Source organism: Oryza brachyantha, chromosome 5 (assembly GCF_000231095.2).
Source record: "Oryza brachyantha chromosome 5, ObraRS2, whole genome shotgun sequence".
NCBI lineage: Eukaryota > Viridiplantae > Streptophyta > Magnoliopsida > Poales > Poaceae > Oryza > Oryza brachyantha.
Genome location: NC_023167.2, coordinates 19,177,093 through 19,238,040, shown reverse-complemented (window position 1 = coordinate 19,238,040; position 60,948 = coordinate 19,177,093). Strand labels below are relative to the sequence as shown.

Sequence of the window (60,948 nt, the reverse complement as noted above, 5' to 3'; positions counted from 1 at the left end):
TTAAAATATTATGTAGCTACATTAAAATCATATTAATCTATTTTTTTATAATTAATTAATATAGTATTACATTTCCGTGAGAGTTAATAGTACCGAACACGGCCGAAGTGGGTTACTAAATTTGCTGCATATCTGTAGTTGCTGCTCCTTTCTGTAAGGACCTGCTGGAGTGCAATACTTTGTTAGAAGCAACTCAACTCTCACGGGAATAAAAATATCTCTATTTTTTGTTGTTAAAAAGGACTTTAATTTGATGCAGTCCCGTCATTTAGAAACACTGCCGAAACGGTCCTATGAAGGCAGTTCAGCCTAATTTAGTCCAAACTTCAGGACAGCGATGGCCGGTGAAGCAATGGCTCATTTCAAACTCATGGATTTTTCAGGATTTTTATACAATGTAAATCAATACCCCCTAAAACCCTCGAAGGCCTCAATTAAAACAAAGTAATTTTTGGACGATTTAAATCCTATGATCTTTTTTTCTATTTGGCTCTTAGAAACAAACAACTGAATACCCATGAATCCTATTAAATTCTTATAGAATGTCTTAATCTATGAAAGATGAAGTTTAACGTAAAGTCTGATTTCATGGGAACTTTCTTATGGTCTTTATGTCTCTCTAAATTCCTGTGTTTCTCAACCCTTGTTCTAGAGTTAAGCTTCTGTCAAAATCCTTCGTTTACCCTATTCTATTACACCGTTATTTTCTTAGGAAATTTTTAGATGATCTGGATTATCTTATTTTTGGTATGGCTATTCAAGGGCACAAATGATTGAATTAACTATCACAAAGTTAAAACCATTTTTTTACAAAGGTCAGATGAATAAGTTTTATATAATACTTTTTTACAAAACTTTAGAAGTTTGGAAGATGTGCCCGCAAAAATCTATAGCAAGGAAAAAACATGTCTAGGGGTATCTGTAAATTTAACACAATTTTAAAAGGATGTAACTAGAATAAAAATTTTAATTTTTTCTTATAATCTTCTAGTAATAATTTATAATAATAATGATATAAATTACCGATAAATTTACAGTTGTCCAGCTTCATATGTGCACTTCAAAGAAGATAAAAAAATTTCTCAATTTTATGTAGGCCTACTGAATGCAAACGCATGAAAAACACCCAAGATCAGGTGTGGTCCTCGCTGTTGATAGATTTCACAGTGAATAAATTATGAATAGGGTTTACTACATATTATAAGCGTCTCTGATTTTTATTTTGTCCTTCTCAAAGAGTCCAAAAGCCCCCGAAGCGCCTATTTAACCCGTCTTCTCCTCGCTCCAAACCTCCTCACATCCCAACCAAAACCTCTCCCTCTTCCTCCTCCATCCTCGCCGCCACCACTACCCACGGCGAGCAGCAACCGCAGCGCAGCACGAGCAAGCAGCCCCGTCGGTCCAGCCGAGCGAGCAACCAAACACCTGCTGCTAGCTTCTCGGAGAGAGAGGGGTGGGGGGAGAGATCGGCGATGAAGTACGTGCTGGTGACCGGCGGGGTGGTGAGCGGCCTCGGCAAGGGCGTGACGGCGAGCAGCATCGGCGTCGTGCTCAAGGACTGCGGCCTCCGCGTCACCTCTATCAAGATCGGTAACTCCCGCCGCCACCGCCGCCGCCGCCGGTGGCTCCGCCCGTTTTTTTTTCTCCCCCTCGACGTTTCTCGGTGAAAATATACGGAAATAACAGCAGCAGCGCCGTTTCGCCTTCGTAATGGTGGCCACGTGATCGCACAGAGCACGAACACCACGCATCCCCGTACATAGTAGACTGCACCTGTATCATATACTAATACTGAGCCATTTCGATTTCTTTATTACTTTCTCTCGTCTCTTCTGAATCATCTTCTCATTCGAGATCACTAAACTGGAGTAAACATACATAAAAATCTTGGTTTTTTTAAAGTTGAAAGATGATGGCCTTCCTGTTGGATGGATAAAACTTTGATCTTTCTTCTCAACGGAATGAAAGTGCTAACCTTTCTACAATCTCAACAGTGCCATGTTGCACTTTTACTAGTGATGATATCGTCTCATCACTAATCCTAATTTCCCTGTTAGTTCATCTTCTTTTTTTTTCGGGTTAACAAAAGTTGTTCCCTCCTCCTACTTTTGAAACAGATATTTCATGTTTCATTTAATTTGAATTGTAATTACTCGTCACTGCTCTGATGAGGTGGCCATCTGATACTGTGTCAGTGTCACTATCTTGGTTCCTTGAAACAGATAAGTTTCTATTTTATATTGGTGTAGTTATACAGGTCAAATTTGTCATCTCGTGCTATGAAAAATTTGTCCTGACTGAAAGCTTTGTCTCTTCATCCAGAGGCCAGGTGCTGCGCACCTTTCGTTGGTCTATAGTAATACTTAACAAGCTTTTTTTTTTTCTTGTCTCATCACTTGCAACCTCCTTGAGTGTTTGTTCATATTTTAGTACCAAGCCTGTACAGTAAGTTAAATTAGTGAAACGAGTTTATGAAATAGTTTTGGCTTTGTCCTGTGATGATCGAGGACTCTTCTGATCTTTTATTTTTCTTTGATACTGGTCGTGTGCAGATCCATACCTTAACACCGATGCTGGAACCATGTCTCCATTCGAGCACGGTGAAGTGTTTGTTTTGGACGATGGTGGTGAGGTAATACCTCTGCTTCACCATCACTTTTCGCTTAGCTCACTGCATAGACTTGTGCATACTTGTACTTTCTAGTGTGCGGTGTGCCAGTTAAACCAATGAATACAATTGGTGGTTTGTGCCATTATTTCGCCTATTGTCCTATCATATAATCAAAGTGCACCGTAGGTTACAAAATGCACGCAAGTAACTACACTATACTGACACATACTCCTCTTTAATTTGCTTGTCTTACCACGGACTGGCAGTTTGTCACTAGTACCATTCCATGCACTTGTCCACTTGTTAAAAAGGCGGTTCCATTGTGAAGTGTGATTTTTTGTGATAGCTGCAAATTTTCTTTCTTTGACTAATCTGAACTTCATTTCGTTATCTCTTTTTGTCTAAGGTGGACTTGGACCTTGGAAATTATGAACGATTTCTGGACATCAAGTTGACTCGTGACAACAATATAACCACGGGAAAGATCTATCAGGTGATTGGAATAAAGAGTCTCTATCTGAGTGCGCATAAGACTTTCAGTGCGACTTGCTCTCTAGTCGAAAATTGTGGTTTGTATCTCAGACCACAGATCTTTCTTTTCGTTTTTATTTTAAATCCCAAGATCTCCTACAGTTCAACTATACATGTGGACAGTATCTGGTTCTGTAGTCTTAAGGTTGGTGATAGACATGTTGATATTGAAAACCTGTCATAGGGTAGATTCACTGTAAGCAGTTTAAGTGTCAAGGTGTAGCTGTTGGCTATCATGCAACTGTCAGTATGGACAATATCTGGTTCTGTAGTCTGAAGGTTGGTGATAGACATGTTGATATTGAAAACCTGTCATAGGGTAGATTCACTGTAAGCAGTTTAAACGTCAAGGTGTAGCTGTTTGGCTATCATGCAACTGTCAGTATTCAGAACCACTGGAGTATATGCTTCCATGAGCATAAATAAGCTGCTAATACATACTTTTCTAACATTAACTTTTAACTCACAGCAAATATTTATCATCTAGTAATTAATAAATTCTCTTGTAATCCCTAACTGCAGGCTGTTATTGACAAGGAACGAAGAGGAGACTACTTGGGCAAAACTGTTCAGGTGAGAATTTGTAATTAGAATATCATTTCCTGTTTTTCTTTTCTATAACATAGCTGATGAATTTACTGAATTGTGAGTTAATCCACTTTATCAGGTTGTACCACACATTACAGATGAAATACAGGAGTGGATTGAACGTGTGGCCATGAATCCGGTTGATGGCACAGAAGAGCCAGCTGATGTTTGTGTCATTGAACTTGGTGGCACTATAGGTGAAAAAGAACTACTTAAGCAAATCACATCATTAAATAATAACACCGCACCCTTTGGAGCACCATAGAATATAATATCCTGCTCAATCGTTCCCATAGTTGTTCTAGTATTGCGATGCAGGAGACAAAATATTTTCGCCACATAACGACAGTGGCATTCTTGATGCAGGGGATATTGAATCAATGCCTTTCATTGAAGCATTAGGTCAATTTTCATACCGTGTAGGTAAGAAAACAGTGAACAACCTAGATACTTATTCTATTGTCTTTCATGTGCACATATCACTTAACTCTTACTGATGATTTTCCAATTTGTGCTTCAGGGGCTGGAAACTTTTGCCTAGTTCATGTCAGTCTCGTACCAGTTCTCAATGTAGTTGGTGAACAGGTACTTATTGCTCATGGGGAAGGCACCATAATTCATCCAAATACATTGTCATTGTCCTAAATACGCTTCCTAACATTTGCTATGGATCTTCCATAGAAAACAAAGCCTACCCAACATAGTGTCCGTGGACTAAGAGGACTTGGACTGATACCTGATATTTTAGCATGTCGCAGTACACAGGTACTTAATCATGCTGCAGCAGCTTTTTTTTTTTTGTATTTATGATTCCTTCGAAAGTGCTGTTTTCATTCTGACGGTGATTTTACACATTGCTTTCTTTGTGCTTCTGACAGCCACTTGAAGAAAATGTGAAAGTGAAACTTGCACAATTTTGCCATGTTCCGGTAACAGTGTTGCTATTGCTGAGTACTTAAAGTAGAGTTTTGCACTGTCCAACTGCAAATTCTTAGTTTGATTTCATATTGCAGATTTCAAATATTGTTAATCTTCATGATGTTACGAACATCTGGCACATTCCTTTGTTGCTTAAGGTATAGCACATAAACTTTGACCAAATACATGTAATAGAATTTTTTATTTACTTAATTAACAACTGATGCCTTTTTTATAGGACCAGAAGGCACATGAAGCTATTCTGAAAGTTTTAGATCTTCAATGGTATGTCTATTGGCCAAAGATAGGACGAACTTGGCACCTGGTGTCATTTCTTTTCATGACTTATGTGTATTCTTGGTTCTTTGACATGTAGTGTGGGAAAAGTGCCTCGAGAACCCAAGCTGATCGAATGGACTGAAAGGGCCAGCAAATTTGACAGACTGAAAACTCCGGTTAGAGTCTTGATCTTTTGAACTGTTGCTTTTAGATTTACAACAAGACATGTACGTGATCAATAAGTTGATGCTCATAGTCACTATGCAAAAATATTTCCAGGTCAGGATTGCCATGGTTGGAAAGTATACTGGCCTATCAGATTCCTATTTGTCAGTTCTGAAGGTGACCTTTCTGACTAACTTGACATGCATCTGTGCATCACTAAGCAGCTATTCAGTTGCTACTGGGCATGCTTCTGATCTTTTTGGTGTTAGCAATACATTGGAACCTATCCCTTTCAACTAGATTTGGGGGCCTTACCTAGTTTGGTGTTCCTTTCAGGCTCTTCTGCATGCTTCGGTTGCTTTGGACAGAAAACTTGTGGTGGATTGGGTTCCTTCGTGTGATCTTGAAGATTCTGCAGCCAAAGAGGTCAGTGTCATGTACTTCTTTTTAAAGAATTCTGTTCAATTTTGATCTCCTTACTGTATTGTAAGTATTTTACTGATGCTTGGAGAATGGTTACCGTGTGCAGACTCCTGATGCCTATGAAAAAGCATGGGATCTACTAAAGGTAAGTACATCATATATTACTAGGTGATGAGGTGATTCCATTCTGTGGAACTTTGAAGGATGTTCCTCTTCATCCTCAGGGTGCACATGGTGTACTAGTTCCAGGAGGCTTTGGAGACAGAGGCGTCCAGGGAAAAATTCTTGCTGCAAAATATGCGCGAGAAAACAACATTCCATATCTTGGTATTTGTTTGGGCATGCAAATTGCAGTGATTGAATATGCCCGCTCTGTCATGAAGTTGCGTGGTGCTAATAGTACAGAGTTTGATCCAGCTACAACGACACCATGTGTTATTTTCATGCCAGAGGTGATTCCATTTCCCATCTATATTGTTTTTTAAATAGTTTTCTTTCTTTTCATAATTAGCTTATGTTTTCTACTTTTGACTATATTTTTGCAGGGCTCTAAAACCCATATGGGGGCAACAATGCGCCTTGGATCAAGGAGGACATTTTTCCAGATCAATACCTGCAAATCCGCTAAGCTGTAAGAAAACATTCATCTTGCACTGTGTTTACATCATTTTCACAATTTGTGTTTCTCTAAATAATCTTTGCAAAATCTGGACTGAATTAGGTATGGCAATGCAAGCTATGTAGATGAAAGGCACCGCCACCGATACGAGGTTTGTCAGGCAGAATCATTCGAAACTAGCATCTTCCTTTTATTTTCAGTTCACTTTTATTGACAAAATGTTTTTGAATCTTTTAGGTGAATCCTGATATGGTCACAGAATTCGAGAAGGCGGGTCTCTCTTTTGTCGGCAAGGATGAAAGTGGTACACGCATGGAGGTAGGCTTACTGTCCTTTTTTTTGAAGTAGGGTCCCTTTTTTTTTTATTAGAGCCTGTTGAGGTATTCAAACTTGCTAATGCATAATGTTTTACTGGATGCAGATAATTGAGCTACCAACTCATAGGTTCTTTGTTGGTGCACAATTTCACCCTGAATTCAAGTCAAGACCTGGAAAACCATCCCCACTTTTCATGGGTAAATCAGCCTTCCACTTTACCTCATCTTGCCTGAAACATACTCTTATCTCTTTTCCTTTTCAACCCAAACAATCAAGTTCTTTTGGCAAAATTGAGATGCTTTCTCTAAGCTAACTAGAAATAAAAATGCCTGAATTCTTGACAGGATTAGTAGCAGCTTCATCAGGGCAGCTTGACCTTTTGCTTCAGCAAACTTCTGGCATTGTCAGTTCGGCACTGAAACGTAGTAGCCCCTGCAACGGAGTAACGAAACAGCCGAAGCTATACCAGAACGGGCACGTGAAGAACGGCCTGGTGAACGGCTACTACGCAAACGGCAACAGCATTCTTCATACCTAGCAGCATAGCTCTGCATCAGGCCATGTCACTGAGATTTGATTGCTTTCTTCACCTTTTTTTGGCGTGTTTTTCTCCATTTCTTTTAGGGTTATGGATTCGCCTCTCTGCTAAACTACGAAGAGATCGAAAGGGTCCTTAGCTCCAGCGACATGAAGAGCCATTTCCGATGTTTTAAGGAGGTAGAAATGGGCACTTGAGCTGTCGCATCAATGGAAAATAGCTAGGGTTTACTAGTAGTTAACTAGTAATCTGATGCAATATTATTTATTTTGTTTGTTCGATTGCTTGCTTTAGGCCTTATATTCAAGCTTAATGCTGGAGGTGTGTAGCTAGCTTGGTGGAGCCTGCACATTTCACCTGTTTGTACATTGGATAAGAACCACTATATTATTATAGGAACTGAAATTGATGAATACACGAGTATTTGGGCAAATGTATCAATTGCTCTTGTTCATATCTGAATATGGAGCTTATTCATCAATGGCTACGAGAGCATTATTTGTGATATCCAACTACAAATCACGCAAAATTCATGAAAATTGAATCTGTAACATCAAGGTGCGCCGGTTCAGCTTTAGTTGGTTGCCAGTCTTGATCTTAGCTCGTCAGCAACCGCATCGATGAACTCTTCAGTGTTCAGGTAATGACTCCTTGTGACACTGTACGTCGAAGCAAGAGTAGCAGATTGAGACAAACAGTCAGTTCAAGACGCATCCAGTAGAGTAATGTGTGTGACTGCAGTTCTGCAAAGCATGTAATAATAGCGTATAACGTACTTTGAAGATCCATGAACAAGAAGGGCAAGGTCCTTGGTCATCTTCCCAGATTCTACTGCGCCAATGCAGGCGGCCTCAAGCTTCTTGGTGAAGTCCAGAAGCCTAGCATTGTCATCTAGCTTTGCCCTAGATCACACAAAAGTGGTAATCGAGAAGTCACGGCCATTTTAGTCGAGCAACCGGCCATCCCGGTAAATTTCATTATCGGCAGAAAGCAATGACATCTTGTGAACCACTAAATCGGACAATATACCAAAAATTTCCGGATACAGTATAACACTGTAGTGGTTAATAGTTGTACCTGTGTGCAAGTCCTCTTGACCACGCAAAGATTGAGGCGATGCTGTTTGTACTGGTTTCACCGCCTTTCTGATGAACACGGTAATGACGGGTGACAGTCCCATGGGCAGCTTCAGCTTCAATGGTTTTCCCATCAGGACATACCTAGAACATGTGCACATGAACCGGTTAGTACCATTATAAACACTATGTCTAGCACAAAAACAAGTGAAATAACTTATTTCCTTACTAATAAAGTAAAATAGACATCAGGCATAATGACACATTTACCATTTACTTACCAAAACTGATGTCATCAAACCCAATGATCCAAAACCTGCAATGCAAGAAATTTACTGTTATTAAAAGCTCAAATACCAGCTAACCTCATTGTTCAATACTTCTTAACCAAGACCAAACAAACGTTACTCAAAGCTTGGGTACAAATTTTAAAGGCACTTGGGCATATAACCTTGTGCTAAGAAATCACTCTGCACATCTCCATCATAATTCTTGCAAGCCCAAACATAGCCTCCTTCACTCTTAAGTGCATAGGCAACCATGTCATCAATAAGACGATGTTCATACCTAACGGAAACCAAAGTCACCAAACGCCATAAGATGCTGTGATGAAAAATCAAGGAAAAACAAAAGGCCAAGTGAGAATGTACCAAATTCCAGCAGCCTCAAATTTTGATTTCCACTGAGCTTCATATACCTCCTGGAAGATGTCCTTGAACCTGCATAATAAATTCCAACTAGTCAGATCATTGTATTATGCATTTTAGGATGGCAAAAGCAGTGAAAAAAGGGTATGTGTTAGAAACTTAGAATAGGCTAGCAACATAAATACCTGCCATCGTATTTCTTCAAAATTGTGTTCTTGGTACTGAGGTACAGTGGCCATTTCTTCTCATAAGCAGTAGCCATAGAAGCCTCAGCAAATGCATGGATGGACTACATAATCAAATTCTAAGAGCATGAATCACAAAAAAAAGGTGACAAATACATGTCTGAAATAAAAAGTGACAAGTGACGAGCTGTACCTCGTCGGTGTTGTACATAGACAGTGCCACTCCTCCAGAACCAGTAAAGTTGAACACCTCCAGCTCAATCTCCTCATCTTTTCCCTCTATGAAAAATAAAGAAAAAGGTAAAATAGAATCTCTGTTCATATGCATTGGTCAATAACCATCAAAGTAGCAATTGTAAATTAGGAGGTTTAGTTAGAAAAATATTCAATTTATAGTGTAAGGTAATTTAGCATACCAAAAACCAATTTAAGCTTGCCAGGTCCCTTGATAACTGCATCTGTTGCACGGTACTGATCACCAAATGCATGCCTTCCGATGCAAATGGGCTTAGTCCATCCTGAAAACGCCAACACTTCGGTAAGCATGAGAAGACCACATAAAAAAACAGTACTAAATTTTTGCTCTTCTCCCAGTACCTGGAACAAGACGAGGAATGTTTTTGCAGATAATTGGTTCTCTGAACACAGTGCCTGAAGGTAAGCAAGAACAGAAACAGAAATGTCAGAATTCCCAAAGCCTGGACCAAAAGAAAGTGCAGCAGTTCTTTACCGTTTAGGATATTCCTAATTGTGCCGTTTGGGCTCTTCCACATAGATTTCAGGTTGAACTCCTTAACCCTTGCTTCATCTGTTATGTTTTTTATGCAACAGTCAGTAACAATATAGTTGCAAGCCATTGTCATTTGTCAATAAACATCAATGGCAGAATAACAAATGTACCTGGTGTAATGGTTGCACACTTGATGGCCACATTGTACCTACGCAGAATGGATGGGGCAGGAACATAAACAACAGTAAAAGATAAGTACACACCATACAATGCAGTGAAATGTTCAACACAGGCCTAAGCAGAACTGAAGGAACAAGTAACCGAGTGACAGTAATGCACGTGGAGATTCCTTTGCACTGCTTAAATAAGTATGGAAGAAGATTGAATGCATAGATTTCTGACATACACAGTTGTCCAACCGCAATTCGACTACAAATCAAGCATCAAGTGGCTCTTTCCTTGTGAACCTTAATTAGCATAAAGTTCTTACTTGAGGGTAGCCTCCGCTGCCTCCACTGTGACCTTGTCGTCGGTTTCATCACGGTATGGAAGTCCGAGGTCAAAGTACTTGATGTCCAAGTCCAAGAACGGAAGGATAAGCTGCAGATTTAGCGTAAAGAAAGCATTTTTTTTATAGGAAAACCAACCGGGAGAGGACAAAGCACTTCACAAGAGAATCAAACCAGTATCCATTACCTTATCCTTGATAGATTTCCAGAACACTCGAGTCATCTCGTCACCTGCACACGGAAAATTCGGGGTAGAACACGTGAGTGCCATATCGCCGGGACGAGCACAGCACACGACCTCACCGGAAACCTCCCGGTGCGAATCGAATCCCGACTCCCCACCATTAGCCAAGCAAGCGCAACGTAAAGGATCTACCAGCGTCTGTTTTGCACTAAAGATCGTTAAAATCATCGTGCTGCTTTGCGCTAAAGATGGCTCAGACAAGGCAGCAAGTCGCAGAAATCCAGAGTAGCAGATCCGTCGCGGGGGAAAGGGAAGGGAGAGGAAGGGAAACGATCTGGTTGTGACTGACCGTCCATCTCGACGATGGGGTTGGCGACCTTGATCTTGCTGAACGCCATGGTCGCGACCGCGCCGGCGGAGATCGCGAGGGCGGCGAGGAGATTGGATTGGAAGTCTTGGGGAAGAAGGAGGTGGTGGCACACTGGCACTGAACAAGAACGAGCGATGAAGCAGGCGAGAGGCGAGCGAGGTTTTAAATAGACCTCCCAGGTGGGGCCCACCTGTCAGACGATGAATTTTTTATCCTGGTTCACGCTCTAGCCACCGATTGGCGCCACTGGTTCACGTTCTCTTCAGAATCCATGGGAAAAGTTGATACAATCCACTCGACCACTCACCAAGACAGTCTTCCAAGAAAAACTATAAAGATAGGTCAAACCATCGTGTTGTTTGAGACCAACATCTGTCAAAAGTTGCCTGCAAGAGCCATGCATTCTATGTGATCCTAGGTACAAAAGTACATTAGCGGATTTAATCAATAAGATTAGAGTTGTATAAATAAACTAGCCTCTCATTTCATTGATTTCTTTTACAGAGGTTTAGTGGATTTTCCCATAATTTTAACAGGGATAGTAGGGCTCGTGTTTCCAGCCTCTATATTAGGAGTACTGCTATAGCAATCCTGCGAGCGATATGAATCAATGCATGTGAGAAATTGAAGTTCTGAAACCACAAGTGCCAATCTCTCGGCAATATTCTGAAACCACAAGTGCAATCTCTCGCAATATTCTGAACCCATTTACACTCCACCTACCCTTTTTGATTGCTGAAAGTCTCAAATGCTGATGCACAGCAGCACAAGCCATCTGATTTGATAAATGTTCTACCAGTAAACGAACCCAGTATCAGTACCAGTTTCGCCTTGAATACAGAAGCTAGCTGCCTGGCTGGCAGCCTTGCAGCTACGCAAACTGCCACCCAAAAAACCTGGTTCTTATCATTTTGACAACTTGATATAAGTATATTTTAAAATTTAAAATTTAGAGCTTGATTTGAGATTTTTCATTGTATTTTATAGCATTTGTTTTAAAGCGATAAGAATATGTCTGTAAAAGTTTCACCCATACATTATTATTCCTTGGGTATTTTAATACACAGAGTCATTTACTTTTTATTACATGTTTAACCGTTTGTCTTATTTAAAAAATTATATAACTATAATTTATTTTGTTGTGAGATTTTTATCTAAATGTATTTTAAATATAACTTATATTTTTATGTACTTGCGTAATTTGTTTAAATAAGATTAAATAATCAAACATGTAATAAAAAATCAATGATGTTATATATTGAAATACAGAGGGAATATCTAATTGCTAATATAAATCAGTGAAGCATGGTGTCATGTGTGATCTTGACTGAAATTGGCTGTCAAAAACTTGGAAAAGAATAGGCTTTAAAAACAAACGACAAAATTTGACACCCAGGACCTAGAATTGGATCGGATAAATTTCAGAGAACATAGAATAGAATAGATCGGGTAAATTTTAGAGTTATATGAGCGAGTTTTCACGGTACACGTGGAATTTACCATATTTCGAATTAGCGCGCTCGTGCGGTGGGCGAACGTTCGACTCGGTTTCACCCGCTTGCCGAGTTGCCTCCGGCCCAGTCCGCCATGGGGGCGCGCGGCCGGCGGCTTACCTGCGTTGTCTAGGCTATTACAGAGTACTTGGGCTCCATTTTTTGCAGTGCAGGGGCCTGGACGCTTAGTTGGGAGCGTCTTTGCACATGTCCACTGGCCCAGCACAACAATGGGTGACGATAATTATCTGCGTGGCCCAGCCTCCACCCGACCACTCGTGAGCTAACACAGTATCTGCTTTTTCCGAGAGTAATTTTATGGTTTCTGAGAAAGTATCATGAGATATTATTTTTTTCTACTTTTGATATCGTTGATTTTTTATATACACTCGACTATTTGTCTTATTTAAAAAATTTACATAATTATTAATTTTTTATATCATTTTATTTATTGTTAAATATACTTTTATGCATATATATAGCTTTATATATTTGATAAAAAAGTTTGAATAAGACAAATAGTCAAATATTTTTAAAAAAGTCAATGGTAACAACATTTAGGGATAACGATAGTATATAAATTTTAGTATCTCTTGATACCTTAGATACTATGAGTTACTAAATTTCACATTAAAATTTTGGTAGTATATACTCAATAACTACGGAATTACTCTTTTTCTAAACAAAAGAGAGAGAAAACTCTGCATCTGCTAATTTGCAGCACAACGTGCTAGATCGTGCTAATGTGCTTAACGTTTACTACAGATCATGTAGTTCGCATTACTGGGTGTCTTATACTGATTGTATTATTGCCCATCAATGGAGCACCACGACATTAGTCATCAAAACCGGGTCCAATGCGGGTGATTAACTTATTACTAACACAAAGCTGTCACGATGATTTATTCCTTACTCTGATTCAACAGGTAATGAGAAAAGAATAAGGTCAATAACATCTGCTGCAAGCAAGTGCCTATTGGAGTTTGGACTTTGGACACATGCTGATGTATTGCCGGCGGGTACTTTTCAGTCGCATCTTTTTTCCGTTTCTAGTTAGACTTATGAACAAAAGTTTATATTCTTAACTTTTAATTTAGAGTTAATTTATATGTTTTTTCATAGTTTTTTTTTCTCTTTTTACTTCTATGTTGTTAAGAACACATATAAAAAATTTTATTGATAATTATTTTTGTTTGTAAATGTATCGCTAAAAAAATCAAACGATAAGGCCCTTTTTCTTTCCTCCCTCCTTATTAGCTGTGTTGTTTGGCTCCGGTTGCAAATGCTAGTAAGTTAAACTTTAAAATTGAAAACTTAATTTTTAAGTTGGTTTTATGATTTATTTCTATTATTTAAAGTATTTACTTTCCAAGTATAAAAAAATTTGCTAGTAAATTTTTAAGATAATATGCTCATCTTTTCGTTCATACTTAGGTTACGTTTACTTCTCAAAAATTTTTAGAAGAGATGGCACACACAAATTTCACATTCTGACCGAAACCGTGAGACAAATCTTTTGAGTCTAATTAATTCGTCATTAGCACATGTTGGTTACTGTAGCACTTATGGCTAATCCTGTACTAATTAGACTCAAAAGATCCATCTCACGATTTCCTACATAAATGTGTAATTATTGTTAATGTTTATGTATATTTAATGTTTTATTTAGATATCCAAAGATTCGATAGAATGTTTTTAGAAAAAAAATTTGGAACTAAACAGAGCCTTATAAACAGAAGTCAAAATTTATTTTTTTCTTTTCAGCCTTGTTATTTTAAGTCACTGGGAGTACGAGCATGTATATAAAATTTTATTTATATATTATGTTTTATGTGTAAATATTACGAAAAGATGAGCCCGTAGGCCGGCATGATTTTTTTTTAAGTAGCCGGTGGCGGTTTCCTTCTCCTTTCCCAACTCGCGGGTCTCAACTGCTTCTTCGTCCGGTGCTCCTTCTCTCGCGGCCGCCGCTCCGCCCCCAGATCTCCGGCCCGGGGCAGGCAGCGGCGCGTGGACCAGCTCGGCCGGGTTTTATTGGGGGTGGGAGCGGGGCAGTGCGAGCTTTGCTGCTACTGTCGTGCCGGGATGCGGCGGCGCGGCCTGCGGCTGCTCCTGGTGGTCTGTCTGGTTGTTGCTGCCGCCGCAGAGGAGGTGAGATTTCGAACTATTGGTTAAGTTCTCAGCGGTACATTCAGGGGGAGCGATTCCTAGCTGTGTATTGTGTTGCTGGATCAAGCAAGGTTGATGTACTGGATTAGAGTACTGGACTGAATGTTTGCTATTTGTGCTTTAATTGTTGAGGAAAAAACGTTGTTTGATGTTAATTCTTAGCACTGCAAAACATGCGTAGTTTGGGAAGAAAGATAAGATGACATCAATTGTGTACTTAGGATGGATTCAATCTTGGATTTCGTGGTTCAGGCATAGGATCATTTCTGGTAGTTTTTTATGATTCAATCTGGCTTAACCAGCAATGCATCACTATCGTGCTCCTTTCTGGCTTCTGCACTCAGAGTTCAGGCACTTATCATTGAGATTCTCATGTCACCTGAAAATATTTCATTTTGATCACTTAACTCGTGATGGCCAAAGCTCAATTCACCAGTCATCCAGTGGGTTAACGATACTAAACATCTGAAGCGCATACTGCTTACCATGGCATCTTAATTTGAGTAGTCAAAGATCTGCACCATTGATCCTGTTACTAATGAATGCCAAAATGTGTTTTCGTCTTGTTGCTGCTGCTGATATATTTTTTAATTTAGGTTCAAACAAATATTCTACAAGCAGACAAAAATGGTGGCAACGATTTAGCACATTCAGATGGTGCGGAAACAGGACGGCATGATGAAACAAATCCTAATAAAGGACAGCATGATGAAGCAAAGAATGACACTGATGAGAAGAACAAGAAGGGTGCATTAACAGAAGGAACTATGAAGACGAAGGACGAGGCAAAAGTGAATCATCTGAACAAAGATATCAGCACAGCAAAATCGTCACATGTAACCGACTTCTCACAAGATCCTCTCATCAAGGAGTGTGATCCATCCCATAGATGTGTGATTGAAAATAAAAAGTTCATCGCCTGCTTGAAAGTTCCTGGCGAAGGTGATTTTTCTCACCACTTAGTCTTCTTCTTATGCTCTCTGTTAGTGCATATTAATTCTTGTGTAGCACTATCAACAAAACTTCTCATTTCCTTTTGATATATCGTCTGTACATTATTATGGCAGTTCAAATATATTTGATTTCACTTTCCCTTAAATTAGTGCTACCAAAAGAAGTGGGTATGTAAATCAGATTTGAAACATAATTGCTCTGCCATTATATTTTGCCCTGCCAGCAATTTTTGGCCAATTACTATGCACTATTGTCAATTTATAGTCAAGATTAGGGCTGACAAAGTGACAATTGATGGCGTAGGTGGAGCTAACTAGAGTAACCAAAAGCACAATGACTAGCACCAATATACTTGCTCCATTCCAAAATATAAGCATTACTAGGACTCAAACTTTGTACCACTATAGAAGCATTTCTGGGAGCACTGATTCCATACATTTTCAGCCAATGAGATGCTCCAAAGGGAATCTAAGCAATTCAAAATCCAAAAATTGATTACTGAAATGACTAAAAGAGAGTATTTTCCCTCTACCTTAGTTTTTGCTAAAGAACCTAGAAATTCGTATATTTTGAACGGAGTTAGTACAATACAGCTGCTGTATCACAAGCAAATTGTGTCTTTGAAGAATTTAAGCAATTAATGTTACCCCATAAATACCTGTGGTGTTATCATTTTCAAAAGAAATACTTTGCAAACATATTTTCTAATTGTGTTTCCTCTGAAGGTTTTGCATTGTTGCTTCACATGTGAATGTAGTCGTGTTAGTTATTACTAATTAGTTTTTTCTATATTTTGCCCATAAGTAAACTGTTGCTGTCCAAATCAGATTCATTAGCTCTATCACTTCTGATGGACAACAAAGGCATGAACCCACTTGATGTTGGCATTGCAACTCCAGAATTTGTCACTTCAGCAGAAGACACCGTCCATGTCAGTGCAAATGATCACAATGAGGTAAGCTAATGAAAATGAGTAATATATCTTGAAAATAGTTATAATAATGGGATGGAGCATTGTTACTCTTTCCCATGATCCTTGCCTCATGGCGAAAATTTCATTTTAACTTGTGTTTCATCATAAATTTTGTGCATGGGTTCTATATTTCATGTGAACTACGGTATGGTAAGGCCCATCTTGATTTATATACATACTGTTTTAATGTTTTCAATCGGTGTACTGATATTTTTGTTATTTTCTTATTTTTAATTTAGACACAGGTGACTATTTTTAAAAACGGTGCACCAAACATGGCAATAGTTCTCAGACTCAGAGTTGCAGAAGAAGACTGTAATATTAGCATCCACCGTGCAATTGCGAGGGAGACAAGTCAAGTAATGCCAATGCGACTTACCTCAACATACATGCTAGTACCTGTTTTCGTTCTCATTGGAGCGGTGGTAGCATGCATCAGAATTCGGAGAAGAGGTAACCAAGATGGCGGACCTGCATACCAGAAGCTTGATGTGGCGGAGCTTCCTGTTTCGACTGGAGGGAAGAAAGAAGCAGATCAATCTGATCAGTGGGATGACAACTGGGGAGACGAGTGGGATGATGAGGCGCCATTGACGCCAACCAGACCTATGCCCAACCTATCGTCTAAAGGTCTCGCTTCAAGGAGATCTACCAAAGATGGCTGGAAAGACTAGTGACAAAAGAAAATATACTTACTTTTTTCTAGTATCCGAAGAATAGTTCCAATGCCTACATATATTTTTGCCGCCTTATATGTAAAAGAATGTATAATTTATGACACCTTTCTAATAGGAAAATTTTGTGCCCTTGTTAGTTGTTACCTTCTGCCTTGCTGCAGACTGTACAAGATACCCTGCTACTGCAACTAACGAAATTTCTGGAGCTTCGCTTCGCTTCTTGCACATAGATACCTATTTCCTTCCAGATGTGTTTTTTTTTTTGGAACACAAGGAATGAGCATGCAGGATTGCAAACCATGAAAAATTAGATGAGAGATCCAGCAAATACTGAACAATTTCCAAGGAAATTAGTGCTATATACTTATAGCTTACATTTAACATCCGATTCATGATTATATGTTCTTGTTCTTTAAGAATAAACGAACCGCTCGGCAGCTGGGCTTGCTGGAATTTCATTTTTTTACACAGATAAAAAAATAGCGCATGGAGTTTCAGTTTATGTTTACTACTCACTCTCTCTCTCTCTCTAATATTATCAAATGTTTAAATTTCTTAAATTTATACAAAATTAAAGCAACATCTGCAACACTAAATTAGTTTCATTAATTATATCTGAGAGAGTATATTTGTTTTATGTTAAAAATACCGCTATACTTTTCGATAATTTTGGTCAAAATTAAAAAGTTTGACTTTAAAAAAGCTAAAATATATTTTATAATATGAAATAAAGTAACACTTTGGCTCATGAGTCATGGTTTATCGATTAATGAACGTTTTACTCCATTTTACCGGTAGGGAGAAGGCGTTGGGCCCAAGAAAAAGGACAGGGAATACTTAACGGCAGCGGGCCGAGAAGTCCGTCCAACAGAGGACAAGGCCCACAGAAAACACTCGCACCTTCTCGCTTGCAGCGGCCGCTGCTGGCGGCTGCTCTGCTTCTGCTTGAAACCCCGCCGCCCGCGCGGCGTCCCCCCGCCCCGCGCCTTCTTCCCCAAGTCCGGCCGCCGCGCGCCGTCCTCCCTCCCTCCCCACTCCCGGCGGTGCCCTGGGTGGGGGCGCGAAGAGCCCTAAAAGGGGGACGCCGCTGCCCCCTCGCACGCCTCTTTCCCCAGCTCCGGTGGTGCCGCCGGAGGAGCTGGGGCACGCCGGAGGGAGAAGGGAGGGGGTTGGTGCGGGGTTTTCTGTACGGGCGCGGTTTGGCATGGCAGTCGCCCGAGCTTGCCCTATGGGTGTGTCGGTCGACCAGCGGCGCGCGGCCGTGGCCGTGCTTCGCGCTGCCGCCGCCGCCGGCGAGCTTTCCTTAGGCAAGGCGATTCACGCGAAGGTTATCAGAGCCGCTCGCTTCGACGTCGTCCAGTACAACAACCTCATTGCCTTCTACGTGAAATGCGGCCGCCTAGGCCTTGCCCGGCAGGTGTTCGACGCAATGTCGTCCCGGAACAATGTGTCTGCGAACCTGCTCATGTCCGGGTACGCTTCTTCCGGGCGTCACAAGGACGCCCTCGCGCTCCTTAGGGTGGCCGACTTCGGTCTGAATGAGTACGTGCTGTCATCAGCTGTCGCTGCGGCTGCCCATGTCCGGAGCTATGATATGGGAAGGCAGTGCCATGGATTTGCTATCAAGGCTGGGTTAGCAGAGCATCCTTATGTTTGCAATGCGGTCCTTCATATGTATTGCCAATGTGCATACATGGACGACGCAGTGAAGGTATTTGAAAACGTCTCCAGTTTTAATGTTTTCGCATTCAACTCTATGATAAACGGGTTTCTTTATCGGGGCCACATGGATGGTTCCGCCAGTATAGTAAGAAGCATGGTGAGAAAAGTCGAGCAATGGGATCATGTGTCATATGTCACAGTTCTTGGGCATTGTGCTAGCACAAAAGAGTTGGTGCTTGGGAGTCAGCTGCATACCCAAGCACTGAAGAGGAGGCTTGAGCTGAATCTGTATGTGGGGAGTGCACTTGTTGATATGTACGGGAAATGTGACTGTCCCCATGATGCCAATTGTGTGTTTGAGGTTTTGCCAGAAAAGAATATTGTTTCCTGGACAGCTGTTATGACTGCTTATACCCAAAATGAGCTATTTGAAGATGCATTGCATTTGTTCTTGGACATGGAAATGGAAGGAGTTCGGCCAAATGAATTCACTTATGCTGTTGCTCTCAACAGTTGTGCAGGTCTTGCATCCTTGAAAAATGGTAATGCCCTTGGTGCCTGTACTATGAAAACTGGGCACTGGGATCTTTTGCCTGTTGGTAATGCACTCATGAACATGTACTCAAAGAGTGGCAGTGTTGAGGATGCACGGAGAGTCTTCCTTTCTATGCCATATCGTGATGTGGTGTCTTGGAACTCAATTATCACTGGCTATGCTCATCATGGTCGTGCAAGAGAAGCCATGGAAGCGTTTCATGATATGTTGTTTGCAGAAGAGGTCCCATCTTATGTAACTTTCATTGGGGTTCTGTCAGCTTGTGCTCAGTTGGGTCTTGTAGATGAAGGGTTCTATTACTTGAATACTATGATGAAGGAAGTGGGGGTTAATCCTGGTAAGGAACATTACACTTGCATGGTCGGTTTGCTGTGCAGAGCTGGACGGCTTGATGAGGCAGAACGATTCATAGAGAGTAGCTGCATCAGTACTGATGTTGTTGCATGGAGATCACTTCTAAATTCTTGCCAAGTGTATAGAAATTATGGTCTTGGTCATCGAGTAGCTGAGCAGATTTTTCGGTTAAAACCCAAAGATGTTGGAACCTATGTTTTGCTTTCTAATATGTATGCAAAAGCAAATCGATGGGATGGTGTCGTGAAGGTTCGGTGGCTGATGAGAGAATTGGGTGTTAGGAAGGAGCCTGGTGTTAGTTGGATTCAAGTGGGTAGTGAGGTCCATGTTTTCACATCAGAGGACAACAAACATCCATATATGGAGCAGATCACCAAAAAACTCCTAGAGCTGATAGACCAGATAAGAGTGATTGGCTATGTTCCAAACATTGCGGTGGCCCTACATGATGTTGAGGATGAACAAAAGGAAGAACATCTTATGTACCACAGTGAGAAAATAGCTCTTGCATTTGGCCTTATTCGCAGCCCTAAGGGAGAAACTATTCGTATAATGAAAAACGTCAGGATATGTGATGATTGCCATGTTGCTATCAAACTCATATCACTTGCCACATGCAGAAGAATAGTTGTAAGGGATACCGTTCGGTTTCATTGTATAGAAGATGGAGTTTGCTCATGTGATGACTATTGGTGATGACTGTTGCATAAAGCCTCTTGAATCAGCTAGATGGAGCAAATTGGCTGTATATGTGATTCAAGAGTGTTCTTACTGAGTATAAATATCAAGATGGGACCAGAAAGTCATTAAGGTCGCAGCTCCGTAGGACAAGTAAAGTTTGAGAAAGGACATGGAAATGCAACCATTTATTGAAGAACAATGTTAAAGATGTAAATATGTGAATTAATTTAACGACTAACAAGGGAGCATGCTATTGCTTTCCCATTAGCAGATTTCTTGACTAATTAACAGAGCAGCTGATGTCTTGGTTAACTATTTTGAGCAAGTTAAAGATGTAAATATGCGAATTATTTTAATGACTAACAAGGGAGCATGCTATTGCTTTCCCATTAGCAGATTTCTTGACTAATTAACAGAGCAACCGATGTCTTGGTTAACTATTTTGAGCAAGTAATGTAGGAGCACTGCTGTATATAGAATTTTGTTTACATGCATCTGATGTGACTCATGACTGAAATTACCCTCAAGGTTCAAGTTTCATAGAGAGCAGATCATAAGGAGGCATTTTAATGTGTCTGAGTAATTTATCTTCAAAGTTAATTACATGATGGTTTTTTGTGTTAATTATTTATGTGCATATAGTGTTCTGTTGTCCACAGTCATGTTTCCTCATTAGCATTTCAAATATACTACATTGTTCTGTGTTAACTTTCAGCTATCTTCTTTGTTCATGAGTTATGAAAATTCAGATTTCCAACCAATAGGCCAGAGTATTGTATTCCTATCTTGAGCTGTATACATTGCTTAGCTGCACCAACAAGTCTTTTTTTTTTTAAGTTTTTCTAACATTGTCTCTTTAGGTTCAAGCTTGACATCCTAGCAAGCAGCTAAGGAATTTGTTGAAGAGCAGAGCCAGACTGCCAGAATTTTGTGGGTGTTTGTGGGGATGGGGGACTTGTTTTGACATCCTAGCTCAATTTTGTTTGTCTTGATGAGGTACTGAGGTATGTTTACTGGCAACCTGGCTCAGATGTGCTTAGTTTACAGTGTGTTGTACTGCTGTCTCCTCTTACTGCTATGTATAATGTTGTCGTGCTGAGATAGCTCCTGTTTCTCTCGAGATTACAGATGATATTTGTTGATTTCAGCTAGCTTTGAAAAATGCAGATCTTTATATTTAATCTAAATAGTAGTTGTATGCCCTCAGCAATGCACGGTTTATCAGATACTAAATTGTCTTGTGTCGTTTGTTCCTCTGTAGGCACTAATATTAATGCCCACTGAATTTGTTTTATGTTCCACTATTTTGTTCTAGATTATGTGCACGATGCAAAATGCTGAATGCTGTTTTAGTAGCAGCCCCTAAAATGCCCCTAAGAAAGCAATTTTTTTCCTCGCAGTGGCAGGAGCAATCTTGGAGGCGTTTGATCTGCAGGGAGGGAAGCGCAATCAACCAACCCACCGTTTTTCAGAATTTGGAAACGGCTAGTTTGATGACAGAAGATGAACTCGAGGGCTTTTTTTATTACTTTGGCCAGTCCCTCCGTCTCATCGATCACTCCACAGTGAAAATTCTGCTCATTTTATTCCTGTCTACTTTTTCACATCATTAATTTCTCATTTATTAGGGGCACTATAATATTTTCTTCACAATCTTATTTTTCGCTAAACAATCAGAAAATGTTTATATTTTGGTACTGAGGTGATGTATAGGAGTGCTCCGTCACCTCATCTGACTGAATTGCTCTGTCACTAAACAATCTGGATTCTTTGCTGTGTAATGCTACCTCCGTCCTATAATAACTTTATTTTTCGTTTTTTCATGTCCAACGTTTAACCATTTATTTTATTTGAAAAATTTATAAAAAACTTTAAAAAAATAGACATGCATAAAGTATTATTTATATTTTTATCATCTAGTAACAATAAAAATATTGATCGCAAAAAAATTTCAAATAAGACGAAGAGGCAAAATATTGCGCAAAAAACTAAAAATAAAGTTATTATGGGACGAAGGTAGTAAAAAACAACAGATTCATTCCCAAAATTTGTAAATTGGGATGTAGCGCTAAGAAAATTAGCTGGCTGGTGTGTTCACATTCTTTTTTTTAAGTGCCGGTTACCGGAAGGTTCAACCTGGAGTAGTTAGAGCAACTCCAACAGTTTGAGATTTTTTGTTTCCCAAATCTTAGAGTTTGGTAACTCCCCAAATATTATGGCAAAGGAAAAAAAAAGTTTAATCTCCAATAGTTTATGATATCTCTGCCCAACTGGATGCGTGCAAATCACTGAAGATTGTTTTTTTTTCTCAAATTGCGAGTTTGGCAAAGATGGATTATGTGAGTTTGGCAAAGATGGAGAAGAGGGATGGTAAACCATTGAAGATTGTTTCTTTCTCAAATTGCCAAAAAAAAAATCAAGGATGAGAAGGAGGGATGGCAAACTATTAGAGTTTGGCAAAGGATGAGAAGGAGGGATGCCCCGTATCTCTTGCCAATACATCTATGCAATTCTATTGCATCCCTCGAGTAGGACTGTAGGAGTATGTACCAACTAAAGCAATCTGAATTCCTACTGTGTAAGAATACATAGGTTATTCACAGTCCTTGTATGTTGACAAGTTCAGCTATTACAGTATTAACGGTCGAAATCCCGTACCTAACATTGTGACAACGAGAAAAATATCAGAAATATCGACCCATTGATTTTGTTTCGGGATTTTGTTCTGACATGTGAGACCCACAGGGTCCCACCGACATGTAGACGTCACCATAGCGTGCCACATCAGCGGATGGAGCGGGTTGGAGCCTGTTTGGATCTATATGACACCCCAGACAAGTTTGGAGACCTAAAAATGCATTTTGAGAGTTCAAAGACCTAGATGACACATGCACACAAATTTAGGGACCGCTGGTGCATTCACTCAAACTATAAAAACACTGATTTCTTTTTTTTTCGGCGTACTAAGACATGGGCCTATACAGGAGAAACAACCCAGTGGGCTGGAGCAAATGGGCCTTGAATCATTTTCGGGCCTCGACTCATCGCTAGCCCAATGCAGCAAAACGCGCGCTTTTCCATTCAAGATGCATCCAACAAAAGCAAGCCTCTTTTCTCTCTCTCTCTCTCCCCTGTTCCAAATCAAAATCGAACTCATGTTCATGCATAGAATACGTGGCATCAAAGTTCTAAAAAAAATCTGCTGCTCCATAGCACTGACACGAACACGACCGGGCCAGGCCGGGGGAATCTCTGGGCTCTGCTCCGCCGCGAAGAGAAAAAAGGGAGGAACCCTCTGGAACCGCCACGTAAACCGTACGAACCCACAGGCGCCTTTCCGCGACGCGATGCGATGCGACTACTACCAGCAAAAACGCGAAACATGTTAACGCCACGCGACGCGATGCGACGCACGGTCCCGGGCCACGTTACACGTAAAGTTCACCGGCCCGCGCGACCTGTGCGCGTGCGGCGGGGCGCGGAATCCAGTCGTCTCCCGCGCGCGCCACACACATGGCGGTGGCGGTGGTGCGCGCGCCGCCGTCGCTGTCCGCGCGGGGAAAAGATCGGGAGGCCAACGACGACGCGATCACGCAATTACGCAGCGCGACTTGTGTATATGCAAGGTGAGATCGAGGGTGGTCGTCACCCGCTGATTCGATCGGAAACTGTCAGGTCAAAACGTGCCCTTAATAATTGAGCTAGTACTACTACTGTACTTCTACTGCAGTCTTTCGTAGCCATCTACGGAGTACTCTCTCTTTTGAAATCGTAAGTATCTATGGAATTTTAAATCTTGCAATATACATTTCTGATATTATTCTTGACTTAGAAGGAGTATACTTTTACATTGTTTATGTTGACATTTAACAGTCCGTCTTATTTAAAATTTTTATGTTTAGTAATTTTTAATTTTTTATATGTCTCTATTTTTTTATTTTTTTATAATTTTTAAATAAGACAAATGATCAAATTTTAGATATAAAATTTCACAAATATACTTAAATTGGGACAAAGACAGTACATGTCATGTTAATCATAACATAAATATAAGCGCGTGTATTAAGAAAAGGAAAATATAAAAATAATGAGAAGTGTTATCATTAGTTAAGAAGAGAATATATACGTGAAACGTTAAATAAAAAACAATTATAATTACTTAAGATGAGCGGATAAACAGCAAAGAAATAACCGCATAACATCTTTTTCAGATAGAGGAGGAGTCGCATACAGCGGGAAGACGTCGACAAACGCGCCGTTAGTTTCACAAGTGCGTAACTGCAACGAACGGATGCTATCTAAGCTATAACCACGGTCCATGCACGGGATCAGCTGTACAAAAAAGCTGATTAAAACCACGTACTTCTACTATACATACACGTACGTAAAGTAGATGGTAATGGTGGCGTTGCAGCATATGTAACTCGCATTAACGCACGTACGTTCCTGCGAGTGCCACGTCCAAAAAGCCATTTAATTTACCCATACAGCACTGCAGCATACGCTCGAATACCGTCAGCATGTATCCAGGCGCGCCCGCGCGTGCACATGATAGATGCGCCCGCAGTTGCAATTGCAATGCCGTCACGGCGAGGCTACACAGATTTGTGTGCGGCCGTGCGCTCAATCTTGGTCTGCTTTGCAAGCATGAGAGCTAACGATATATGGTCTAAAAATTACCACATTATATTTATATTTGTGTAGATAAGATATAATATATAAGAAAAAAAAATTAAAACATAGCTACAATACACTTACAAAAGATTGTGTAACCAGTATTATATAAATTAGCTTTATATTAATATACGAAAAGATTTCGAAGCTCCCTAGTAGCGCTTGGAAGCCAAAGAAGGCATTGCATGCATTCTGCTGAGAGCGACAATACTAGCTTGGAGAGTTGGAGGCAGTAGTAGTACTGAAAATACGAGGCGATAGTTTCACCTCTTTTATGTTTGAATTTTTAATTTTGTATCTCGGAATTGGCTACAGCAGCTTTTAATACATCCATCACTCTACGGTACTTTGACTATGATGCATCATGCATCCATAATCCATCCGAGGTGCATATATTAAGGATCATATTGTTTTAGGATCTAGGATTTAAAGTTTAGATGTACGTGGCTAATTGATCTGCGCACAATCTAATTGATCAACGGGTACAGATGACACACATTTTCACTCAGGAGAGTATCTCTTCTCCAACTTCTTTTCCTCTGGCTCAAGTAAACAGCTGCACAATTTCCCACTAGTATACTCCGTATACTCGTACTAGGTACACTCGGACGCTGTTCTGGCTTTAATTCCCAAATAAAGTTCATTTCTTAACCAAACATTGCATTAGAGTTTGTAAAAATAGTGAACAAATACTTTGGATCTAGATAAAATAGACGCAATTACAATAGAATTTTGTAAAATAAAAGGTATTATAGTCTTTTTCTTATGTATTACTATATGCAAAATGAATAAACAATAAAGTTATTTTGGGTTAGAAGTAACTTGTTTTGTGATAAAGAAGGGATGGAAATGATCTAATTCTGGGACGGAGAAAGTGAGTAATGGTCCCTCCAAAGTAAATTTGGTTTTCATCATCCAACAAATACCAATAAAATGAAAAAGACTACACGCTACTTTATCAAATCTCACTGTAATTCAATGTACTTCTTCGGTACTTTTATAAACTCAAATGTAATGATTCACTAAAATAACTTATTTTTGGAGAAAGAGGAGGAGATAAAAGATAAATTTGTTATGGAACCGTCTATTATGTAAACGTAGTACGAGCTCTTTTCCCGATGTAAGATATTATATGTTGTTTAAGAGAAATTAGTGATAAAGTAACAAGACTATATAAATTTGAATAAAAAAGTCATTAGGTTCATTTTTTGTGTTTTTAAGAAAGGGCTAAATAACATATTTACAAACAATAAATAATTTGAGAATAAAAATTTTATATACATGTTCATAGCAATCTAGAAGACAAAACTGAAAAATTAACTACATAAAAAAATCTCAAAATTAACTCTGAACTTTGAGAACTAAAATTTTGGTTTATAAGCCTAGGCAAAAGACCAAAGATAAGGGTGATTTGATGTCATAATTTGATGTGATAAGTAATAGCGCTGGATACAACAATATTTAATCATAAAAGTTAGAGAGAATTCCCTATATACCACTAAAATTAAATCCGGTTTCTTCTGTGCTATGAAAAAAATCAAACTTCCTTCTATGCCATTCGCTTAATTTTTTCTTCCTTACGTGCCACTGGGGTTAAGTTTTTCATCCAACTCCGTTAACTTATTTTGCTTACGTTTCTTCCATGCCATTACATGCCAAATGACTCGAAACATAGAATTGAAAATTGGTATTTTTGAATAAAATTTGAAATTAAGACAGCAGAATTGAAAATTGATATTTTAAATAAAATTTGAAAATTGATATTTTTGGATAAATTTGAAATGACCCACAACATAGTATTGAAAATTTGAAAAATATCAATTTCCCTACTTAGAATTTTTCAGAGATTTTCTGTGACTTTGTTTACTTGTTTAATTTTTTGAGAGATTTAAAACCATTTTAGTTTTTGGAATTTTTCAAAAGGTCTAAAAAAGATATCTAGACTGGGATAGTTAGAGACTGTGGTCAAATATTGCTATTTAGTACTCTTCAAAGTAGGGAAATTGATATTATTCAAATTTTGAATTATATGTTGTGGGTCATTTTAAATTTATCCAAAAATATCAATTTTTAAATTTTATTCGAAAATATCAATTTTCAAATTTTATTCAAAAATATCAGTTTTCAAATTTTATTCAAAAATATCAATTTTCAAATTTTATTCGAAAATATCAACTTCCAATTCTGCTATCTTAATTTTAAATTTTATTCGAAAAATCAATTTTTAATTTTATGTTTCGGGTCATTTGACATATAGTGGCATAAAAGGAACGTAAGCAAAATAAGTTAACGGAGTTAGATGGAAAAGTTAAAGGCAGTGACACATAAGGAAGAAAAAATTAAGTGAATGGCACAGAGGGAAGTTTGACTGTTTGCATGACATAAAAAGAACCAGGTATAATTTCAGTGGCATAAAGGGAATTCTCTCTAAAAGTTAAATGTTTACGGTCCTGCTATACTAGGGGCGGATCCAAATCAAGCCCTCTTCCTCCTTTAGCCCTCTACTTTTCATATTTTTTTCTATTTTTCTTTCATTCCTCCCTCTTATTTTTCATAGGGATCCAGCGGGTTAGGGGCTTGAGCCCCCTAGCACCCATGTTAGATCTGTCCGTGCGGTATACATACGATCCAATTACACTACTTGCTACAACTGAAACACCACGTACATTGGTTAGATAAAAGGTGTCAAGTGAGTAATATTATAGCCATTGATAAATTGGATCTTATTAAAGTCGGATGTTTACGCATAGCAATTTCCGGAGGAGAATACTTTAGCGAGGGAAGGAGTACAGTGCATGGAGTACAAGTGACGTGTTACGCCTAGCTACGAACATTTATTTGCTGGGCTACACGGGTTGCAATGAATGCAATGGACGTATACGTAGGCTAGCACCTGTCCGATCTCGAACATTGCCCGAACAAAAAGAGTCGCTGGTTCCGAACTGAGCAGCATGCATGTGCGCGCCCCCTTGGTTGGACGTTCAGATTTCGGAAACGCCCGGAGGAAATCACGAAAGAGCCTTCCGAATGTACCTACCGCCGCGTCCATGAACCAGGAACGAACAAGCTTTGCCGTAAAAAAGTCGAAATCCAGCAACGGCATGGCGCTGCGCTGCCCATGGTGGTCGCCGTACGTCGTCGTGGCAGCCGCCTCCGGCCTCCAACCCCTCGTGCCTGACCACGTAGAGAGAGAAGAAGAAGAAGAAGCAGCAGCAGCGACCAGAACCGAGGCCGGAAGGGCACGGCGCCCGAGGCCGCCCTCCCCTCCCCTCGGCGCCGCGCTGGCTCTTCCCCTTCGCCATGAGCCGGCGGTGCGACTGCGCGAGCTCGCCGCGCAGCGCCTGCATGCGTGGCCAGCGTGGGGGCTCGCGCTGGCACCTGGACCCGCCGCGTGTGGCCCCCGGTTCGCCACGCGCCCCTCTCCCCCGCGCCACGCTCCAAAAAAACCAAACCACGGCGGCGTCCGCGCCCGCGCCCCCGCGCGCACGCCATCAATCTCCCCATCTCCTCCGCGTGCAACGAACAGCTCCAATCCGTTTCGAACCAACAAAAGACATCGTCGATCGCGGTGCAAAAACGGGCGATTTGGCGCGGTTTCGGTCAAAAACCACACGCAGAAGGAGGCTTTCGTACTTGCTGCGGCTGCCCCTGTAGAATCTCGCTTCCTTGCACGTAAGCCGCGCCCTACTGCCGCTGGTAATATTTGTCCCCACCGGCCTCGCTCCGCCTCCACGTAACCCCCTCCCGGGTCCCACCTCGTACCTCATGGTCCCAGCGCACGGACCACGCCGTGCACCCAGTCTACGACGCCTATGTCGCTGCGGCAGTGGGCCCACGTGGACCACGTGAGGCCTTTGTCTGTGGACCAGGCGCAGCGTGGTCTCTCCCCCGGCCCGAGATCCCAGACGGCGGCCACCGGAGATCCCGCCCGTCCACGTCACTGATACGGCGTGTCGCGCATCTGGCCGTCCACGTGTGATCCGACGGCTCGGGTTGCTTCTCCTACCTCGCCGTGGCGCTGTTGTTAAAGCCGGCTCGCCTCCTCCCCGGCCGGCCTTCCTCCGTTGCTGTCTGCGCGTGGGACATGAGGGAGACGGGCGCGAGCGATGAGGGGCAGGAGTGCAGGGCTGTAGCCGGTGATGGCAAAGCTTCTGCTGCCCGCCGCCGCCGCCGTCTCGAGCTCCGGCGGCTCAGGCGGACGGCGTCGGAGGAGGAGGATGCGGCGGCGAAGAGAATCCGGTCGGTGAAGGACGGCTCGGAGTCAGACTCGTCGGCGGAGGCTGCTCCACGGAGCTGGCCGGCGGCGTGCCTGTCGCACGGCGCGGTGTCGGTGATCGGCCGGCGGAGGGAGATGGAGGACGCGGTGGCCATCGAGCGGACGTTTATGGCTTCCACGGGGGACGCGGGCGCTGTCAGAGCTGGCGGCGGCGGCGGAGGCGACGAGGAGGACTTCTTCGCGGTGTACGACGGCCACGGCGGGTCGCGGGTGGCGGAGGCGTGCAGGAAGCGGATGCACGTGGTGCTCGCCGAGGAGGTGAGCCTGCGGCGGCTGCATGGGGACGCGCCGGGTGACGTGCGCTGGAAGGAGGCGATGGTGGCGAGCTTCGCCAGGGTGGACGGCGAGGTCGTCGGGAGCGCCGCCACCGCCTCCCGCGTCGACGACACCGAGCCGTCGGTGTTCAGGACGGTCGGCTCGACCGCCGTGGTCGCCGTCGTGGGGCACCGACGCATCGTCGTGGCTAACTGCGGCGACTCGCGCGCCGTGCTCTCCCGCGGCGGCGTTGCACTGCCACTCTCCACTGACCACAAGGTACGTTACGTGGCAGCACTGCACACTCCGGAATTCTACTACATAACAAGTTTTTTAATGCTACCAAATATCCATATGTCATTCGTGTGATCAATGCCAGTAGCTTCTAATATATCAACGTGCAAATCTTTTGCCCGTTCCAAAAAAAAAATGCCAGTAGATTTCGACCAGTGAGTACCCGTGCAATTCTGCAGATGACAGTGGTATTAAGGGACGATTTATGACAGGATTAGACCCGTACAACCATGATTCGATCTGGATACACTTCTTAGCTAGTTTAATATCTCCAATGTTCATCATGAAAACATTTCCTAATTAAAACTCAATTATTTGGTTGTGGTGGTAAATTTACGAGAGCTTGATGCTAACGATGCCATTATCATTTACTTGAATTTCAAATCTGTACTGATACTGTTTGTTGGGTGTTTGTGGTGAGTGCGAGATCTATTTACGCTGCAGCATTTCGTTGGGGAGTAATATCTCTGGCTTTACACGTATTGACGGCCTCCTTTTTACTTTGTCGGTTCAACAGCAGAGTTAACTCCAAAGCATGGTAGTAGCGGGTACTGTTCATCAAGGAGATGGGTTAGGTAGGTTTGATGCGTCTCGGCCACTAAATGTGCCAAAAGTTAGCTGTTGGCACAGTGATCAGCTAGCTTACCCCACTCTAGAACCTTGTCTTCTTCTTATATTCCACTGGTTTGCGGTGTTGTCGTAAACTGGTTGATGCTATAGTTTTGTGTTCTTATAGTGGACTCGAATCACTCCATATTATGTTTGGATCCCAGCGTAGTGTTGTTACTGAATGAGTGAAATGTTAGATGGATTTTTCAGTGCTGTTAACTGAATAATGCTTATTTTGACAACGCAGCCAGATCGGCCAGACGAGTTGGAAAGAGTGGAAGCAGCTGGAGGCAGAGTCATCAACTGGAATGGCTACCGTGTTCTTGGAGTTTTAGCCACTTCAAGATCCATAGGTAAATCCCAAAACCCAACTCATCCTCTTCATCAACCAGCTGCAGCTGCTTTAAACAATAGCATTGGGATTTTAACACACGAGTGCGCGTGTGTGTCGTGGCAATTTTCATTTAAGGCGACTACTACCTGAAGCCGTTCGTGAGTGCGGAGCCGGAGGTGAGGGTGGTAGAGAGGACGAGCAAGGACGAGTTCCTGATCCTGGCAAGCGACGGGCTGTGGGACGTGGTGTCCAACGAGGTGGCGTGCAAGATCGCCCGGAGCTGCCTCAACGGCCGCGCGGCGGCCATGTTCCCGGACTCCGTCTCCGGCAGCTCGGCGGCCGACGCGGCGGCGCTGCTCGCCGAGCTCGCCGTCTCGCGCGGCAGCAAGGACAACATCAGCGTCGTCGTCGTCGAGCTGAGGCGGCTCAAGACCAGGGCCGCCTGACTCCGACATCATCATCCGACGCACTTCCCTACTAATTAATTATGCTGCTTGCTAGTTCTGTACATTACGTCGTCGATAATGATACTAGTATTAATTTGGGCATGGCGTGGCGTGGCGAGACGCCGGGATTAAAAAGGTCCCAGCGATGAGGGCTTTTGGATTGAAGAGAAGATTCTGTGGCTTTGGATAGATCTAGCTGTCGGATGTGTCGGATGAGTGCTGTTAGTTTTTCAGGTAATTCCATCGTAATGCATCATCTGCATGTTTTACGGCCGTACGGTCGTAAGTAAAATATGATTAGTTATATGATTTATTGAGTATTATTAAATTCTTTAAAATTAAAATTATTAAATCTTTCCAAAGCAACTCCTGTATATAATTTTTCGCACGCAAGTTTAAAAAGCGTGCCAACAGAAAATGGCAGGCCAAATTAGCTGGTTCAGAACGGGGCATCTATATTGCAAGCAGAAAAAACGGTGCTTGTCATTGCAACCGCAATGCCACGGCCCACGGAGAACCCACAGAGCAGGAAAAACGGTGGTTGTCCGGGCCGGTATCGGCAACCCAACAGAAACCTGCGCCGCTGCGCGTTTTCCGATGCAGATTGCGATCCATGGTCGTTTGTCGTTGGCAAGAGCTGGTGCGACCATCGCGTCCCTGCATTGTGGGCCTCAATTGTTTCATGTACTACTTTTCGTAGCTTCATCTATCCAAGCCGGGCTTAGTTGTATGAAATCTCAATGTTTGGCATCTAATTTGCTAAAACATGCCATTAAATCCATATGGATTTCGATTTTTTTCATCTTTTATTTGTGATGTGCAACTTGTGTCAAATCAAGCGCATTATTGATCTCTGTGTGCCAGTGTGGAGGGACACAGGGTCTCTACATCAGTGGTCTAGGGGAAGACATGTTTCTCCCTTAAGCCCTGTGATGCCCAGCCCAACGACAACCTTCCGAATGCCCGCTAGCTCGGAAAGGGACCTTGACAACACCCAAGCTCGGGGGCCAAGGGGGAACATTAGGGGCGAGTTTGCCTCCGACTGTCCAGGCAACAGGTAAATCACACTAACATGTGTGCTCTAGATATAACTTTCATAGGATTGGACAAAATGGATAATGCTTTCTTCCCTGTGCATGGGTGACAACGTTATGAGTGGCGTGCTTTTGACTCGTTGGGCAGTGGGGCACAATTAGGAGATGTGCATAGCAAAACCTTTGGATCACCGAATGTAATTGCTATCTTTTTAACTGTTCTATCCATCACGGGATAGGGTACCCTAGGAGTATATAAGGGGAGAACGTATGCCAAGCTAGAAACTTTTAGACCTTGAGTAATTTCTTCTCCTTAGCATGTGCTAAGACACCACGAAGGATGATATGATGAGGAGCATGGCGGCGTATGTTGAGAGCTGACACTGCCTACGAGGTGGATAAATGAACTCATTGTAGTGTGACGGATAGATAACTTGACGCTCGAATAGATGAGTGTTGTACAGAATGGAAACTATTGCAGGGTCATCTTTTAGCTTTGGATTTGGGTTATAACCCAAAATTTTAATTTTTAAACTTAAATTTAGAGTTGATTCTAAGATTTTTCACTGAAGTTTATTTTCTAGATTTAACTTTTAGTTCGTTATAAACACGTATATAAAAGTTTTATCGTAATTTTTTTAAATATGTCATTTTTAAAACACCCTGAAAATGGCCGTATTGGTGCCAAATCCAAAAACTTTACAAATAGGGTGACGATTTTGGAAATCATCATAACTAAATGGCAAATAGCGAAATCTCTCATATGTAACGCGTACAAATTGTTCGTTTTATTGTGTACTACGAACTAGCCCCCTGAAATTCAATTGTCTTTTGCTACTGACAATGATATCATACGAAGATCGTGAGTTTCTCGTACGGTATCAGTGAAGTAAAGCAAGACAAATATTACCGACACAGGTTGTAGATGGATTTTGGTGGATTATTTTCAAACTTTGCTGATAATAAGCTATAGAAGCGATGCTAATCGATCTCATACTGTTCAGGCATGCAACTACTGCTACCTAGCCGACGTGTAGTGTACCGCCAATACGAAAAACCGTGCCACCTAAGCGTTTTGACATCTTGTGCTGAGGATAGGACCGGTTTCCTGTTTGCGAGGGCTTGTCACATTTTTCTTTCCAGCAGTTAATTTTTCTATCAAGCATTTTTATCCCCTTCATGGGCCTTACGTGTGCTTACGTCAAGTCTTCCTCTTCAAACAGCAGTCTCGATCATTGAGCTTGTCGCTCCACCGTGACGCCACGACCACAAAGAAGAAAAATTAAAGAAGAAAAACACACTTTTGAAAACAATATGTAATCCGTATTTAAAAGAGTAAAACCAATAACATTAAATAAAAAATAAAAAACGTCAAATAGAAAAATTAAAGAGAGTATTCGAACCAATTAGGGTCTATTTAGTTTTTAGAAAATTTCTCAAAAATATCACATCGAACCTTCGGACACCTAAATAAAATATTAAATATATACGAAAAACTAGGTGAATCTTTTAAGCCTACTTAGTTCATAATTAGTCATAAAGTGCTATAGTGATTCACATATTCTAATGACGGGTTAATTAGGCTCAAAATGTCCGTCTCATCGTTTTCAAACAAGCCATAAAATTCATTTTTTATTCATATCAAAAACTTCTTCCCACGTGGTGTAACGTCCGACGTAATATTTAAATATTTCTTTTCGTGAACTAAACACGGCTCTTGTCGAGCGTTTACGGCAACTAGATGCCTATGCATATATGGGTCTGATCATCGTTGAAAATATAATAACCGGACGCCTCTCAACGAACTCGTAATTAAGCAGATAATTGCTCTGCGGCTAACATTTTCTCCCGTTTTGACCAAAATGGCGAGGTGAGATCGACACCGCCCGCGAACAGCAGCGCCTGACGCCTCTGTTTCTTCGACCAGGAGCCGCCCCGTCACCCGCGCGCCTGACACCTGTGCCGCCGTTGGTTCGTCACGTCGTCGTCGTCGTCGTCTCCTCCACACCACTCACCCCACCTGAGCCCTTGACGACGACGACGGCGAGAGCTCATCGGAGGCGGCGTGAACTCTGGCGTTGTTTAGATCGAGAAAAATTTTAGAAAAAGTATCATGTCGAATGTTTGAACGAATATCGGAAGAGGTTTTCGGACATAAATAAAAAAACGAATTTCACGGCTAGCCTAGAAACCGCGAGACGAATCTTTTAAGCCTAATTAATCCATCATTAGTATATGTTGGTTACTGTAGCACTTATGGCTAATTATGGACTAATTAGGCTCAAAAGATTCGTCTCAAGATTTCTTCCGTAACTGTATAATTAGTTTTTTTGATTTATCTATATTTAATGCTTTATTTAGATGTCCAAAAATTCGATGTGATGTTTTTGGAAAAAAAATTTGAAAACTAAACAGGCCTCTGCGAATAAATACGGTCCAAGCGCGAAGCTGCGAGGCAACCACGCGTCGCATGGCGTCTCGAGCTGGATTAATTGCGTAACGTGTGTGTGCAGGTGTTGGTTTCGGGAGGCACCCGAAAAAGCGTTCTTTTGGCGCTATCCGGCGCGCCGAGGCCGCGGCGGAGCGCGACGCGACGCGACGACGGCGACCGCCGCGCGCGACCGCTTCCTCGTTCCCGGCGCCGAAATGGGCGAGGGCCGCGCGCGGCGCTGTGTTCTGACCGCGCGTGCCTGTCTGCCGGCGTGGGGCGGCCGGCCGGGGTCTAATCCCGCGCCAACACGTAGCCGCCCGCCCCCCCCCCCCCCCCCCCCCCCCCCGGGGGTCGTCCCGCGCGACGCGACGGCGACGGCGACCTCGCGCCTTGTCCGTCCCTCTCCGCCTCGCCGGGGTTTTGACCGTGCACTGCCACCTCGCTGCGTTCTCTGCAGGGACCGACGCTGTGCTCACAGCGGAGTCTCCGTGTTAGTCTTCTAGACTGTCTGCGTACGTGTGCATTCTTTCACTGTTTCAGTGTGTAACGTCCTGGAACAGGGTTACCTTGCTAGCTAGGTTTAATTTGAGGGGACTCTTTTTTTTTTGCTTTTTCATAAAAAAAACCTAACAACACATTTATAAAAGAAAAATAATTTATGAATAAAAATTTTATATATATGTATGTATTTTTACCGATGTAAAAATCAAGACTGAAAAAATTTTGTTATAAGCACGAACATAAGTTAAAAATTAGCATCAAGGTGCTTGGAATGGACAAGGTTTTGATTCCTCGAGTAAATGTGTTCTTGTTTTTACCTGACATTTAGGTAGCTATGAAAAAAATTAAATAGATTAAGATGGATTGATATATTATACACCACTTTGCTAATATGCAAGTTAAACGCTTAATTGTACTCCTCCATGTTTATTTTTTACTCATCACACATGTACCAATGTAAAAGCTAAAAAACTATAATACACACCCCCTTATCATATCCCAATATAATATCTCATATTTTATCTATTTCTAATATATTTATTCTTTGTTTTCACCCATTTTAATCTAATGGTTACTCAGAGATAAACTTATTTTGGGACAAGCAAGAATGGAAAATATATTTTATTTTGGGATGGAGGTGACATAAGTTGCAACAAAAGAGAAAAACAAATATAATTATCCAGAGTTTATTTTGTTCGTTTTGTTAACACTTGTAGATTTTAAATTTATATTTACATATTTGTACGATGACATATCACTTTTTTTAACATCCATTCCCTTGATGCATCAAGTCCATGGCAGTTTCTTTCTCTGTTCATGCAACTTGAGGACTCGCTCACATGGCCGCAAAGTCGCAAAGTTCTTCTCATTCCCTGTCTGACATGACAGCATGCTGATTGTGTCGCCGTTAATGGTGGCATCCGGCCTAGGAAAAGGGGTGACGGCATGGCCCTCACTCCACATATATGTCTTGCAGTACTGCACCTCACAAACACAAGAATTGATCTCAGCCTGACAAAAGAACAAAGTGCGTGCTTACTTTCTAACCTCGCTATTACTGATTGGTTCGGAGAACAGCCACTGTCTGCAAGAATCAGTTTCGGTACCAACTCCAAGCTTAAGTGTTTAATTAGAAGACAATCTCTCGGTGACAACAGATCAGGACAGGCAATCAGATCAGGCACGCTCTCGCTGAAAGTCAGAGGAATTCTAGACAGGAATCGCTGTAGCTACAGCAACGTACGAGCAGCGATTGCGAGCTTTTGGGCAGAAAATGGAAAGGTTTGGCCGCGACGTCGGCGATCACATGGAGAAGGAAAGAAGAAGAAGAAGAAGAGGAGGAGCGAACGAGCGATTCGTGGCCGCTGCTTCGCTTGCCCTCGCATTCGGGGTCCCCTTTGCCATTTGACTTGCTTGCCACTCTCCTCACGCGCAGTGGCCGAGCTGTAGCTGTAGCTGTAGATGCTACTGCTGCCTTTTGCGTTTCAATGCTGCTTCGTACTCTGGTTGATTGCAGCATGTAAAGCGATCGGATTAAGCAACCCGTCACGGCAAGAAGCTTGGCAATCACAAGAGCTAAACTGTGTTTCTGTAAAGTGGATTAAGTGCCTTTTTCATCCCTAGATTGTTAGCTTCTTTTTTGTTCACAAAAAGCGTGAGCCAGTTCTTCCGTTCAACGAGGGTGCCAATCAAAATCTTTATCTGAGAGCGACGTTTCAGGATTGACCGGACTTTTGTTGCCTCTAACTTGGCAGGAGTATCAAATAGTACTAGCAGGGAGCTGGCAGCAGGTTGCATTGGCTGCTCCTTGTTAGCAATTGATATTACAGTTCAACTTTTGTTTTGTAAAAATGATGCTGCCCCTGTAGTTCACTGCACACTTGTTTTTTTAAAAGCCTTGTTCATATGTTCCCTTCAGGAGAAGCTAAATCAAATGGTTCATCACCCAGGAACAACTGGACAAACAGGAACTAGCATTACTTGGACAAATGGCATAGAATGATTCAGAATATCAGATGAACACGAAACTGTCTTCTCTGAAGATTAATCAATCATCAGTGAGTCGTGGAGATCGACCATGCCTGCCTCTGGATCGTTCTACAAACCGGTGACATGTATGAGAGGTAGGTTAGGGTCGGTCGCAGAATTTCTGTAGCATAGTGAGATATCATCAAGTCCTGACCTCTGTACTGGGGCACACCGATTGGGTCCTTGCACTGGCCTTCCTTTGACTAGCTGATCATGATATTCATGGTGATCGACTGAGCTGGCTGCAAGCACTGACTGATTGACATCTACATTCTTGATGAATAATTGACAATCATATTGTATTTCCAACTTATGTTAATCAATTATCGAAAGGAGATTTCTCCTTTTATTCCCAAATCGGCGAACCTTTTTTTCCTCTCTACAACATACTCTTAACTACACAGAGCTCTCATAGTTTCGACTTAATTCGTCCAGTTGGGAATAATTTTGCTTGAATTCATCTTAAATTTCTCCAAGATTCCAACCAAATGTCACACTCTCCTAGAGTTGGAATCAAGCTGTCCACATACAGCTGCACCGCCCGTGCTTTGACCACGAAAGTGAAATAAGCAACCCAAGCCAGTGTGAACGATTACCGTCCACCCATGGATAGATGACAAAGGAGTACTTTTGAGTTGCCCTGCTCAATAAAACTTGTGTGCATCAGACAATGCAGATAATGTGACAGAAACATGGATGCAATGCAATGCTCCATTTTTCTTGGAGAAATGGCACCAGTTTTAGGTCATGCCAAACTTATCTTATGATCAAAAGCATGATTGATATAGTAATGAACTCGTGACTTCGAGGATCCAATGGAGTCACGAATTCACGACTAGCTCGAATTCTGGCATCAACAAATAGAGCTATATATATCGGGGGTGATTGTTTGGTTGTTTATTGGAAAAAAAGTCAAATGTTATATTTACAAACGAAAAATAGTTTATGGATTGACTTTTATACATGTATTATTAGCGATCTAAAAGTCAATTTAAAAATAAACTTTGATAAAAAAACATCAAATTCAAGCTTAAAAATTTAAATTTTCTCTTACAGAGATGAGCACAAGTGAAAAAACAGGGATGAGTTATTAACGGGCGCAGAGAGCGAAAACTATACTTCCAATTTAAAAACACAAAAAAGGGAAGGCATTAATACGATGTTCATGAAACAGTGAATCAGGTTTCTGGTGTTTAAATTGGATGGTGTGATTTTTGGCGGGAAGGGGGAGGGTGCCGTGCCGACGTGTCAGGGGGAGCACGGTGGACCGGGCCCAATCAAGTAATGGGGGTGGTGGACAGCAGCGAGCGAGTGGCTGTGGCTCCACGAGAACCGGAAACGTGGCGCGCGGGAGGCCGCTGTCACCGCAACTAATCCTCATAAATGCCAAAAGTTTGCTTTTGGGCCTTCTCATCACTCACGGCTCATCTTCCGTTCCGACCTCTCCTCTTCCGTTTTGACATTTTTGCAACGCCCTCCGTCTCTCTCCGTGGCCACGCGTCCCTCCTCCACCCACCCACCCACTAAAATCCCAAATCTGCCCTTCTATCCGATAAATTATTATGAATTCATTCCAATTTCCCCGTTTGGAATTGAAAATTTTCGACTGGAGTCATTGCTGAGATGAATTTCAGTCTGTTGTAACATTTTTTTACAAGGATGTTACAGCGCATGTATGCAAAACAATTTTATTTAAGAATAGACACTAAATAGCATCAGCCACAACTATGAAAACTGCAGTCCAACAATACCATAGTCGGTAATACCATAGTCGGTGAGGTAATACGTGAAATTAGAAAGTTTTTGAAAGTGATGATCCACAAAATGAGAAAGTGAGTGAATGATCTATTGTACTAGCTACTGCAAAATTTAAAAATAGATTATATGATTTTTAAATTACTTTTGTATTAGATTTTTAAAGAAAAATATATCATTTTGCATATGTACTCATAGGAAATGAGGGGTGTTTTTTCACCCTAACATGTACCGAATCTGTTGTGTTGAACTGAGTTTTAATTTTTTTTTAACAAAAATTCTAGTGAGAATGTTATAGTCCGTGTAATTATGGATGTCTAAAGAGGGAAGAAATAGTCAAATATGTTGTTCCGTAGAATGATTTTCTGTTCATCTGATAGCTGATTGGGTTATAGCTTGGGTGATTAATTGTGCCCACGGGTCTAAACATACTGTAGCGAGCAAGTTGACCAAACGAAAGCGTGTTCATGAATGTTTAGCAACAAAAAGATCTCTTGTTCATACGCGACACAATTATTATGAAGTGAGGGGTATAATGGTAAAACGAGTGTGGCATCCGCCGCTTATATAAGCCACATGGTACACGAGTACTTGGCAAAGTCTCAACCGAAGCGAGCCACTAGTCACACAAGAAATGCCCTTCCCGCCTTGTCCGTAGCTTGCACTCGTAATTACCGATTTGCCCCTCGCTCCGGGATCCATGGACGCCAGCCTCCGCACGCTGCCTCCGGCGAGCTTCCCCGGCGAGGTCCGCTCCGCCGTCTCCTCCCTCCTCCTCTCTCCGGGAGGGAGTGCCCTCGACACCGTGTTCTCCCACCTCCCGCCTCCGGTCACCATCCCGCCGCTCGGGTCCAGCGTCTACTACCGCCAGAGCGAGCTGCTGCGCCACTTCGCCGCGTCGCAGGGGCAGAGCACCGCCTCCGCCGCCTGCTCGTCCACGGCGGCGGAGGATGGCGCGCCGAGGAAGCTGTACCGCGGGGTGCGGCAGCGGCAGTGGGGAAAGTGGGTGGCGGAGATCAGGCTGCCGCAGAACCGGGTGCGCGTGTGGCTCGGCACGTACGACTCGCCGGAGACCGCCGCGCACGCGTACGACCGCGCGGCGTTCAAGCTCCGTGGAGAGTACGCGCGCCTCAACTTCCCCGGAGTCATGGACGGCGGCGACTGCCCCGACCACCTGCGGCACCTCCGCGACGCCGTCGACGCCAAGATTCAGGCCATCCGCGTCCGCATGGCGCGCAAGCGCGCGCGCGCCCGGCGCCAGCGCGAGGAGAGCAAGAACCAGCCCACCGATGACGCAAAGGCAGCGGCAGCGCCTGCTCGCCCTGCCATCTCCGAGCGCGCCGCGTCCGAGACAACGACGACGACGACGTCGTCGTACGGCTCGCCGGACGGCGTGCTCTCCATGAGCACGGCCTCCGTCGACGGCGATTGCCCGCTCGAGCGGATGCCATCGTTTGATCCCGAGTTGATCTGGGAGATGCTTAACTTCTAGTTTTAGCTGCGTAGATGGAGTGCAACCATGGACACGGACCAACCGACAGCAAGGTCCATGGATGGACATGACTGGTTGCAGAGTTTGAGCTCTTAGAATTTGCTGTTAGGTGATGATGGATTGGTTATTTGAGAAGGTTATAGCTAGATTATTAGAAGGATATCAACAATAAATTGCCCAAGAAAACTGGTCTTCTTAGAGATTACTAATTAGTAACCTGTATACTCGATCGATCTGTCGTGGGTTTTTGCATCGACAAAGTTGTAAAAACTAATCACTGAATTTCTAGCTCTACACAAATGTTGCTGTATTCATCAACTAGTAGCACATATTCGTGTACTCTGTTTTTTTCTTCTTCGAACTTATTTGTAATTTGGCATAGCTAGAGTTACAATATGCGATTATAAAGATCAGCTTCCCTGAGAATTTTAGACAGAATTACTCCATAGATAATTTCTCGAGTTATTTCCATTGTGATCGAGATTTTCAGACACATATGTGAAATTTTGCCCTTTTTCAGAAGAGCAGATGGGGTGCAGAGCAGAGGACTGCAAGGGCATAGAGAAACTATGAGTCACGCAACACAAGAGGAGTATTTCAGCCTGTCATTATGTGTATTCCCATCTAGCCAACACAAATCATGTAAAGCTTGTTCACTTGATTTCCTGAAAGAAACCTTACGATGGTGGTCCATGGAGATTAGTGAGTACTGACTAAGGCACATGCACCATTTTTTCTCTGTTAGCATGTGCCCTAAACAGGAGTAGTTGGTTGAGCTGGGCTCCACCTATAAATCAAAGAACAGAAAATCTTGCCTGTACATCCACAAGGACCACAATTGGAATGTTTGAACAAGAACAACAGTAACATCCTGATTGAGCGTTCCATTTTGGTCACCTTGCACCCACAAAAGAAAAAATGCTTCTATGTTGAGCCTTTTTAGAGACCCTACCTTGAGTTTTTGTCTTCAGAGATTTTATTGTCTTTGAGATGTGCCAGCCTGCTTGGAGGAATTATATTTTTCTGCGCAAAAATTGTGATACCTCCCAGTAACTCCTCAAAAACCATAAATCACTCTTCTGCTTGATACGTTAGAACATTCAGAACTACAATTTTCTTTCAAGAAATAAAAAATAACTTCTCGGTAAAAAATAACTTTTCTTGATACGTTGTAACAGCAAAATTCCTCTCAGTAACTTCTCGGTAGAGCAGGTACAATAGCAGACTATAAGTCAGTTGTAAGCATATTTTAAAGAGATAAGATGGGAGAGAGAAGAGAGATGAGCTACTAATTTATAGCCAGCTACACACGGACTTCAAGACAAAATGTGTGTATAACATGTGAGACCATGTATTGATGTATTATATGAATTGGCTATTAGATTGACTTTAGATGAATTGAAGCTAATAGTTTGCTATACTATTGAACTTGATCGTAGTAGTACGTTCTACTCTGATTGACTTATGCTAGGATTACCGTTCAAATATTCAGTTCATTTTGGCAACGCCACTGCACCCTTTCAGTACGGTTGCAGTTAGTTGTGTCAGTTCAGAGTTCAGACATTCGTTAAGAACTGTACACCCTTTACACTTACTGTGAAACAGATTTCTACCTGCAAAAGTCTCTCTTTTTTTTTCTGAATTCGAATAATCATATGCAGGAAAATGGGGAGATTCCCGTGAAGGACAAGAAACTGATGGAAACGGAAATCTAACTCGACCCATAAAACCTGCCGCAATGAACCAAAAGCAACGAAATCTGCAGTGCAAAACTGGTGAGCCAATCCATATCAATCCATGTCATGTCGTTAATTTTCTCAATCATCTCGCTCGACGAAGACGAAATGATCACTCACGCAGGATGGATCAATTCTGTTACAGGCTACAGCCTCCTGCTGCAGGTGACCGACCTGAAGATGGAACGCAGCACCGCCTTGCCTTTCTTCTTCGCCGCCGCGGCCTTCCTCCTCCGCTGCTCCTTCGCCGCCGCCGTCCTCCTCCTCCTCGCCGGAGATCGCTCCGCCGTCGTGTCCGGCGCCGCGGAACGCTTGGCGAACGGCAGCGCCATGAGGTTGCTGTCGACGAGGCCGTACACCGACGCGAGCTCGTAGGAGTCGTACAGTGCGCTCCCGCAATCCCATTCGCGGCGGCGCGCCACCTTCTCCTCCTCCATTGCTTCACCACCCCGTTCCTTCACCATGGGAGGATTACTTCTCCCTAATGATAACCAATCCCAAGCAAATAACCCTGCCATCAAACTAGGTAAAAATTCGATCTTGCCAACAAAAGCGTAAATTTCCGTTTCACATCCTTCTGTAATAGTGCTGATTTACTGTCAATTAATCCGTCATGAACTGGCAATATTGATAGGATTACGGAAGAGGCATGTAGCAGTAGCTCTGCAACGTTAGCGATGGATTTGGTTGTGCGATTTGGGTTAGATGGTGAGTGACAGTGGCACGCATCCAACTTAATTATTATGGCGAGTAACTAACAGCGGTTGGAAATGGACTGGTCGACTGGACATGCTAATACGCCATTACTAGTACTCTAATCTGCATTCCAATTCATGCGACCTGTGCGTCCCGAATGGAGTTTCCTGTTCAGGCCACTCCTTCTGTTTGTGGTCACATTGACATCTACATCGCCAGTTGCAGAAGAGAGAAATAGGGACGCACATGTGCGTCGTTGATGAACATCAGTGTCTGGATTTTATGATCTTTAGCGAATTGTTAATGCCTTACTCCCTCCGTCCCAAAATAAACCAACTTTTCACTTTTTATCTATAATTTTTGACTCTTCGTCTTATTCGAATTCTTTTTACGATTGATATTTTTATTTTTATTAGATAATAAACCATAAATAGTAATGTACGTGTGACTAATTTTTTCTAATTTTCCAAAAATTTTTTAAGTAAAACGAATGGTCAAACGTTAGACATAAAAATCGAAGAATTGATTTTTTTTGGAACAGACGGAGTATCTGTTATCGTGTGCAGTAACATCATTCAGCGAGGGGTCTTCGGGGTATTATATGGGCCTGATTGGGCCTGGTGAGTGTGACACGGATGGTCTCAGGTGGCCCAAAAAAACCGGATTTAGATGGGCCGAAAGTTGTGCGTGTTGATGGCCCAGTCCAGTTTAGACTACAACTTATACTAGTCCCTCCGTTTCAAAATGTAAGATTTTCTAATCTTGTCTAGATTTATATAGATGTTAATGAATCTAATTAATATATAAATTATATACATTCATCAATTGATGAATTTAGACAATAGTAGAAAGTCTTAGGATATGAAAAGGAGGTAGTATATATATATATATATATATGGTCTCAATTATGATCACAATCACATACAGTCAATACACCACACTCATCTAGTCACAACTAGAGCAAGTATAGCAATAGGCCATAAGATAGCTATAAACATACATAAAGTAGAGAGAATAAAATTGAAAGGTGTCGGCTCTCATGTAAGATATAACTCGCTCATATATTAAGTATATAAATAAAGAATAATACTAGACTCAACCTTATAACTTAAAAAAATATTTTAAAAATTATATTAATCTATTTTTAAATTTTTATAACTAATAATTAATTAATCATGTACTAATATATTACTAGGTATTTTGCTTTCCCCTAACACGGCCTAAGGCATAGATGACAATCCAACTTAATTTTTCAATGGGCCAAAAGTGGCCCACCTCAGAGGGGGGGGAGACGGATGGGCCCATAAGGCCCAAAAGATCTTGATTTTTGTATGGGCCAAGGCCTGGCCCAGTTAAGAGCATCATCCCCGCGGGGTTAACACGAGCCACCCAAACCGAGTCGGGAGAGCTCGCCACGCCCAAATGCTGCCGACCGCCGGCTGCCGCGCGCCGCCGTGCCCGCGGCCGCTCGCCGCGGGGAGAGCCGGCGGAGGGCATGGCCTTGGACGCGCTCGCGGAGTCAAGAGGAGGGCGGCGGCGCGGCGGGTGGTGCGGTGCGGGCTGCTCCCCGTGGACCCGTGGGCGCCGACCATGGACTCCCAGAGCGTGGCGTCGCAGCTGTTCGCCGTCTCGCTCTTCCCCTACCTCGGGTTCCTCTACTACATGACCAGGTCCAAGACGGCGCCCGGCCTCACGCTCTTCGGCTTCTACTTCCTCCTCGCCTTCGTCGGCGCCACCAGTACGCGTCTTTTTTCTAAAAACCTCTCGTTTCAAGTGTCACTCTGCACCCTTTATCATGCCGACATGCCGTTGGAATTTTCGGGGACAGATACACCTCAAACTTGAGTTCATACAACATCGTAATAACACCTTGATTAGGACCGGTGAAGCTAACAGTGATGCAATAGTTTGTGTTTTACACGCAAAAATAATTTTTAGCACATTTTGTGAGATAATAATGACTGCCTGCTAGTGCACTAACCGTACAATTTGTGGAACCTTTTGAAATATCAATGCTTTGCTTATCCTTAGAAATGATGCAGATGTAAGCTAATAATACCGTATATAGATTATACGGTCTCAAATTGCTCAAGTAATTGGGTTGCATTTGTTGAGTATGGTTGGGAAAATGCGACGAAGTGGTACAAGGGAACTGCTGCTTGTTTGATTCAAGTGATAATAAGTTTTATAATTAGACTATAGAAATGCAATTTTATGCAGATGCATATACTACGTAACTTGTGGTTTCAGTTTTATTTTCATGTTGACGAACCCAAATGGACATCCAACGAGCCATGGTAATTAATATTCTGCAGTTTAGTCACTCTAGATGAAAATTGGTTTTTATCCCAACAATCTGCCAATAAACTACTAAGATGGAGTTCACTAATGATTTGGTTATCTAGCATAAAGTGGCACAATATGGAGAATGGTGGAAGTAGAATCAACAAAAGCAAACAAATCGGTTTACATTCTAATTGCTCAAGTCATTGGCGGGAATGTGTTGAGTATGGTTGGGAAAACATGTGGAAGTAGGATGTGGGAATGAATATGTATGTGACATGTGATTGCTACCTGTATTATACAAGTGATGGTAAACTTTATAATTAGGCTTTAGATGGTCTTTCTTAGATAATCTGTAAAATATTAGTCAAAAAGTGGAAGACAATATTAGGTCTAGGGGTGGAGACACAATGCTGTTTTAAGAAAATAGGTGCTCTTTTTAAATGGACCACAGCAATGTTGCAAGGAACAACATAGATTTAAATGCAACAATGCAATGCTATGTATATGCATACTGGCACAAAAGGAAAATAAATAAGGTAGAATCAACAAAAAACAAATCAAGCGAGTGGCATTCTTGTAGATCCGAGAAAGAACCTGCAGTCTTACCATATAGTGCACAAGTTGGTGGGCTAGTTAGGCTGGGTTCAAGATTCACCTCCTTAATTCCATTGATATGAAAGCCCTTCTCATATCCAGCATTCTTGTAGATCCTTCTGTACTGTTCTATTGATTATGTAATGTTTGTATTTGGTCGCCGTCCTTCTCTGCACACCCCTTTATCTTTTTATTTGAGAAGTGTTTGGTTTCTGTTTTTTTAGCTAGCCGGCTGGGATTTTGTTCCTATGATTAATTCATTTCCTGATGTTTCATGCACTGGCCTTTATCCCTGGAGCAGTACCTGCTGGGATATATGGTAATCGAGTTGTGAATTTTTGTTGTTATCACACTCTTCACCATATTCAGTCAGTAGCACTTACTGCCTAATCCTTTTGCAGCGAAAGTTCATTATGGAACCTCATTGTCTAATGTCGACTGGCTGCATGGGAGTGCAGAATCACTACTTACTCTTACCAATTTATTCATTGTACTGGGGTTAAGGGGAGCCTTGAGGAAATTGGAGGACACAAAAGAGAGTTCATCTGAAGATTCTGAGGACATTAAAGAAAAAGGTTCCATCTAGTTTGTTTTATTGTTTTATCAGCACCGGTTTAGAATGTATGTTAGTCGTCTGTAAGGGTGTGTATAACTATTTCTTTTCCGAAAACAAAGGTGTGTATAACTATAAGAAATTAAGAACCCTCGCAGATTTCCATCCTACTGTGCATATACTTAACAAACATGTTGTGTGAATTTATGTTTTGATTAGATTCAAATTGGCCCTGTCGTGTTTGCCGATTGATGCTAGGAGAATCGGATGCGGCCATAGGGGCTGCAATTCAGAAGCGGTTTCTCGGACGTTAAGTTATAGGAACGTTGTCGCTGAATGTAGGTCTTACTGACTATGGGTCCATATGTAGATCATATGTTAGTGGCACGTGTTCCTCTGACTTAATATGTAGGCCACAATGAAGACGCCGCTGCTGTTGCAGAACGGTGGCCAGCTCTCCACGGGAGACGTTCGCGGTCTCGCCGCCGGCATACTGTCCCCAGATCCCTCCGCCGCCTCGCCAATGCAGAGCAAACAAACGAAACCAAGGCGACGCGCGGACAGCTGAAACTACAGGCGCAGTTCATCCATGATCAGAACAAAATCTGCCGGAAGGTTAGCTGCATTGGACAGATACGCGCTGCAAAACAATGTCAGCATCTCAACCTGATTCTTTCTTGCTGAACTATATCATTGTTGCTAACGATGAACATAATTTGCTTAATTATTTGCTGCGATTTCAGGATCATTATTGGCATCTTGATCGATGTTATCATGATCGAGGTTTGGGGCAATAAGAAACTAAGCAGCTAATAGTAGATCCATTTGTAAGGATTAGGAAAAAGCATCGATGCTGTACAGAGTAGTAGGCCAGTAGCTGATACAGATGCGAACTGACAAAGTACTATACTGCGTGCTACTTGGCCAGCTACAGATTCTGAATCTCTGGTTGGAAAAACTCGGAAGTGATCAAGAACAAATCGTCGAAACGAGCCTCGTGGTCCATGTCAACCCCAGCGCTGCCCGCCGAGAAGTCGCTGCTGAACTGGCAGTCGGAGTTCGCCGGCGAGATGAAGGAGAAGTAACCGTCGACGACGTCCTGCGTCGAGGTGAACAAGAACGGCGCCATGGGATCTTCTACCACCTGATGAGTTATCCCTTCCGTTTCAACGGCAGGTGGCGAGCTCTGCTCCTGGCCGGCGTGCTGAGGCTGCATCGGCACCGGCTCTGCGCCGGCGAGCGGTGGAGCCCTCTGTGCGGCGGCGGCGGCCTGGCCGCAGATGTGCTCCCCGAGGTAGACGACGTCGAAGAGCAGCGGGTCGCCGTCGGTGCGCTGCACCTGCTTCGTCGCGTTGCATCCCTGCGTGTGCCGGTGCGTGCACCTGAAGTAGGCCCTGCAGATCAAACAGCAATTCCTCCCGTGTCACAACGACGGCGGCCGCCATTGATTTCAGCGAAAAAAGGTGGGTGAGGGTGAGTGACGTCATCAACGGATGTGGTGCTGACGTCGATGCTGACCTCGGGTATTTGGCGCCAAGAATGTCCTTCTGGCCGTACTTCCTCCAGCTCAGGCCGTCGTCCAGGGACACCATGTCCTGCACTGACGTCACCCTCACCTGTCTCCTCACCTTGGCCATCCCCTTCCTGCGGCATCAATCACAGCAAATTCAGCTCCGGCGATCTCTGAGAGCTCTGAAACCGCGAGCAGAGAGGATCGAGACTTGCCTCTTCTTGAACGCGTCGTCCCTGTCCCTGCCGGCGCCGGCATTGCCGGCGCCGCCGCCGCCGCCGTGGCGCGAGTCCGGCGGGAAGCAGGACATGGCGAGGCGGATGGACCTGTCGACGGACGACGACAGCGCCCTGCAGAGCTCCCTCGCGGCCGCCTTGTCCGGGTCCATCTTCGCCTCCAGCTCCCTCGCCATGGCCCGCACCTGGGCCAGCTCCGAGGTCAGCGTCTGCCTCTCGCCGCGCAACTCCACCATCGCCGCCGCTGTTACACCTGGTGGTGGTGGCGTTTCATGCACACACAAGCGTGTGCTTTTCTTGGTGAGCTTGCGACAATGGCGAGTGTGCAAGTGAGAGGGAGAGGGGAGAGTGGAGAGCAGTATTTATAGGGAGCGAATCCAAAGTGAGGTTTCCAACTGGCCGGTGATTCGTTGCATCATGTCAGATCCAAACTTTGACTGGACCAAGGAAAAGATTACGACTAAGTAGAGAATATGTCTCCCAGTGTCATTCAAACACTTGGACCGGTCTTTTGGTTCTCGCCAAATGACCATATCATATCATATATGACCAAATGGCCAAATTAACCAGCTCTGCTCTACTTCTCTCACACTGACCACTTGTTGCAGTGGTCTGGTCTCAACGTACCACACGGCGCTGGTGTGCTGCAGTGCACACTGGAGTACCAGATTAGTACTGATTGATTCTAAACACAAAGGACGTCCATTCGTCTATTATACATACATCTAATATTTATCATGCTTATAGCAAAATTACAAAAATATATTAATGCAATATATATCACTTTACAAACATAGAAATTTAAATATAACTTATGCAATTTATAGCAAAATAAAAATAATAAACTCTAAATAGTATACACGTATTCATGATCATGTTTGTTATTTTTGCCATAATTTATATGAGTTTTGTTTGAACTTGCATGGTTATAGAGTAATATATCTCATATTAATTTATCTTTTTATTTTTCTTAAAAATACAGAGGACTTTAATCCAATAGATAAGGAGATAGTATCTCCTTAAGAATCTAGAATTTGTTTCCCCCGATTAGTACTACTTGTCTTTAGGGGTGTTAACAGATCGGATATCCGATCCGAATCCACTTAAATTGAGGATGTGGTAGGAGTTTGCAACTATCTGGCAGATATGGAGTCGGATTCGGATATTGAGTTGCGGATTCGGATACGGATATGATATCGTTAATATTCAGTGGATGCGGATTATCCGATTTTTTTACCGGATAATCCGATAGTCATTTTTGGCGGATAATCCAAATTTTTTAGTCCATAAAGCACTCGATCGAAAGCCCATCAATAGCCCAGGTATTTTTTCCTCCAATATTAAATGACAATGTATTGATTGTATGTACATATCATATATGGTCATAATAATCCATTTCCGAGCCGACTCCGTACCATTTCGACATCCGCAACAATCCGTATACGCATCCGAATCCTAAAAGATCTGCATCCGTTTAGAAATTATGGTTTAGGATATAGTTTGACCACTATCCGTCCGAATTCGCTTCGTCAACACCCCTACTTGTCTTGCATAAGTTCTTTCTTGTTGAAAAATAAAAGATGAAATATTTTCTGATTCTTATTATAACTATCTAATGATATAAATAATGAAATTAATTACTACAAAGTTAAAAAAATACTTTTGAAAGGTGATAAAGTTGAACCTCTTTTTTTTGGAAAAAGACATAGTATTTAGCAATTCGGAAAAACCGAGAAAAATACGAAAAAGATTTGAGAAAATAAATATTCCCTTCATTTCAAAATATATGACGTCTTTTGTTTTGTTGGGATAAAAGTTTGATCAAAGATCACTTTATTAAAAATATGAATTTAATGACCCAAAATTTATATTATTAGATTTATATTTGAAAGTATTTTTTGATTAAGGTTTTTGTCACATAACTGGTGTATTAAACCGACATCTTTAATCAAACGTTTATCCTAATAAAATAAAATGAATGTGTTATATTTTAAAATAAAAAGGAGTACAATGCAACCTTACTCAGTGGCACAGCGTGTTCTCTTTCTTTCCTGCTCGAATATTAGTGCAGCAGTTGTGTGTTAAATTCGATGAAATTCTCATCGGCAAATGGCCTGCACGTAGTGTCGAGGCCGTGTGTCGGACGGGAGGTGATTGGAAGGCGGCGTGCGGTTGCTCGGTTTGTTCCTCCCCTACAGTGAGAGCTATAGTTTAGCTCACTGGTCCTAGGTTTAAATCACCTTTTCTGTTCGTGGACCAACATCCAAATGATAAGCCTGTGTGTTTAGCGTTGATCTGACATTTTGTGGGCAATTGCTAGCTAGCTAGGAGTAGCCCTGTAGTGCACACTGTAGCACATCAATACCCCACCATGGCCGGCATTTTTTGGCTTTTCGGTAGAAAAATCAAATGGTATATTTATAAATAAAAATAACATGTAAATAAAACTTATATATATATATATATTCTTATTGATTTAAAAGTCGGTGCTGAAAAATAAACTACGATAAAAAAATTCAAAATCAACTCTAAACTTAAAGTTGAAATTCAAATGTTGGCTTATAAGCCTAAGCGAAAGTGAAAAGATCAGGCTGTGTGTTTCTCTCGAAACATAAAATTTATGTGAACTAATTTGTTCAGTTGTTCAATTTTACACTATTTTTAAGCGAAATAGTTTAGTTCCTCCAGAAATTTCTACGAAATTCATCTAAACCGAACAGGGGCTTTTAACTTTTAGATTCAAAACCATTAACAAACATATGCCCGCAAAGTGCACGCGGCGAATTTCTATATTATTTAGCATGGGATCTGCGCATTATTTCTTGACTGACAAGAAGTTTGTGATAACTGTCCTGTCATTTTTCACTGAAAAGAATCGTAGGGTGCGAGAAATGTGACATATCCTGCCTTGTACTAGGACCATGCTCCCAATTCCCTAGTGGCACTGCCCTACCCAATTAAGGCACCACCATCTAGTTGTCTACAACCCTTCAGTGGTGTTTACCGTAGATTACTTTCTCTATCTTAAAATATATTATTTTTAGGATTAGGTACATGGATTAAGAGAATATGTGACAATGATTACATAAGGATAGTGATCGATTGAGAATAGAATATAGATGAAAAATTAAATAAAGAACGGTTGGGATTGTTTGTAGTGAGAAAGTATATGGAGAAATAGTTTTATTTGGAAACAAATGTAGACGGTAAAAATAGTCACCCATCGTTTTGTTCGTGTTTATAATTGTAAGTTAAAATTTAAATTTTTAATCTTAAATTTGAGTTGATTTTAGAATTTTTTTCACTGATATGTTTATTTTACAGTATTGACTCATAGATTATTAAGAACGTGCATATAAAAGTTTTATTCATAATTATTTATTATTTATATATATGTCATTTGACTTTTTTATACGAACAACCCAAACCATCACCCGGTTTTATTTGAAACGAATGCAGTAGATCTGCGTCATTGTAGATTGTGTTGTCAAATTCAATTATGCAGTGGCCTGTCCAGAAGTAGATGAGGCTTAATTTTGACCCGACAAGAACAGTGTGCGATCAAGCGACTGACCCGACGGAATCACCGGACGGATTATCATTTGTGCCGATTCAGTGCTCCAGTTCACTCTCATCCTCCAGCTGCACGCTTGACTAACCCACGAGATCAGATAATTAATTAAAAGCTGCTCACTCGTGTGGTGATACACTGATACCCTCCCACTGGTAAGTACTAGCTTTAACGAGTTATATAGTAGTACTCCCTATGCTTTTCTTAACGGTTTTTACTTTTAGAACCGGTCGGCTCATTCAAAATTTTCGTGCAAAGACGTAAAATTATAAGTTATATTTAAAGTTTATTTATCAATAAATTAAATTACAATGAAATAATTAATAATTATATTTTTAAAACAATATAAATTATCAAACATAAATATAAAAATCAATGATATCAAAAGGTAGAAAAAAGGTATATATATTAGCTAACTAACCGTGCTTTGCTACGAAGAAATATGAATCATATGTATGTACTATTATTATTTAGAACTTATTTTTAAGATAAAAATAAAACAAATATATATAACTATTTGAAACAATGGGATCCATTGTTTCACAGTTGCAACTGCTTATAAGCCAAAATTTAAATTTTAGAACTTAATTTTGAACTTGATTTCGTGGTTTATTTTATTATGGTTTGGTTTACACCTTTCGCTTTTGAGTCTCTATTGACACGTATATAAAAGTTTTACCTGTAAATTATTTTTCATTTACAAAAACGTGTTTTCCTTATTCCTTAAAAAGCGAAACTATACAAGCCAATATATATTCGTGTGGTGGATGTCGTTTCACTGTTACTGTAATTGCCTTTGTTTTTATTATATTACTACTATATTAGTAAAACGGTGTGTGCTGAAAGCAGATCACTCGTGCAGACGGTCAAGCATGTTGGAGCGAAAACGTCCAGTGTTGGTCAGAGTCTATGCGCCACGTCAGTAGACCGGTAAGCAGAGACGGATTCACTTGCGTCATCCTTCACCAGCAGCCTATGCAAAAGCGACAGGTACCCATAGCCAAGAAAGGCCGTAGTGTGTTTTTTGTTCCTGATTCCTCCCAATTGAGCACTTGAATTTTGTTGTTTTTTTCTCAGTCATCCGGTGTTCCGTTCATCTAATAAAACACATGTTTTTTCAGATCGAATTTCACTGTCTGAAACGACCAATCTCATGTGAGTACGAGAGCGAGTGAAAAAAATAGGAAAAGAATATACAAAACGAGATGAATTATTAGCACACAATTAATTAAATATTAATTATTTTATACTTTAAAATAAATTGATGTGATTTTATAAATCAACTTTTCTATAAACATTTTTATAAAAAAATACATTGTTCTCTGGATACGAAAACGAAACGACAGAATGTTTATTTCTGTGTACGCAAAGTTGCAACCTGGATAGCTGCAGAGCCACACAGACAGCCCGGAAAATGTGCAGCTGTTTGGTGCATCTCTTCACCGAAGTTTCTCACTCTGATCCTCCGTTCAATTAAGCCGAAGCTTCAGTCAAGCTTCCTCGCTTTGTGCATCTTACGACAATCATAGCAGCGAGAAATATGATAGCCATAGCCATTATAGATGCGTAGCAGTATCGCTTTATGGACTGAAAAAGGCCAAGAAAGAAAACTTCATCTCGCTGATATTTATCTTCTCTTTTTTCTTTGCGTTGAAGCTATTGTTTAAATTGCTAGGGAAGTCTTCTCCTTCTCCAGTGTTTGACGCTGTTTGAGCGAGCTACTTTAGTACTAAAGCGTATTTTTTTTATAAAAAACTTTATACATATACGTTTATTACAAATATAAAATTAAATTTATTTGTTAAGTTTATAATAATTTATATGTAATTAATCATACCTAATTATCTGTCACGTTTTTTCTATGCCAAGGGTACCCCAGCCAAGCAGTTGTTTCGAACGCTTTTTTCTACTCGTTCTGTTTTACGTCACAGGTCAAATCAGTTTATTAAAAACATAATGATAATACTTTCAACACACAATAAGTATACATAAAAATATATTTAATGATGGATTTAACGATACTAATTCGTATTCGATAGTAATTTCTTTTTATAAATTCGATCAAACACGGAGGGATTACAGTCGTGCTGCGGTAATGGCGACCCAGCCATGCTGCATCGCACCACGGCGACGCGAGCGCAGAGTGCTTGACCGGTTGACTTGTTCGCAGCAGCACGCGGCGAACTCTGCTGTATTCTCTGGCTCCCACGATCGTGATCGTACCGTCTCCGGTCCCGCGCGACACGTCCACGTCCACGTCCACCACCACGACGTCTGAATCCGGCGGCGCGCGCGCGCGTGCGTGCGGCACAAGGCGATCGAGGAGGGCCGGGCCCTTCCGCTGCTACTGAGCTGGGCCTTTTCCGGGGATTGCGGCGCGAGCACGTACGAGATGGGCCGAATCTCTCGTCGGGAGAGCACCCTACACAAGCAAGAACTGCAGTAGTATACTGGAGCATCGATGCAAAACTAAGGCATTGTTTATAGTTCCTAAATTTTTTTTCCAAAAACATAATATCGAAATTTTGGACACCTAAATAAAGTATTAAACATAGATGAATCAAAAAACTAATTGAACAGTTATGAAAAAAATCTTGAGACGAATCTTTTGAGCCTAATTAGTCTATAATTAGCCATTAAGTGCTATAGTAACCAACATGTGCTAATGACGGATTAATTAGGCTTAAAAGATTCGTCTCGCGGTTTCTAGGCTAGTCATGAAATTCATTTTTTCATTCGTGTCCAATACCCCTTCCGACATCCAATCAAACGTTCGATATGATGTTTTTACCAAAAAATTTTGGCAACTAAATACCACCTAAGCCAAACCCTTCTCAACTTCTCTGCCTTCACCTTCCTGGTGAAACCTGCTGGCTGTTGCACCTCTAGGCAAAATGGCAGCACCCTTCGGCCTCTGCTTGGGCCTCAGTTATATCCGAAGATATCCTCTTCAAAATCAATTCCGCTGTTATGTGCATAGCTCCATGCATTCATGCGTCTGATGCAGCAGCTCAAGCATCAGGCATGAAATTTGCTTATGTCAGACCAGTGAAATTTACAACTCTTATCGAGACAGCCCGCAGTCAGTGAGTGCAATCAAGCCTATTGAAGGCAGCACATCTTCTATTTCAAGACAAAAATGTTAAGCATAACAAATAAGAACGCACGGAGTCATTACCCGAGACTGAATAACTGAAATAGAATGCACCACTGCATCAGCTTCTGAATGTTACATAAAGACGCAAATATGTATCGGGAAGAAACAAGGAGCGTGAGTGCTTTGTTTCAAACTGAACCTTCATGTGACTAATAAAAACAAAACCAGAGGAGCACAAGTGCACAACATCAAGTAGCTCATAGCTCAGCTCTGAATATACAAAGACTGGGAATGCAGCTCTGATTTGAAACAGTAAGAAATGAGGCGATGAAACATTGAATGCTTCTTAAACTTGGCAATTTAGACAGATGAGGTAACATAGTACATGTTGCAAAGTCAGAAAATGCCCCGCAAATTCAGTTTTCATGACCATTTTAAAATGTCAGCCCAATACTGCAGGGAATATGAATTCGTTCCGAGTTTGTATGAAGCTATCTTTTCTTTTTCCTGGTCCAGATAGGGAATTCTATGATAAATTCAGTGGCTTGAATTTCTTTTCTCCATACGATGCTTTGAAAAAAAAGTTGTCATCAACTCTAACAAGCGCCGATTAATGGTGCAAATGACAATGTTCCCTGTGGCACTTACTATGACTGCTACAAGGTAATCAATATCCAAACCAGAAGGGAGGATTCCCGAACAATTGAAAGTACATGCATTGCTTCCCAAAAAGTTTAAGAACAAATTATAACATGCTCATGATCATCTCACACTAGTATTCTATTTTTACTTCATAAGAACATCACCTTATTTTCTTCTTAAGAGAAGGCCCATTGCCACCAACATAGCAAAATATGAATTAATTTATGTAGTTTTGTACTTAGTTCTTACAGCTTGGCGCCTAATTTATATCACCAGGCAAGCTTGATCAAAGCCCCCATATTTTCGAAATCATTCACCAGGACTATATTAGTTATGATTCCAATGTGCTCATGTAGTATGATAGAATTTTGATATGCTATTCATGTGCTCAGCAACAAAATTCAAGCAGCGCACTCAGCAACAAAATTCAAGCAGCGCACCTCAAAGGACAAAGGGCTTTGCAACTTTCTAGATATGATGAAACAACTAACGAAAAATGTTAAGCACTCTATCAAATAATGCAAAAATAGACCAATTTACCATCGTTCCCTTGGTTTGCCATCAGGAAATACAGGAGCATGTGTCTTGCCATTCGCAGAACTAGCACTAGTTTTCATAGTCACCTTGACTTCTTTCAGACTTGAGTCATCATCATCATCTTCAAAGTCTGGTGGCGAGTCATCGTTCTCACCAACCCAACCATCTCCCCAGTGGTAGTCAGCATCAGATTTGCCACCAGAAATTTCAGTAATCAAGTCTTCCATATCCGACAATCCCTCATCATCATCTTCTGTGTCGCTTCCTTCACTCAACATTTGCGCAGCTCGATTGATTCCATCAGCCTCCTGAATAGTTTCAGGCACACCCCTTCTAGGGAAGCGTGGAACTGCAACAAGAGCCCTCATCTTCTCCTTAAGCAGCACAAGCTTGCTCTTCTCGATCAACTGGGAGTTCTTATATGCCTCACGGAGGAAGACCGAGTCCCTGTCCCCTTTGAGTGACACATAAAACATGTCTGGATGGCGAATTATCATTCCCCGCAGAGATTGAGAGAACCGGAATTCCTCCCGAAAGTGTGTTAAATGATCCACTAGCGTGCGCTTCTCAAGTGTCAGGCTCAGAATCTCATGTACTACAGCACATGCGTGCTTCTCCTTCTCATCTGACCCGGACCGCAGATGCGAGAAGTCAGCGTATGGTGAAATGTATGGCATTTCCCTGAATCGCGCAACCCTGCGTGACTCTCCTCGTGACAATTTCAACCCATGAGGCAGCTTGACCCTATTAAACTTGAGTGGCCGGTCGATGATCAGATTCCTCTCTTCTGCTTCCCTCGCCCGATTCTCCTCCTCGGCAACCTCCGCCGCCGACACCGCCAGTTCAGGGTCCCAATGAGTGAGCTCCAGCCCAGGCCCTCGGTCCATCTGAACAAGGCGGAAGTACTGCGGGTACCTGAGGCAGATAGTGTCGCGAAACTCGGGCGGGAGACCGAGGTCCTGCTTGAGGTGAGCGATCTTCTCGATGAGGATGCGTTTCTCCTGGGACATCATGAGGAGCTTGCGGAGCTTGGTGACGGCTAGGCCCTCCGACTCATTCTTAAGGTGGAGCTCGTCGAGGTAGAGGCGCTCTGCGGCAGGGGTGAGGCGGAATCTGAGCGAGTAGACGCCCTCCTCGACGATCTCGAACACCCCCGGGAATCGCTTGAGGAGCGCGATGAGGCGGCGCTTGCGGGTGAGGCCGAGGTCGCGGCGGAAGCGGCCGAGGTCGCGGAGGCTCATGACGCGGTCGGGCTGGGAGACGAGGATGTTGCGGAGCTTGAGCACCAGCTTGAGCTTCTTGTCGCGCTGGATGACGTTGTCGAACGGGATCTCCTTGCGGCGCTTCACGGCGGCCTGCGCCACCACCGCCAGCCGCGGGGCGCGGGGCCGGAGGAGGCGCAGCGACGGCGCCAGCGCGGGCGGGCGGAGCGGGAGGGAGGCGCCGAGGAAGAGGGACTTGGGGGGCGGCGGGTGGCGGGGAGCAGCCGGCGGGGAGGGGAAGGGGAGCAGCAGCAGCTTGGCGTCCATCTCCGCGAGCTTGGGAGGGGATTGCAAGCTCTCCGCTCCGCTCAGGCTCCCCGCATCGGAAGAGGAGGTGGTCGTGGTGGGGATAAACCTCCGGCTCCGCTCCGGGAGGGTGCCGATATTTCCATTGGGTTTTGGGCGATATTTGTTTTGGAGGTTATGGCTTGTTAGTGCACATGGCCCGGCCTGCTTGTAGATTTGGCCCAACGTATTTGGTTTGCAATCGAATAGGCCAAGCCCATTTACAGAATTGCCTCTGCACGTGAGATTAAAGGCAAAGAATCTGTCTCGGCTATTAAATCCTTAAAAAATAGGATCTGCTAAATTTTGATTTTTTGATTTTAAATTTAAAGTTGATTTTAATATTTTTATTATTTTTCAGCTTTTTCTTTAAAATCATTAGGAACACATATATAAAAATAACCATTTATAAATTATTTTTTATTTGTAAATATGCCGTTTGACTTTTTACGGGAGAAAAACTATATGATCTAAAAACCAAAGCTGTAAAATAAATTACAATGAAAAACTTAAAATCAACTCTAAATTTAATCTTATAAGCCAAAATTTAATTTTTCAACCTTGAATTTAAAGTTGATTTTAGGGTTTTTGCATCGAGGTTTAATTTTCAACATGTCACTAAACGATCGGCAAATAAATGATGAACAACAATACATCAATCAGAGAAGATACGAGATTTAACATGGAAAACCCTCCTAAAGCAGGGGAGAAAAAACCATAGACGTCAACAAGCAAATTTTTTCACTATATCGGGATGAAGTTACAATACCGAACGATGGCTTACAAGAAGTATATATATGGTGAAACACTAGAATCCAAGCCTACAGCGACAGGCCTCTGCTTCGCTCCGGCGAAGTGGCCTTTATATGAGCGCAAATGAATTTGGATCATAACTCAACATAATCTTGGCTTTTAAATCGGTAGGAATACGTATGTAAAAGTTTTATTCATATATTATTTTTCGTTTGTAAATATGTAATTTGACTTTTTCCAAAAAAATCCAAATAGTTACCACTCATAAAGTTGATACTACAGCACTCTACTGCCCTACTAGTTAAGTTCGAGTATTTAATTGATATGCTAAGTTCATTGTACTGTTTTTCCCCAAAATACAGAATGCCTAGTTTGTGTTCATAGAAACCATTGGCTACAATGTTCAAACAAAAAGGACAGACAACACAGTCGATAGCTCAACTGAGCAGCTATATGGCTGTTTGTAATCTCAGGGCTCATCACAGTCATCAGACTGTTAGAACAGATAAACAGACATTAGGTTGCAGTATTATAATAGGGGAAGGACACGAGACATGACGTTCCCTCCGTGCTGACAACTAGCTCTCGTACGGAGATGACCTAGGATCTGTCCATGGACGGAAACATTACGCCGTTGCCGATCGCCGATCACGCGGCAGAGACGATCCACGAGACGGCGGCGATATCGAGAAAACGCAATGTCAATGCACGGCCGGCCGGCCTCGTGCTGGTTCTACGTCCCACGAGAGGGAAACCCTAAAGAATTGCGGAAACGATGGTGGCGATGACGACATCCGCATTTTCATATCCATGGATATTCAGCCAAAGTCCAAAGCTAGAACAGTAGAATGTTCACATCGTCACATGTTATCTTCTCGAAACGAGAGAGCGCGATCGATCGGGGAATGAAAATTCGCCTAGGCAGCTTAGGTCCTCCGTTCACGGTTCACCCATGCCCGCCCCATTATTATTGACTCAGCTTGTTTACGACGCAGAGGTGGCCGGAAACTGGAGGAAATCGAAAGCATGGGAGGTGTCAGGTGACATGTACCAGCCAGCAGCATGGTAGAAAATGGCAGCGTCCGTCCGTCCGTCCCTTTCAGTTTCACCGCCGGGTTCGGTTTGCGTTGCGTGCGTCGGCGACCGTGTTCCAGCGACGGACGGACGCTGCTGCGAAACGGGGAAGAGGAAAGGAAGAGAGGACGATGGGGACGATCGGCGACGCCGCGCACCGCCGTGGCGTGGACCACCAGTAGCTGGACTGGACCTGCACGAGACGTCGAGGCTACGAGTACGAGAGGGAAAGAGAAAGAGATGGAGAGCGATAAAATATGGGGGCGCGGCTGCTGCTGCTGCTGCCTGCTGGCCACAGGAGAAGGGCACGCGATCAAAGATCGATCGATCGCGGCGGGTGGCGGGTCGGAATAGTTTAAAGGCGCGGGTCGTGGCCGGGAGCGCCCCACGTCGCGCCGCGCCGGAGCGCCAGCGTCCGCACCGCGCGCGATTTAGTTTGTTTTTGTTCTCTCTCTCTCTCTTGCCGGCTTCGCCGCGTGCGTGCGTGCACGGGGCACGCGCCAGGGTCTGTTTCACGGCGAATCGGCGATAGCTGAAAATTTGATTTACTGCTTGCTGTATGAACAGTTGACGGCGTTGAGGCGTGACGGGAGACCGCTAGACTGGTATGGTGTGGTATGGTAGGCGTGCAGTAGCTTTACCAATGCTGTTTCTGAATTCTGCCATTTTGGCCAATCAGGGCCGTCTTAACATAAAGTAATAGAAAAAGAAGGCTCCATGTTCACTCTCACGGGCTAGAAATTATCACGTTAATCGGAGAAAAAGAAAAAAAAATAAACCATTAGATCACGGTGGGTCCAGATTATAACGGTGTAGATAAATCGGAGAAAAAGAAAAAAAAATATGAACCGTTAGATCACGGTAGGTCCAGATTATAACGGTGTAGATAAATCAGAGAAAAAAGAAAAAATATGCACCGTTAGATCATGGTGGGTCCAGATTATAATGGTGTAGATAAATCATAGAAAAAGAAAAAAAGAAGGAGTTTTTTTAAGAAAAAAGAACTGATTTTTTGGATAAAATTGAACGTGGATTTTTTTTTGGGGAAGATAGGATCTTTTTAATATGGATGGGACAAGGAGGAAACATACGTGATTTTTTAGTAGAAAAAGAACATTATTTTTGGATAAAAATTGAATGTGGATTTTCTTGGAAGGATTGGATTTTTTTTAATATGGATCGGACAAGGAGATAAAAATGTTTTTTAGGAGAAAAAAGTGCTTTTTTGATAAAAAAAGAGAGTGGATTTTTTTTTGGAAGGATTGGATTTTTTTGACCTGGATCGGACAAGGGGAAAACATAATTTTTTTATTAAAAAGAACATGATTTTTAGAATAAAAAGAACTTGATTTTTGGATAAAAAATAACGTGATTTTTGGATATAAAAAAGAATGTGGATTTTTTTTAGAATCTGGATTGGACAAGGAGTTTTTTTAGAGAAAAAACGTGATTTTTTGGATAAAAAGAACATGATTTTTGGATGAAAAGAATGTGGATTTTTTTGGAAGGATTGCATTTTTTATAATCTGGATCAAAAAAGGAGAAAAAACATGATTTTTGGATAAAAAAGAATGTCGATATTTTTTGGAAGGATTAGATTTTTAATAAAAATTGGACAAGGAGAAAAAAACGTGAATGTAAAAGTTTTATCTAAGTTAAGTCCGAGTTTAAAACTATATTATCACTTTAATATTTATATTTTATAATATAATATGAAACTATATTTGATATTATAAGAAATTTCATAACGAAGTCTGCGCGGGCCACGATGCTAGTT

At 42.2% G+C, this 60,948-nt stretch overlaps 10 protein-coding genes across 12 annotated transcripts; 6 read left to right on the top strand and 4 right to left on the bottom strand.

Annotated features, from left to right (window-relative positions):
• Positions 1-1,287: 1,287 nt before the first annotated feature.
• On the top strand, positions 1,288-7,431 carry LOC102707493 (CTP synthase-like). Of its 2 annotated transcripts, none has more exons than XM_006654755.3 (21): positions 1,288-1,590; positions 2,553-2,632; positions 3,018-3,104; positions 3,665-3,715; positions 3,810-3,927; positions 4,097-4,153; positions 4,251-4,315; positions 4,412-4,495; positions 4,609-4,659; positions 4,744-4,806; positions 4,887-4,933; positions 5,025-5,103; positions 5,207-5,269; positions 5,429-5,518; positions 5,622-5,660; positions 5,740-5,967; positions 6,061-6,146; positions 6,237-6,285; positions 6,372-6,452; positions 6,556-6,649; positions 6,797-7,431. In XM_006654755.3, the coding sequence occupies exons 1-21, from the start codon at positions 1,473-1,475 to the stop codon at positions 6,988-6,990; spliced, it is 1,824 nt and encodes a 607-aa protein (XP_006654818.1). In that variant the 5' UTR covers positions 1,288-1,472; the 3' UTR covers positions 6,991-7,431. The 2 variants fall into 2 exon arrangements, with proteins under 2 accessions (XP_006654818.1, XP_015693066.1); XM_015837580.2 differs by having other exon boundaries at positions 1,388-1,590; positions 4,049-4,153.
• Positions 7,432-7,485: 54 nt separating this feature from the next.
• LOC102707215 (isocitrate dehydrogenase [NADP]) lies at positions 7,486-10,808 on the bottom strand. The gene is made up of 15 exons (XM_006654754.3): positions 10,671-10,808; positions 10,325-10,368; positions 10,119-10,228; positions 9,799-9,836; positions 9,629-9,706; positions 9,496-9,549; positions 9,315-9,416; positions 9,092-9,177; positions 8,899-9,002; positions 8,717-8,785; positions 8,518-8,633; positions 8,348-8,382; positions 8,068-8,210; positions 7,767-7,892; positions 7,486-7,649 (listed from the first exon to the last, which is right to left on the bottom strand). Exons 1-15 carry the CDS (start codon positions 10,717-10,719, stop codon positions 7,565-7,567), a joined length of 1,239 nt encoding a protein of 412 aa, XP_006654817.1. The 5' UTR covers positions 10,720-10,808; the 3' UTR covers positions 7,486-7,564.
• A 3,384-nt stretch (positions 10,809-14,192) lies between these two features.
• On the top strand, positions 14,193-16,805 carry LOC102714649. Its single transcript, XM_015837346.2, has 5 exons — positions 14,193-14,335; positions 14,950-15,295; positions 16,135-16,262; positions 16,520-16,639; positions 16,720-16,805. The coding sequence occupies exons 1-5, from the start codon at positions 14,270-14,272 to the stop codon at positions 16,735-16,737; spliced, it is 678 nt and encodes a 225-aa protein (XP_015692832.1). The 5' UTR covers positions 14,193-14,269; the 3' UTR covers positions 16,738-16,805.
• A 1,356-nt stretch (positions 16,806-18,161) lies between these two features.
• Positions 18,162-20,804, top strand: LOC102714379 (pentatricopeptide repeat-containing protein At5g39680). The gene has a single exon (XM_006655547.3). The coding sequence runs from the start codon at positions 18,162-18,164 to the stop codon at positions 20,223-20,225; it is 2,064 nt and encodes a 687-aa protein (XP_006655610.1). The 3' UTR covers positions 20,226-20,804.
• An 8,164-nt stretch (positions 20,805-28,968) lies between these two features.
• On the top strand, positions 28,969-31,367 carry LOC102706942 (protein phosphatase 2C 51-like). Its single transcript, XM_006654753.3, has 3 exons — positions 28,969-29,694; positions 30,566-30,671; positions 30,788-31,367. The coding sequence occupies exons 1-3, from the start codon at positions 28,969-28,971 to the stop codon at positions 31,096-31,098; spliced, it is 1,143 nt and encodes a 380-aa protein (XP_006654816.2). The 3' UTR covers positions 31,099-31,367.
• Positions 31,368-39,458: 8,091 nt separating this feature from the next.
• LOC102706658 (ethylene-responsive transcription factor ERF061) lies at positions 39,459-41,185 on the top strand. The gene has a single exon (XM_040524292.1). It carries the CDS (start codon positions 39,548-39,550, stop codon positions 40,337-40,339), a length of 792 nt encoding a protein of 263 aa, XP_040380226.1. The 5' UTR covers positions 39,459-39,547; the 3' UTR covers positions 40,340-41,185.
• Positions 41,186-42,106: 921 nt separating this feature from the next.
• On the bottom strand, positions 42,107-42,539 carry LOC121054496. Its single transcript, XM_040524403.1, has one exon. It carries the CDS (start codon positions 42,537-42,539, stop codon positions 42,222-42,224), a length of 318 nt encoding a protein of 105 aa, XP_040380337.1. The 3' UTR covers positions 42,107-42,221.
• Positions 42,540-44,173: 1,634 nt separating this feature from the next.
• Positions 44,174-46,369, top strand: LOC102714100. Of its 2 annotated transcripts, XM_006655546.3 has the most exons (3): positions 44,174-44,509; positions 45,953-45,970; positions 46,053-46,369. In XM_006655546.3, the coding sequence occupies exons 1-3, from the start codon at positions 44,194-44,196 to the stop codon at positions 46,235-46,237; spliced, it is 519 nt and encodes a 172-aa protein (XP_006655609.3). In that variant the 5' UTR covers positions 44,174-44,193; the 3' UTR covers positions 46,238-46,369. The 2 variants fall into 2 exon arrangements, with proteins under 2 accessions (XP_006655609.3, XP_040380531.1); XM_040524597.1 differs by lacking the exon at positions 45,953-45,970 and having other exon boundaries at positions 44,186-44,509.
• Positions 46,370-46,867: 498 nt separating this feature from the next.
• LOC102706384 (transcription factor WRKY19-like) lies at positions 46,868-48,289 on the bottom strand. The gene is made up of 3 exons (XM_015837462.2): positions 47,930-48,289; positions 47,723-47,848; positions 46,868-47,598 (listed from the first exon to the last, which is right to left on the bottom strand). Exons 1-3 carry the CDS (start codon positions 48,184-48,186, stop codon positions 47,133-47,135), a joined length of 849 nt encoding a protein of 282 aa, XP_015692948.2. The 5' UTR covers positions 48,187-48,289; the 3' UTR covers positions 46,868-47,132.
• A 7,446-nt stretch (positions 48,290-55,735) lies between these two features.
• Positions 55,736-57,443, bottom strand: LOC102706103 (protein WHAT'S THIS FACTOR 1 homolog, chloroplastic). Its single transcript, XM_015837220.2, has one exon. It carries the CDS (start codon positions 57,324-57,326, stop codon positions 55,797-55,799), a length of 1,530 nt encoding a protein of 509 aa, XP_015692706.2. The 5' UTR covers positions 57,327-57,443; the 3' UTR covers positions 55,736-55,796.
• Between the last annotated feature and the right edge of the window lie 3,505 nt (positions 57,444-60,948).

Coding starts and splice junctions, on each gene's coding strand:
- LOC102714379 (XM_006655547.3), top strand. CDS start 18,162: ATGGCAGTCGCCCGAGCTTGCCCTATGGGTGTGTCGGTCGACCAGCGG.
- LOC102706658 (XM_040524292.1), top strand. CDS start 39,548: ATGGACGCCAGCCTCCGCACGCTGCCTCCGGCGAGCTTCCCCGGCGAG.
- LOC102706384 (XM_015837462.2), bottom strand. CDS start 48,186: ATGGTGGAGTTGCGCGGCGAGAGGCAGACGCTGACCTCGGAGCTGGCC. Junction 47,849..47,929: donor GACGACGCGTTCAAGAAGAG/GCAAGTCTCGAT, acceptor TTGATGCCGCAG/GAAGGGGATGGCCAAGGTGA. Junction 47,599..47,722: donor CTTGGCGCCAAATACCCGAG/GTCAGCATCGAC, acceptor TTTGATCTGCAG/GGCCTACTTCAGGTGCACGC.
- LOC102707493 (XM_015837580.2), top strand. CDS start 1,473: ATGAAGTACGTGCTGGTGACCGGCGGGGTGGTGAGCGGCCTCGGCAAG. Junction 1,591..2,552: donor CGTCACCTCTATCAAGATCG/GTAACTCCCGCC, acceptor GGTCGTGTGCAG/ATCCATACCTTAACACCGAT. Junction 2,633..3,017: donor TTTTGGACGATGGTGGTGAG/GTAATACCTCTG, acceptor TTTTTGTCTAAG/GTGGACTTGGACCTTGGAAA.
- LOC102714100 (XM_006655546.3), top strand. CDS start 44,194: ATGCTGCCGACCGCCGGCTGCCGCGCGCCGCCGTGCCCGCGGCCGCTC.
- LOC102706942 (XM_006654753.3), top strand. CDS start 28,969: ATGAGGGAGACGGGCGCGAGCGATGAGGGGCAGGAGTGCAGGGCTGTA. Junction 29,695..30,565: donor CACTCTCCACTGACCACAAG/GTACGTTACGTG, acceptor TTGACAACGCAG/CCAGATCGGCCAGACGAGTT. Junction 30,672..30,787: donor AGCCACTTCAAGATCCATAG/GTAAATCCCAAA, acceptor TTTTCATTTAAG/GCGACTACTACCTGAAGCCG.
- LOC102706103 (XM_015837220.2), bottom strand. CDS start 57,326: ATGGACGCCAAGCTGCTGCTGCTCCCCTTCCCCTCCCCGCCGGCTGCT.
- LOC121054496 (XM_040524403.1), bottom strand. CDS start 42,539: ATGGTGAAGGAACGGGGTGGTGAAGCAATGGAGGAGGAGAAGGTGGCG.
- LOC102714649 (XM_015837346.2), top strand. CDS start 14,270: ATGCGGCGGCGCGGCCTGCGGCTGCTCCTGGTGGTCTGTCTGGTTGTT. Junction 15,296..16,134: donor CTTGAAAGTTCCTGGCGAAG/GTGATTTTTCTC, acceptor TGTCCAAATCAG/ATTCATTAGCTCTATCACTT. Junction 16,263..16,519: donor GTGCAAATGATCACAATGAG/GTAAGCTAATGA, acceptor TTTTTAATTTAG/ACACAGGTGACTATTTTTAA.
- LOC102707215 (XM_006654754.3), bottom strand. CDS start 10,719: ATGGCGTTCAGCAAGATCAAGGTCGCCAACCCCATCGTCGAGATGGAC. Junction 9,707..9,798: donor GTGTGCAACCATTACACCAG/GTACATTTGTTA, acceptor AAAACATAACAG/ATGAAGCAAGGGTTAAGGAG. Junction 7,650..7,766: donor CTTGTTCATGGATCTTCAAA/GTACGTTATACG, acceptor TTCGACGTACAG/TGTCACAAGGAGTCATTACC.